This window comes from Hippocampus guttulatus, chromosome 22 (assembly GCF_054856545.1).
Source record: "Hippocampus guttulatus isolate MCC_2025c chromosome 22, RoL_Hgut_1.0, whole genome shotgun sequence".
In the NCBI taxonomy this organism is placed as follows: domain Eukaryota; kingdom Metazoa; phylum Chordata; class Actinopteri; order Syngnathiformes; family Syngnathidae; genus Hippocampus; species Hippocampus guttulatus.
Window position 1 is genome coordinate 1,135,994 of NC_141282.1, and position 68,549 is coordinate 1,204,542.

Genomic DNA, 68,549 nt, shown 5'->3' on the forward strand with positions numbered 1-68,549 from the left:
ATCTATTTGAGTTAGGGTGCACTACCTCAGGTCACAGTGAGATTGGCAACAGCAGACTCTCGTTAGAGTCAAGGGGAAACCTCCAACAGGAAGAAAACACACTGAGTTTTTTACAAAAAATATATTGAGTAAATATTTACAATAGGAGTAGATGGTGTTGGAGGAGATCAAGCAGGGGGAAGCGTGTTGTTGTGGACACGGCGGGGTCCCTTCACCGTTCTCCACTTCCCCAGGTCCTCCGCGTGTTCGTTTGATTCGGGCTGGGTTGATGTGCGAAAATCAGAGGCTGGGAATGGAGAAGTTCTTGCAAGATGTTTTACTGAACGTTCAGGGCACAAGTGTGAAACAACACGAATAGATTCGGGCTCCTGTTCGTCTCAGATTTCATCAGGAAGCCCCGAGCAACTACAGTCACACGTATACATAGGCATAGTATGTTAATTATATTAATTAGGGGCGGGCAGTCCTTCCCCTTATGTAAAAATCAGAGACAAAGAAAGTCAAGCAAAGTTCGATCTTGGCATTTTGACAAAGTACAGACCACATCTGCTGTGCACAAATCTCGAGATAAGAGTTCCTCCCCAAGGGAGCTTGACAGCCTTCAGGAACTTTACCGAGGTGGGAGACGCAAAAGAAAACACTTGGGGCTGTTAATCACTCAAAGGGAAATAGGACCCCAACTCCAAACTACATTCTTTGTTTTAAGTAGCGGATGTTCAGGACAGAGACCTAATAGTCAAAGTCGACCTGTCTATGATACAAAGTTTTAAGATAAACATATAACATATATAGGTGATATCTTCAATGGGAAACTGAACTAAATACCGTACACTCCTCTGAACCAGAATACAAAAAGATGAACAAGGAAAAAAAACCACAAGTTAAATTGTTATCAGTTCTTATCAGTTGTTTTGGTATCAGATCTGACCCATGAAAAAAACGACTGAGATCTCAGATTAAAAAAAATGCTGGTTTCGTCAGAAAAAAAAGGAAATCCTTTCAACTGTCCTACCACCCTCCAGGGGACGGGCGGCTTTGAAGTCCAAGATTTAAAACTATTTTCAAGCTCATAAACGGACTGGTTTCTTCATATCAAAACGACAGTATTTGAAATCCAAACCACTCACGTGCATGCATACTGTTGGGGGAAGAGTGGCCTCCTCTTCCCCGCGTGTTTGTTGAATTTCGGACGAGGAGAACGTTGGTAAACCAAATAAAGGCTGGAGGCGATGAACAGTTCCTTCGAAGGGTTTCATTTGGTGTCTTTTATTTTGAAGGTGGTCAACGGTGCTCTGTGTTGGCAGCTTTCCGTGTTGCAGAGTGTTCACAATCGCTGTCTTGTCCGCAGTCCAGGATTGATGAGCGAGGAGGGATATACACTCTTGACTAAATTCTCCTGAATTTGTTGTTCAAACCTCCACTCGGGGCGTCCACCGTCATCTCGCTGGACCAAAACATCTTTCGTTGAAGTTTCGTGCCCGATTAAAGTCGTCTCGGTGGACATTGGTGTTTCTCGGCCTAGTTTAGCTTCGGTTAGCTTGCTCGCCGCAAACAAAGAGGCGCTCGTGCTCAACACATCGCTCTGCAGAAATCGTAAACGTAAAATTGTTGTTGTAATTTCAGTGTGAACAATGTGCACAAGGACATCAGAATACGAGGAGGAACTTTGTGGAGAAAAAGAGGACCACACGGGACAACGTCAACTGCTGGACTCCATTGGCAGGATGCAGCCAAGAGTTGTTCTTCACAGATTAGGTTTGGTCACAACGTTCGTTTCACTTGTCTTGTACTCTTTTTAAAATACTTTAAATGCTGTCTTTCTTGTACGCAGTGAGTGTGTGTGCGTATATATGTATGGATACACTTATATATATATATATATATATATATATATATATATATATTAGAGCTGTCAAACGATTAAAATATTTAATCTAATTAAAAATGCAACTGTCATAATTAACTCAAATGAACTAAAAAATTAATCGTGATTACTCACACATTTTTTATCGGTTCTGAATTTCCTTTTACATTTTTTGTCCTATTTTTCCCCATTTTAATGCTCTCATCAACATGGAATCATGAATCAGTTTTCTATGTGCCAAATGCAAATATTTACTGAAATAACAATTTCGATTTTCAATTTGACATGAACATTTTTCACTTGGAGCAGTTATTCACACATATCTCTCTCACAATATTACTGTCCATCAACAACAGTGAAAAAAATATTTTGTCACACAACAGCTGCTTTAACAGCTTTTTTTATTAAATCAAAACAGAGCAAAATAACATTATAAAGTGCACATCTAAGGTAAACTAGTACTCAGCCTATAGTGGCTTCAAACCATGGCTGCATACTTCGTTTTTCTCAAGTTTGCTTTGAACACAGCAGTCTGTTTCTGTATGTTTGTTGGAGAATAACGAGACACCGGACACCAGTGTTCGTTATGTGCCGCTGTATTCAAAACTGCCGGCCGTACAAACAAGCGCACGCACTTCCCCGCTGCTGGGGCAAACCATTCTGAAAGAGGGGGGTTTCACTCCCCCTAACACAATCAGGCTATGTTGATTGTGTTGGTCCTTCTTGCGCGGAAGTCTCTCTACGGTTTTGTGTAGACCTCATTTGGAATGACTACACTTGGTTCGATGACAACACTGGAGACGTTTTATTTTCGCTAGGTCGCTACCACAGCAGCGCACTGTCACTGTCAGACGAACACAGAGACGCTCCACCCGCTCTATTTATATGGACACAGAACACTGTCACCTTCCACACAAATAGTTCCAAACAAGTAACAATTGCGTCAGTGGCATACATCGTATACCTGTATGATACAGGTAACTTTGGTCTTGTCAGTGGAGCAATCTGGCAACTTTTTAAAAGTCTACTTTGCATTCATAAACTCTTTAAGTATCTGTTTTCGGTGTCTCGTGCTGCCGTGGCTGGCAAAACAGACATGGGCGTGGACTTCTGCAGCGCGCTTGTGGTTTTGTTTCTGGTGTATTTATAGAGCAAAGTAACATCCGCTTGTGACGTGTGCCGCGTTAATCTCGCGAGAAAAAATTTAATCCCGTTAAAATTCATTTAAATTAATGCCAATAAAAATGCGCTAAACTGACAGCTCTAATATATATATATATATATATATATATATATATATTAGAGCTGTCAAACGATTAAAATATTTTAATCTAATTAAAAATGCAACTGTCATAATTAACTCAAATGAACAAAAAAATTAATCGTGATCACTCACGCATTTTTTAGCGTTTCTGAATTTCCTTTTATATATTTTTTGCCCTATTTTTCCCCATTTTCATGCTCTCGTCAACATGGAATGATGAATCAGTTTTCTATGTGCCAAATGCAAATATTTACTGAAATAACAATTTCGATTTTCAATTTTACATGAACAATTTTCACTTGGAGCTGTTATTCACACATAATCGCTCACACAATATTACCGAGCATCAACAACAGTGAAAAATATATTTTGTCACACGACAGCTGCTTTAACAGCTCTTTTTATGGAATCAAAACAGAGCAATATAACATTATAAAGTGCACATCTACGGTAAACTAGTACTCAGTCTTTAGTGGATTGAAGCCATGGCTGCATACTTCGTTTTTCTCAAGTTTGCTTTGAACACAGCAGTCAGGCTATGTTGATTCTGTTGGTCCTTCTTGTGCGCAAGTCTCTCTACAGTTTTGTGTAGACATCATTTCGGATGACTACACTTGGTTCAATGACAATACTGGAGACGTTTTATTTTCAGTGTGGTCGCTACCACTGCACCGCTAAACTCTCGACGTGCATCAGCGCACAGTCGGTGCCAGACGAACACAGAGAAGCTCCACCCGCTTTATTTATACGGACACAGAACACTGTAACCTTCCACACAAAATAGTTCCAAACAAGTAGCAATCGCGTCAGTGCCATACATCGAACTCAACGTAATGCCTGCTCTTTATTCACCAGAGGCTCATCAACCTAGTCTCTTATTTCTCTCCCGAAATAGTGTCTTCTTCCGCTTGGTGTACCTTACTTAGCCTTCTCCGCTACGTACAATTTCTGTACACAGCTTGTAATGGAGGCTCTCGCTGGCAATCCGTAGTTTAGTTGTTAGATGCAATGCGAATGATTTCAGCTTGAGTCAAGCTGTGACAATGTTGACAGCTTGCATGCAGTAGAGATACATTTAGCTATGGCTTCAGCAAATTTGTTTTTTGTCGTGTTATCCATTTTCTTCACTTTGAAATGATCCATTGCTGTCTGTCTGAGACGAGGGGGCGGAGTACTCACGTCAGCTGTGTGCTTGGCCATTAAGTGGTATTTCAGACTCGACGTGCTATGATGATAGCTCAGTTTATGACTGCAAAACATACAGGTAACTTTGGTCTTGTCATTGAAACAATCTGGCAACTTTTTAAAAGTAAACTTTCCATTCATAAACTCTTAAAGTATCCGTTTTCGGTGTCTCGTGTTGCCATGGCTGGCAAAACAAACGTGCGTGGACCTGTGCAGCGCGCTTGTTGTTTTGTTTCTGGTTTATTTATAGAGAAACATAACATCCGCTGTGACGTGTGCCGCGTTAATCTCGCGAGAAAAAAATTAATCCCGTTAAAATTCATTTAAATTAATGCCAACAAAAACGCGCTAAACTGACAGCTCTAATATATATATATATATATATATATATATTTATATATCCATCCATCCATCCATTTTCCGAACCGCTTGATCCTCACTAGGGTCGCGGGGGGTGCTGGAGCCTATCCCAGCTGTCTTCGGGCAGTAGGCGGGGGACACCCTGAATCGGTTGCCAGCCAATCGCAGGGCACACAGACTCAAACAACCATCCACGCTCACAATCACACCTTGGGACAATTTTAGAGAGTTCAATCCGCCTGCCACGCATGTTTTTGGAATGTGGGAGGAAACCGGAGTACCCGGAGAAAACCCACGCAGGCCCGGGGAGAACATGCAAACTCCACACAGTGAGGCCAGAGCTGGAATTGAACCCGGTACCTCTGCACTGTGAAGTCGACGTGCTAACCACTGGACTACCGGGCCGCCCATATATATATATATATATATATATATATATATATATATATATATACACACACAGCATATATATATATACTGTATATATTCACGGTCACACCTCGGGACAATTTTGAGCAGGGGTCGGGAAACTTTTTGACTGAGAGCCATGAAAGCAAAATATTTGGAAATGTATTTCAGTGAGAGCCATATAATATAGTGCATTTTAAAAATGAATCCAACATAATGCCTGTATAATAAGCCTCTGAGTGTATTCTTTGAAATAGTTTTGTTATAATAATCACTATTAATGGAAATGGTTTTCCGTTCCTCAACCTTGCTCAAGATCCAGCACAGCTAATGGACTTGTAGTCACCTTGCTGGCGGGTTCATATGCGGAGTTGCTGCTGGCCAGCTTGCATCCTGCTCAGTAGCTTGCACGCTTCCTTTCTGCTGTCTCCGGCAATGTGTTTTGTTTCGAACGTAGAATGGTGTCAAAGTGCCGCGCGACATCCGACTGTTTCATCGATGGTATTTTGTCATCGCAAATTAGGCACAGCGCAGAACCTGTTCTCTTCACAAAAGTGAATCCTTCGGTCCATTTGCCCTGAAGTGGACCATACTCGTCATCTTTTTTTTCCTTTTCACCAACTGATTTGTTGAAGGGTTAGCTTTGAGCGAATGACCATGGCAGACTGATTCAAAAGGGGGCGTTTACCTGTTGACCCAGCAATGGCCAACGTAGTTTCAACAGTGTCATCCACTTGTTAAATGGATGGATGAAACAAGTGAAAATATTTTGTTTTATCTGCAAGCCAGATGCAATCATCCAAAGAGCCGCACCTGGCTGGCGAGCCATAGGTTCCTAACCCCTGATTTTTTTAGCATCAGTGTCCAAGTCGTACTTGATTTTCCCAACCACCCGCATCACTGCATTTCCCTGAATTTGTATTAAATCCGCGAATACAGGACATGTGGTACTGTGTTTCCAGATAAAAACACCTTGTGTGAAATCTTCATGTCCAGTTACAGTTGTATCGGTACTCGTCAGGACTTCTCGGCCGAGTTTAGTCTGCTCTTAGCTTCCTCGCCTCGAATCGAGAATTGTGAATCGCTTGCTGCGATCAAAAACAGGTTTAAAAGTCAAGTTTAAAAAAAACTATTTAAATCAGATTTAAGTTGGTAAAATTATTAAATGCTGCATTGTAAGTGAATATTGATTGAGTCTGAGAGTAGAGTGATATAGAAATGTGCCAGTGTACATTGACTTTTTCCTTTCAGATTGCGAAATGCCAAATGAACAATCAATGACAATTTTAAAATAAATCAAGTTAAAACTCCCAAAAAACAAGGGGTGGGACTAGATTAGTTTTCTTTTCTTCTTACTTCCTTTGACCATGTATATTGTGTTCAATTATCACTATTTGTTTTTATTTTTTTAACTTCCTTGCCTTGCTCCCAAATTTCTGTTATCTGTTTCTTAGTTCAATAAACAAACAACCCAAAGAAGGCCCTTGTGAGGATAAGCGGATCAGAAAATGGATGGATGGGTGTACCGTGCCTCAATAACAATGTTTGTGATGCATGCTTGTCCAATTTTTTTCTTAGCGTCAAAGACGGGTCCAACCTGAAATGCGTGTTACACAACTCACTGCACAGGGTGTCCTCGATTTCGGACAGTTTCCTTCCAACGTTGGAAATACTGCATAACCCGAAATTTTAAATCGAAGTGTGCTGATCACTCTACAACCTGTCAGGATTTTAGTGTCCATGTGTACAGAAAAACGGCTTTTGGCCATGAATGTAAAAGACACGCAAAAGGGTTGTTCTTGTACCAAGTGTAAAATAAACTTCAATAAGATCGTGGCTCACGTCGTTCAACCCTGTCATCAATCGAGGACTCCCGTTTGATTGACCAGCCAGTTGTCTGCGACACAATTTTGGTGACTAAACATTACAGAATGACTGCCCTAGGCGAAGACGCCGACAACAGATAAACTACCTGCGTGATCATGCTAAAAGTACTTTATACTTTATTCTGGAGTTCCCCGCTAACTTGAGTTAGCTATAGCTGAAGCAGGCTTGCTAACATGAAAGAGTGAAAAACGATCACGGGCAATGACTAAATACACAAACATGTTCTGGATCCATTGGGATGTGGAAGTCTTCTGGTACACGGCGATTTTGTAAATAGCTCAGCAACAGGGACGTGCGGTCAGGGGAGGCAGGTGAGGCAGAGCCGCACCTCTGAATGCGCAATTATCACAAACTGGGTTGATACATGCTGCTTGCCGTACATCTGCATGTCGCCAATATAATGGTTGCAGATACGTTTATTTGACCTGTTTTTCCACAGTCTGGCTAATGTTTTTAACCATTAAAGGTTAAGGTTTTTTTTGTGTGACATATTTAGATTTGCTGATGGGAAATAAAACCGCAGCGAAAAGGCACAGGTTGCGGCAGATAGTTCTCTGCCGCAATTAAGAGGGCGCACGTGAGCCAACCGGTACGTTGCGCTGTTCTTCTGCGCAGAGGCGCCAGGCGAGTCAAGTGCGATCCTTTTTTTGATTTGCTACGTCGGACTGCCAAAATGGAAGAAGAGGATTATATATCAAAGCTTAAAAACTTCTCAAAACTGGACTTTCAGTCAAAAGTGGACGTGATTAACACAGCTAGACCAACGCCGGAGCGAAAAGGTTTGCTTCAAACTACGGGACAGCCCGGAAAACTTTTCAAACGGAGTGGTACAGCCGAAAAGAACGCTGATGTGGTTGTCCTTCGAAAACCCGTCTTTACTGTTTTCCCTACTTTTTGTTCTCAACTTGTGACAATGTCTGGACTAACACGGGATATTGTGACATGAAAAGCACATGGATCGATTTGGCACTGAACGAACAGCGCAGGCTCAACGTTAGCATCCACAATGCCAAGGTAAAGGAAAACCGAGAGATTTTGAAAGACCTCATTCATGCAACCTGCTTTTTCGCGAAACAGGAGTTGGCATTTCGTGGTCACGACGAGAAGGCAAGCTCTTCTAATTGTGGCAATTATGTAGAACTATTACATGCTTTTGCTGAGAAAGAGGAGAGGTTAGCTAGACATTTGGACTCATCCACTTTGTTTTCTGGCTTGTCCAATAGAATACAGAACGATCTAATTGGAGCAATCGGTGATGTGATAATAAATGATCTAAAAAGGGAGATCAATGCTGCCCCATTTGTTGCTGTAGAGGTGGACGAGACTAGGGACATCACAAACAAAGCACAGATCTCTGTTATTTTGCGCTATGTAGCCAAAAGTGAAGTGGACTGTGTGGTGAAGGAAGCATTTTTAGGATTTGATGACGTAAGTGATGATAGGCGAGCCCCTGCTGTAGCTGCGTATGTCTTGGAAGTGTTGGAGAAAAACAGCTGTGTTAAAATTTTTTAATGATGTCACAACATTTTGATGACACCAAACTGCAGAGCCTGTCAAAATATGCAAAGTTTTTTGACTTTGTCAGACTAAAGGCTGATCGCATCGGACTGCACAGCTCACAAACGGTGAGGAATGAATCTCCTGGACAGCTTCTCAGCTTTTTGGCCCAGAATGATCTGCTACACACTGTAGCTGAGGCGACAAAGTTACTCCAACTGGTGTTCACTGTACCAGCTACAACAGCGTCTGCGGAAAGGTCGTTCTCTGCGTTGAAAAGACTGAAAACATACAGTCGGAATAGGACCAATTCATTGCAATCTTATAACTACCGTATTTTCACGACCATTCGACGCACCGTATGGTTGGGCGCAGTCTCATTAATGGGTGCTATTTCTGTATTTTACACATAGACAAAACGCACTGTATTATTGGGCGCAATTTTAAAGTGGTAAAACATACGCCAGCTTAAACATACGGCATGCATGCGTGCACGCTAAAAACACGTTAGCTTGTAGCATACGGTAGCATGCCAAGACATACAGATACAAGCTAAAAACACGTTTTTAAAAAGGCAACGAAGCAAAACGGAGTTCCGTTGTATTTTATTTAGCCATCGTACAATGTACTCACGTTTTTCGATCAATCATCACCCAGAAATCCATCAAAGTCCTCATCCTCTGCATCAGAATTGAACAATTGTGCAAGTACCGGTAATCCATCAAAAACGCCGTGTTCCCTCTCGTTGTCAGTCACTCTCATTGCCATGTGGCTCCACAGAAATGATGCCGGCTTTGCCAAAAACTCGAACAACAGTGCAAGCAGACACGTTCGTCCAAGCAGACACAATCCATTCGCAAATTGTGGCGTAACTCGCCCGGCGCTGCCTCTCACTCTTTGTAAAGTTGTGTTTGCCATCGATCATTCATTGTTCCCATGCCGCTCGCAACTTTACTTTGAACGCCCGGTTGATGCCGATGTCCAGCGGTTGGAGTTCCTTAGTCAAGCCTCCGGGAATAACGGCAAGCTCAGAGTTCATTTGCTTGACTTGGTTTTTCACCGCTGCTGTGAGATGGGCACGCATGCCAAAAGCATAACCGATGGCTTGAAGTTTGAACTGAGCTTCGTTGGCGTGTCTCTTTGTAGAATTTATTTTCGGGGGTTCTTAGAAACCAAAACCGAAGTTGTTTTGCAACAATGCACATAGCCACACTCTATACAGGTGTTGGTACCTGCTTGTAGCGTCCCTTTAGCGTCCACTTACACGCCCACCCTTCACTGATTGGCGGACTGCTTCCCCGCATGCCTGTCACTCACGTCTGCCTTTTCTCTCTCTCTCCATATATGTATATATACACGCCCACCCTTCACTGATTGGCCGACTTCTTTGCCGCATGCCTGTCCACAGTCACTTCCGCCTTTTCTCTATATAAACAGCGTGTCGGCTGTCAGTCAGGTTTTGGAACTCAGCGCATAGACAAGACGCTCCGCATCATAAGGCCTCCTGTCCATTTTGGAGAAAATTTTAGACTTTTAATGGCGCCTTATAGTCGTGAAAATACGGTAAATAGATTAGTCTAAGAAAAATACAATAGAATATTTAACCCTGGAGAACCCACGGGGTCAAATTTTGGATATGAAATAACCAGTAGCCAATTGAATAAGCTACTGTTTTTGGTTTATATATTTGTAAATCTGACACTAAAGGAGTCAGTGCCTCACCAACCATGAACCTCACCACACGCCACTGCTCAGCAACTCCGGGGTGAGTGCCATTACGTTCGGAAGCACCTCTGCGGACTGCGCCTCCACTCGCCGCCACTGCGATTGTTAATACTCTACATTACGGTAATGTGGGGCATGGGAGCGACATTGGCCACATTCAAAATAAAAGCCTTCCAATTGATGCATGCATGTTTTTCTTTTGGGTTTAAAAGAATGTAACTAAATAATTTCTTGGCGGTCGTTGATGATGAGTTCACCCAGGGAGAATGAAATCTGCCAGAATAGCACCAAGAAGCGTTCCAAAGTTGAGATAAAAAAATAAAGTCATTGTTAACTCTACTCCAGTCGTTAAAAAAAACTAATTTTAGTTATCCCACAACCAGACCAAGTCTGAGGCAATCCCAAGTATCCAACCACAGTACTTTCATTCAGATCTGATGCCGCATTTCAAAATAAAAGGCCTTGGATATCAGCAATTTTAATGTTTGAGCCTGATTTAAAAAAAAATAATAATAATTAAAAACTGAGTTTTTGTTATCCCGCAACCCCACCAGATCTATGGCACAATGAGATACCCCAGGTATCTAATAAGACTACTTTCATTATTATTATCCTCTCTGGTTTAGAGATGATAAAAACTGATGTTGTGAGATAACAAAATTGATTTTGGCGTTTCGTGTGCCCAAGACCTTGTGTGGTTCCAGAATACAGTATCTAAAAAATTCTTTTTAGATACCTTTTTTGAAATCAGGCAAAAAGGTCAAAATGTCAGATTTTATTGCAGTGGTTCTGAACCTCAGAATCAGAATCATCTTTATTGGCCAAGTATGTAGAACACACAAGGAATTTGTCTACGGTATAACACGCTGCATTAGTATTATCGTAAACAAGGACATGACAAATAGGTATGCAAGGACATTTCGTAATGTAAGTGAGACAATGTGCAAAGTATCAAGCAGAGCTAAAGTGAACAGTGGTAGAATACAATACGATGACAGTTTGTACAGTTGGTGCAGAAAATCATTGAACCATTTTAGAGTGACCAGTAGCAGTATTTGTAGTACAAGAAGAGTGACTACGTCAGTGACTGTTTAGGCAGTTAATGGCTAGAGGGAAGAAGCTGTTTAAGTGTCTGCTGGATTTGGTGCGCATGGATCTGTAGCGCCTGCCTGAGGGGAGTAGCTAGAAAAGGTGGTGGGCAGGGTGCGGGGGATCCAGGAGGATTTTCCGTGCCCTTGTTTTGATTCTTGCAGTGTGCAAGTCCTCAAGAGTGGGTAGGGCGGTGCCAATGATTTTTTCCGCCGTCCTAACTGTCCGTTGAAGTCGGATTTTGTCCTTTTTTGTGGCGGCCCCAAACCAAACCGTGATGGAAGAACACAGGATTGATTCGATGACTGCCGTGTAGAACTGTCGTAGCACCTCCTGTGGCAGGCCATGCTTCCTCAGCAGCCTCAGGAAGTACATCCTCTGCTGGGCCCTTTTCAGGATGGAGATGGTGTTGACTTCCCACTTCATGTCCTGGGAGACTGTGATTCCCAGGAACTTGAAGGTCTCGACGGTTGACACAGGGCAGTTGTGAGGGGCATCTGTGGAGAAGAATGTTTCCTGAAGTCCATGATCATCTCTACAGTCTTGAATGTGTTCAGCCCGAGGTTGTGTCGGCTGCACCAGAGCTCCAGCTGCTCCACTTGTTGGCGGTACGCAGACTCGTCGCCGTCTTTGATGAGACCGATGTCTGTGATCATCGACCGTCGTCTGCGAACTTTATGAGTTTGACAGCTGGATTTGTTGAGGTGCAATCGTTTGTGTAGAGGGAGAAGAGCAGTGGAGAGAGGACGCATCCCTGTGGGGCTCCAGTGCTGGTGGTGCGTGTTGATGATGTTGTTGCTCCCAGTCTCACCTGTTGTGTCCGTCCCGTCAGGAAGCTGAGGATCCACTGGCAGATCGTAGGGGACACACCGAGGTGGAGAAGTTTGGGGGTGAGGAGTTCCGGAGTACCTCACACAGCTCCAGGGATCTGTTGAAGATTTGTGTGAAGACCGGAGCCAGCTGGTCAGCGCAGACTTTCAGGCAGGAGGGGGACACTTTGTCGGGCCCCGCAGCTTTCTTGATCTTCTGCTGCTTTCGTGAATCTGTAGTGGAGAAAAAGAGGGTGGGGGGGGGGGTAGGTAGAGTGGTTTCTGGTAGAGGTGGGTGTGTGTGGGAAATGGGGGTGTCCTTTTCAAATCGGCAGAAAAACATGTTTAGTTCATTAGCAAGACCCTTATTGTTCACTGTTTGGGGGGATGGCATTCTATAGTTAGTGATTGCTTTCAGGCCATTCCATACAGATGCAGAGTCGTTAGCAGAGAACTGGTTTTTCAGCCTCTCTGCATAGCTTCTCTTAGCGATGTTAATTTCCTTTGTCAATTGGTTTCGGGCGTGTTTGTACAGTGCCCAATCTCCACTTCTAAATGCATAAAGCTCCACTTTATGAGTTTGACAGCTGGATTTGTTGAGGTGCAATCGTTTGTGTAGAGGGAGAAGAGCAGTGGAGAGAGGACACATCCCTGTGGGGCTCCAGTGCTGGTGGTGCGTGTTGATGATGTTGTTGCTCCCAGTCTCACCTGTTGTGTCCGTCCCATCAGGAAGCTGAGGATCCACTGGCAGATCGTAGGGGACACACCGAGGTGGAGAAGTTTGGGGGTGAGGAGTTCCGGGATGATGGTGTTGAATGCAGAGCTGGAATCCACAAACAGAATTTTTTCTGTTTGATCAAACCCAAGGGGTTTGGTGAATCGGTCTCGGGGGTTTGATGGAGCCTCTGCCATGGAGGTTAAGGCACACCCAACGCAACATGTCAATTAGTTATGGCATAAAACTGAAAGGTGCAATCTACAATGCGTCCACCAGATGGTGCTACGCTCCTTCCATTCAACTCGAGAGGCGTCCGTTCAACTTGAGAGGCGTTCATGACTGCCTCTGAAAAATGTAAATTAACTATTACTGCACTTAAATGAAATGATGAAAATTGAAAATAATGCATCAGAACAGAAAATCAAGCGAGGAAATCACAAAATAAATTCTATATCCCCCCGACAGAACTTATTTTGTGATTTTCTCGCTTGATTTTCTTCGTGATTTCATTGAATAAGAATTAATTTACGTTTTTCGTAGGTGGCCATGAACGCCTCTCGAGTGGAACGGAGGAAAGCACGGAGACGGACAAAGACGTACAGTACCTGAACTTGCTGAGACTGTGAAAACCATTGATAAAGTCTGCGTTTAAAAAAATAATAAAACCACAACCACAGCTCTCCTTTTTTCAACAAATACATGTGAGTCTTTGTCTGTCTCCGTGCCTTCTCGTATTCCGTTCAACAGGAGAGGCGTTCATAACCACCTCCGAAAAACGCATTGGCATTTCCTGTATTGTAGCTCCACCAGTACGACCAGATAAGATAAGATAAGAAAACTTTTAATATGCGTCTCACAATGGAGAAATTCCCACTTCACAGCAGCAAAGTTATGAGAGGAAGAAGTAGAAAAACAAAATAGGAGCTGCTGGAAAGGCAACCACTCTCACGGCGCCATCTTGAAGTCAAAATAACACAACAAGATGTCAGTTGTAGTTATTTATTCCTTTGTTGTGAATTCACAAATGATGAAATCACAATATAAATTCCTTCGGGGGGGGGCTGTAGAATTTATTTTGTGATATCCTCGCTTGCTTTTCAGTTTTGATGTATTATTTTCAATTTTTGTCATTTCATTGAAGTAATCGTTTGTTTACGTTTTTCGGGGGCGGTCTTGAACATCTCTCGAGTCGAATGGAAGAAGGCATGGAGACAGACAAAGACGTACCTGTATTTGTTGAGACTGTTTGAAAAAATTAACAACACAGCTCTCCTTTTTTCGGAGCTGCAACACAAACTTATTTAATAAAGCAGCGACACAGTTCACTGACCCAACAGCAAGTTATAACATTGGAAGCATAAGGTGCTCGGTGAGCATTTAAGAAAATGGAAGACTTTTTGGTGCGCTCTACAGTGCGGAAAATACGGTGTGTGTGTGTGTATACATATATATATATATATCAGTGTTGTGTCCAAGCACCGGCAACCCAAGGCCAAGGCCAAGGACTTGGAAAATTTTCTGGGCCAAGGCCAAGGACTTGAGAAATTTTCCGAGGCCAAGGCCAAGGACCAAGGACTTGCCTCCGAGGCCAAGGACCAAGGACTGATTTTGAAACTGAGGCCTAGCCGAGGACATGTATAAAACAATGCTATCATACCACTTGGCAGGTCTTCATGATTTGCAACACCCCTCCATCATAACCCTTTGCACTCCCGAACGCTTGAATTAAGTGTTTTTATTCAAAGAGTAGAACAGTCAGGGTACGTGTTATTTATACTGAGAAAAAAAATCATATGGTATACATTTATGAATTAATGTTTCAGTGCAGTAGTTTCTTAATACGAAGTAAATTAACACTCAACAGGCATGACATGGCTCAGAACACAAGTTGAGAAATGACTGCATAGAAGTCAATCACTGGCTGCAGAAAAAGCGGTAATCTCTCAGTGATAATTTTACAGATAATTTTAGAGTCCCAAATTTCGAATTCTGAAAGGATCTACTTATTCAATTGCATATGATAATAACACAAACAACAACATATAAATACAATGATAAACAAATGCTGCAAAAATTTTAATAATTCAGGAGCAGGCCTGAGGATTTCGGAAATTCACGGTAACCGTTTTTCGGTTCCGTCGGATTACTCAATGGGAAACCACGATAACAAACGTTGGGTTCCGTAAATGTTCATCATGGGAACCCATTTTTCTATTTTGACTGATATTGATAATCAAGAATTCCCAAACTCAAAAGTATAATGTTTCAAGGGTCAATGTTTGAAAACTATGCATTAGCAAAGAACATTACATCAGCAGCTGTGTACTCCAGGTTTATTCCAAAAAATAAATGGATCAAAAACTGGTGTACTCATGTGGCATCATCAGAGTATTTTTTTCCAATCTCACACTGCAAAGATTAATTGGCTGGTAATCATTAATACAGGTAAGTATTGATGTGGCTTGACATCCTCTTCCCAAGACGATGCATGTGTAATCTACGATCAATTTGACGAAAGAATTTTACACGCGTCATCATTCGTTCTACCAACAGTTAACATTAGCATTACTACACTTTGTGACGAATATTTTATTCATAAAGTTACCATGCTACAACCAGTAAATTATAGAATAACCAATACCGTTTCATAATATTTTTCACAGCGATTAGCCTACAAATCTAATGACCAATTTGCCTTGTAATCGTGCCTCGCGTCGTATTTCGCTCTCGCGTTCTGTGCATACGTCACAGGTGAGTTTAGTGATAGACCTTTGGACGATTCATACGAAAAATCAGACAAGCATTCCCATTTCTTAAATATCGTAATTAGTAGACCTTGGTGAGTTTTTTTCGCCGCCATCTCAAACTTTCATCCGCGCGATTCCTCAGTTTGCGGACTAAAATAACAACCCACAAGCGCACAAAACGTAATCTGTTGTGTCCCCCCCAGCCTCGAAAACAAAACAAAACGAAAGTAAATTAGAAGAAACACGCTCACACACCACACCATATCACAAACACACATACAGGTGCAGTGAAATTGCGTGGATCACACAGTCAATTCAAGTGCGGTGACTTTTATAATGAAACTATTTTTCGGAAACGACACGCGACCGGTAACGATTGTTACTTTGAAATCCTCAGGCTTGCCGTAGTTTTTTTGTTTGTTTGTTTTGACTGAGAAATTTCTTTGCGTCCCAAAAACGCACATTGTTTGGAACTGTGCGTCCCGTGAGAAAATTATGCGTCTAGGATGCGGGACGCAGAGGTAACGAGATGGCTGAATCTCGAACCATTCTCTGAGTACGACTATTATTACCACTAATACTACATTAATTAATACCTTCAACTTCACAATAATAATAATAAATAATTAAATCAACCATGATTTTATACTATGTATTATCAATATTCATTATTCCAAACATGAGAAAGCATTCAGGAAACAAAACTGGAATCGAGCAAAAGGACTCCAAATCCCAACGGCCAAACCCGGAAGTGAACTGCCGACATTATTGACTCCAGCTGTAACGCAAATTACTTGGTTCAAACAAACATTCTAGTGCAACCGCACAAACGTGACGACTGTGCAAAAATAACTAAATAAAAGACACCACTGTTACAGAAAGGCTTTACACGCTATTTAAACTGCCGATCGCGAACGCAACAAACCGTGATTGAAACTAACTGTGATGCCGCTCTTTATCCGTTGCGCCTACTGTTATCTTTCAGTGGCAGACCCGCCCCTCTTAAAGCGGCAGAGTTAATCCATCAATATGGGTTTCCTTGGAGGAAATTTAATAGATTCCTTCGTAATTATTGCGGTCCTTATACAAGGGATTCGAGGCTCGAATCCCTCATTGTGTCCGAGAACCGGCAATCCGAGGCCAAGGCCAAGGACTTGACTCCCGAAGCCAAGGCCAAGGACCAAGGACTTGACTCCGAGGCCAAGGCCGAGGACCAAGGACCGGCTCGAGGAACACATCTCTGATATATATATATATATATATATATATATATATATATATATATATATATATAAATCCTCTTCTCACCCCTCGGGTGGTGTCCGTCCGTCCATTCAGCTCGGGTCCTCTACCAGAGGCCAGGAAGCTTGAGGGTTCTGCGCAGTATCCTTGCTGTTCCCAGCACTGCACATTTCTGGACTGAGATGTCCGATGTTGTTCCCGGGATCTGTTGCAACCACTCATCTAGTTTGGGGGTCACTGCCCCGAGTGCTCCGAACACCACAGGCACGACTGTTACCTTTACCTTCCAGGCTCTCTCCAGCTCCTCTCTGAGCCCTTGGTGTTTCTCGTGTTCCTTCTTTCTGATGTTTCCATCACTTGGGACCTCTACATCCACTACAATGGCTTTCCTCTGCCCTTTATCTATGATCACGATATCTGGTTGGTTCGCCATTACCATCTTGTCAGTCTGGATCTGGAAGTCCCACAGGATCTTCGCTCTGTCATTCTCCACCACCTTCGGAGGTATTTCCCATTTTGACCTTGGGGTTTCCAGTCCATACTCCGCACAGATGTTTCGGTAGACTATGCCAGCCACCTGTAAGGGCTTGTCCTCCCATGATGGTCTCTCTTCCAGCGCCTCATCCTCTGTTCCCCATTGTCTGAGACATTCTCTGAGTACGTCATCCGTTGGAGCCTGTATTCATGGAGCTTGGATGTTTCATCCTGGACAGTGGCTCTCACACTCACTAGTCCCCGGCCTCCTTCCTTTTGGCTTGCGTACAGTCTCAGGGTGCTGGATTTGGGATGGAACCCTCCATGCATGGTCAGGAGCTTTCGGGTCTTAACGTCTGTGGTCTGAATCTCTTCCTTTGGCCACCTTATTATTCCTGCAGGGTATCTGATCACTGGCAGGGCATAGCTGTTTATTGCCCGGGTCTTATTCCTGCCATTGAGCAGGCTTCTTAGGACTTGCCTCACTCGCTAGAGGTATTTGGCCGTAGCCGCTTTCCTTGTTGCCAGTTCGAGGTTGCCGCTGGCTTGTGGTATACCGAGGTACTTGTAGCTGTCCTCAATGTCTGCTATTGTTCCTTCAGGGAGTGAGACCCCTTCAGTGCGGACTACCTTTCCTCTCGTAGTCACCATCCGACTACATTTCTCAAGCTCGAATGACATCCCGATGTCGCTGCTGTAGATCCTGGTTGTCCTCATCGAATTTGCAACGAAGGCTCTTAGGGTCCTGTTCACCTGATACAACTCCGAGCATTCAGTGATCTACACGGCAGCCATCGAATCAATCCTGTGTTCTTCCATCACGGTTTGGTTTGGGGCCGCCACAAAAAAGGACAAAATCCGACTTCAACGGACAGTTAGGACGGCGGAAAAAATCGTTGGCACCGCCCTACCCACTCTTGAGGACTTGCACACTGCAAGAATCAAGACAAGGGCACGGAAAATCCTCCTGGATCCCCCGCACCCTGCCCACCACCTTTTCCAGCTACTCCCCTCAGGCAGACGCTACAGATCCATGCGCACCAAATCCAGTAGACACTTAAACAGCTTCTTCCCTCTAGCCATTAACTCCTTAAACAGTCACTGACATAGTCACTCTTCTTGTACTACAAATACTGCTACTGGTTACTCTAAAATGGTTCAATGATTTGTTGTTTACGATGATACTAATGCAGCGTGTTATACCGGAGACAAATTCCTTGTGTGTTCTACATACTTGGCCAATAAAGATAATTCTGATTCTGATTCTGATCCATGTATGTGGCATCGAGTCATAGGCTTTCTTGTAATCAATCCAGGCTGTGCACAGGTTGGTATGTCGGGACCTGCAGTCTTGTGCGACTGTTCTGTCAACCAGGATCTGATGTTTGGCTCCTCTGGTGTCTCTACCAATGCCCTTGTGTGCTCCGCTCATGTATTGATCCATGTGTCCACTTATCTTCGCCGCAATGATGCCTGACAGGTTATTGGCCGATAGTTGGATGGGACTGCACCCTTTCAGGGATCCTTCATGATCAGGATCGTTCGCCCTTCGGTTAGCCATCCTGGGTGAGTCCCATCCCTCAGCAGCTGGTTCATTTGTGCTGCTAGGCGCTCATGGAGTGCTGTGAGTTTCTTTAGCCAGTAGGTGTGGACCATGTCCGGGCCTTGTGCTGTCCAGTTCCTCATATCTGAGACTCTTTCCTGTATGTCTGCCACTGTTATGGTAACTGGGTTCTGTTCAGGGAGGTTGCTGTGCTCCTCTCTCAGGGTCACAAGCCATTGTGCACTGCTGTTATGTGCAACCTCCTTCTCCCATATGCCTTTCCAGTACCTTTCAGTTTCCAGTCTTGGTGGGTCAGCTCTGTTGTTAGGACCCTGCCACTGAGCGTACACTTTCGCAGGTTGTGTTGCAAACAGCCTGTTTATTCGTCTGGCCTCATTCTCTTTCGTGTACCGCTTTAGGCAGCTGGACAAGGCTTGGAGCCTTTGTTTGGCAGTTTCGAGTGCTTCAGGTATGGTCATCTGGAAGGACCTCTCGGGTATCGGCCTTTTCATCACACCTCTCTGGGCCTCTGTCAATTGACTCACATCTTTCCGAGACGCCTTGATCTTAGCCTCCAACCGTCTTTTCCATGGTAACCCGGTATGACCTCCTCCTCTGATCTGGCAGCCTGGGGCCCTTCACCATGGAACCTGCGTTGTCCCTCATCAATCTCAAGTTGTGACAGCAGTTGCTGTTAGTGGATGTTGGAACACTGAGCTACTAGTTGTTTCGTGGTCAACCGTGACTGTGGGTTCCGAAGTAACCATTTAGCCCACATTTTCTGCACGTAACCCCTCTGACTAGGGTTGGTAGTAGCATTCCAACAGAGCCCTGTTATCGCATCTCACCCATCTCCGCTTTGTTCCAGTAGCCCATTTTCCATCAAGGTGCTCTGCTTCCCCAGCACACAGACCTTGTTTGGCCGGGCGACGTCTGGCATGTCATTCATTTTATTGTCTCTCATCATTGTATGAGGTAGGCATTAGCGTAAAGGATCTTGCCCAAGGACCACACTGGATGGTGTTATGTGCTCATTTTTTGCCCCAAGCGGGATTCGAACCACCGTCTCCCGTACGCCAAACCAATGCCTTACCAACTGAGGTATCCAGCCATATATATATATATATATATATATATATATATATAGATTAGAGCTTTCAAACGATTAAAATATTTAATCTAATTAAAAATGCAACTGTCATAATTAACTCAAATGAACTAAAAAATTTATCGTGATTACTCACACATTTTTTATCATTTCTGAATTTCCTTTTACATTTACAGGCTCATTTCCCAAATTCCTCATTTGGGAAATGAGCCTGATATATGTCCTTTATGAACCTGCATGTATGTTGACAAAATGCACGTGTAACAACCCAATCAATAAAATGCAAAAATACTGTATACTGTCCAAAAACTGTTTATATCACAAAAACCGCAATACAGCTGTATCCAAAAAAATCACAACAGTACAATACGTACAGTATTTTAATGTTTTGTTTTCTGTCTTGGGAAAAATGTGTCTATTCTGGATTGTTTTGTTGGATGCATTCTTTGGTTTATGACAATGTTTGCCTGCGTGTCATACAGTTTTCTTACTAGTTACAAGTAACTGTCCCGTTGATCACCGCTGTGGACCAGACATTATCAGAAGTACCAAGAACTAAACTGAGGCTCAGAGGGGATCGAGCCTTTTCTTTTGCTGGTCCCTCTCTCTGGAATGACCTCCCACTGAACATTCGGCAAGCCTCCTCGCTGACCATCTTTAAAACCCACCTCAAAACTCACTTGTATTCTTTGGCAATATACTCAGCATGACTTAGATTTGTTCTTGGTTTTGCTGTTCGGTGCTTTCTACCATCTTTACGGATTTGCTTTACTGTTTTATATGTTAATTGCTCCATGTATAGCACTTTGTATGCAGCGATGGCTGTTTGAAAGTGCTCTATAAATACAGTTGAGTTGAGTTTCATAGATTTGCCTCTTTCCGACTCCAAGTGTCTCCTGGATGCTTTTTACTTTGTGTCCAGCCTCACTCAAACGGATGCATTTCACTCGCTCCGCTGCAGTCATTACAGTTCTTCTATGTTTCGATGCCATGATCTACAGGACGCAAGTGAATAAAGTTAAAATCTTTCGCAATTACAGTAAAACGCACGCAAATATAAACTCACTTACACGTCATCGTTTCAGATCTGATGATAGAAAAAGGCGAAGTGAAAACGTGTCTTCTGTCGTGTCTTTCCGTCGCATCGGGTGGGCGTTGCGTGTATTTAAGCTGGCCGCGGCCTTCCGTCTCCATCCGAGTTATGGCTCGTGGAGTAAGTTCCCATAACATGTACCGTTTTTTCACGACTGTAAGGCGCCATTAAAAGTCTTAAATTTTCTCCAAAATGGACAGGACGCCTTATGATGCGGAGCGTCTTGTGTATGCGCTGAGTTCCAAAACCTGACTGACAGCCGACACGCTGTTTATATAGAGAAAAGGCGGAAGTGACTGTGGACAGGCATGCGGCAAAGAAGTCGGCCAATCAGTGAAGGGTGGGCGTGCATATATACATATATGGAGAGAGAGAGAGAGAGAGAAAGTCAGACGTGAGTGACGACAGGCATGCGGGGAAGAAGTCCGCCAAGGAGTGAAGGGTGGGCGTGTAAGTGGACGCTAAAGGGACGCCACAAGCAAGTACCAACACCTGTATAGAGTGTGGCTATGTGCATCGTTGCAAAACAACTTCAGTTTTGGTTTCTAAGAACCCCCGAAAATAAATTCTACAAAGAGACACGCCTACGAAGCTCAGTTCAAACTTCAAGCCATCGGTTATGCTTTTGGCATGCGTGCCCATCTCACAGCAGCGGTGAAAAACCAAGTCAAGCAAATGAACTCTGAGCTTGCCGTTATTCCCGAAGGCTTGACTAAAGAACTCCAACCGCTGGACATCGGCATCAACCGGGCGTTCAAAGTAAAGTTGCGAACGGCATGGGCACAATGAATGATCGATGGCAAACACAACTTTACAAAGAGTGAGAGGCAGCGCCGGGCGAGTTACGCCACAATTTGTGAATGGATTGTGGCTGCTTGGACGAACGTGTCTGCTTGCACTGTTGTTCGAGTTTTTGGCAAAGCCAGCATCATTTCTGTGGAGCCACATGGCAATGAGAGTGACTGACAACGAGAGGGAACACGGCGTTTTTGATGGATTACCGGTACTTGCACAATTGTTCAATTCTGATACAGAGGATGAGGACTTTGATGGATTTCTGGGTGATGATTGATCGAAAAACGTGAGTACATTGACGATGGCTAAATAAAATACAACAGAACTCAGTTTGGCTTCCGTTGCCTTTTTAAAAACGTGTTTTTAGCTTGTATCTGTATGTCTTTGCATGCTACCGTATGCTTCAAGCTAACGTGTTTTTAGCGTGCGCGTATGTTTAAGCTGGCGTATGTTTTACCACTTTAAAATTGCGCCCAATAATACAGTGCGTTTTGTCTATGTGTAAAATACAGAAATAGCACCCAATAATGAGACTGCGCCCAACCATACGGTGCACCGAATGGTCGTGAAACTACGGTACATTGTAAAGTGGCTAAATAAAGTACAACCGAACTCAGTTTTGCTTCCATTGCCTTTTTAAAAACGTATTTTTGGCGTGCATGCATGCATGCCGTATGTTTAAGCTGGCATATGTTTTACCATGCCTGGCTGCGCCCAATAATACAGTGTGTTTTGTGTATGTGTCAAACACAGAAATAGCACCCGTTACGGTATGTCAGAATTTGTTATCCACAGGACCGAATCGGGGAACAGTCCTGATAGACTCCCCTGACTCACGGGCCCGAACCCCCGTTTACGTCTCGCCCCCTCCTCGCGGTAACGCGGGACGGCTGGAGAGACGGGGGTTCTTTATTTCATGCGAGTCGATTACGAAAGAGATGCGGCTAGGTTCCTGACCGCTTTTGATTTCACGAAGCCAACCCAAATCCACCTTCACTTATTTGAACTCTAATAAGTAACCGACAATTAAAGGTTAATAAGTGACCGCTTCGCTTTAACGACGGCTCTCTTTCGATTTTTGTACTTCTGTAGCAAGTGGTACAGACCTAGTATTGATTTAACAATCCCGGTCAGGATCGTTCTGATTTGTTTCGTTACGCTGTAGTAAACTATTTTAATTAACTATTCATTTTTCGAGACGGATCACGCGGCCCATTGTGAGCGAGCACACAACCTTTGATTAATCTACGAAGGTTGAATGGTGATATGAATTAAATCATAAAAACAACTGTGGCAGACGATATAATGAATTTTGACACATTTATTAAGATGGCAATTATTGTGAAACATGCATTCATCAACCATTGTAACCGTAAGACGCGGAATACTATTGCGGAATACAAGAAAAACATTGTTTAAATGATATTTTTCGACTTAATATCAAATGAGAATTATGTAACAACACAGTGATTATAATGAGAATAAAAGGAGAGTAAGGTAAAAAAGATTACAAATGAATACGAGTAAAAATGATGATAAGAATAAAAATGAATAAATGAAATAAGCACCTATCATCATTGAGGGAGTCAAGATTGATCAGGTCTTAAACGCCCCGTGATTTTACTTATTAATTTTTATCATAATATTTTAGTACCATTTCTATACTTCCTATTTTTACATAATCAGGACAACAATTTTGGGTGATAGACATTTAATACATACGGTTGGCTCGTTTCTTCCGACACGCAAGAGTAGTATATTGTTTATGTCTCCTTACAGACACAACGGCTAACTAAGGGCAGTTGGAATAAAACAGAGTGTTAGAGAAAAGCCACCCCAATACCTGTATTCAGGTTCTGCCAGTTGATTGTAATATTGTTGGTAATCCTATTTCCGTCTGGTCCCGGAAATTGTTTGTCCGGGGGGGATCAGGGCTTTGCCACCGGACTGCGGTTTTTATAGCCCTGAATAGGCTACTCTGGTTATGTCAACCTACAGCTGGTCCGGTTTCTGCAAATGATGTTTTTTCTGTTCACAGCTGTTTTTCCCTTCAAAGGGTGAGGCGGCGGCTTTCACTTTCTAGCTGATCAGAAATTTCCACTGCTGTGCAGTCAGGCGTCCTATCACACCCTCGCAGCTCTTCTATTTGAATTCGATACTTTCCGGTTTATCTTTTTTTTTTTTTCTTTATTTCGTTTGTTTATTGAACATAAAACATATACAGTAATAATTTGACGGAAAGTAAGGTAAGTAAAACAGTAAAAAGGAAAGAGAAATCAGTCATCATTCAACAGTTATTTTGTTCAAGGGAGTAGGAAGAAGTAAAGTAATCTTTCGCGCTTTAACCCGAAATCTTCCCTCAAATCAATGATAGTCATCGTGCACATACTTGAATGAAAATCACATGTCAAAATCACATCTATGCATCTTAAAAAGGATATCATGTTTACACAATTCATATTGATTCATTATCTCCCATGCAATCAACAGGTTTTTGATCTTGTCTGGTTCTTCATCAGGAGGCACCATTTGGGAGTAAATAACGTTCTCTAGCAATAATGTTGACACCAAGCAGTTTCAGAGCGTTTATCACAGCACACAACTATTCTAAATTAAATGAATAATACCATGTTGTTATTTCATGACAACACTCAAAAAGAAGAAAGAAAAATAATAATCATAATAAAACAGTTAACAGTAAATTCTGTAAAACTGTATGATCACATCTTATGTATTGCCATTTGTTAAACATTTTTTTTAAGGCGTATTTTAAAGGCATTGACTTTGGGATGTTCGATTTAACCATATTTAATTTATATACCGTACTCTGTAAATGGACCTTTTGCGAGCTGGCGAGAGCTCAGTGGACAATTTGTTCTGATGTTATCTCGTGGTCAAATTGGATAATGCATCCTTAGGCTGAATTTGAGTCTAGTTTTTAGGTCAATCTCATATTTAACTATCAATCGTACCATCACTCCTACCATGAAATGGCGTGCCTTCCATCAACGACTGATCGCAGACAGACAGACTTTGACGAAAGCATGACCTTACTCTGAACCTTGCAACATGACCACCACTTGAACCTTATGATGTGACCTTGACTTAAACTGTCTTAGCAACGAAAAATAATATTAACACCTTTTGCAGGCATCGACCAGACGACCCTGTCAGTGCATCATTTGGCTAGATTGCGGTTTCCTGCTTGCAGCTGTGTTCCAACCAAACGTAGAGGGCCTACAAGCAATTAGGGTTTTCGTGGAAGCCAGCATTAAGATGACTTCTAAAAAAATGTTGTGTAACATTAGAGCACCTGTCATCATGTTATATGAAAACAAATGTCTTTCAAAATCAAAAGCATTGGATTAAGAAGAAAGATTAAGAAATGAAAAGAAGCCGAAAACATAAGAATGATGGAACGGTCATCCAGAAACAGACAGGATGATGTCCATTACAGAAAGGATGTTATCCATTAGGAGTTATGCCCCGCTTAGCATATATAAGACTTGCATAGAGATGTTGCCTTTGCGCATTTGTGCCTTGCCCACAACAATTGCTTGTATCACACTTGTGTCCTGAATGTTCAGTAAAGCCTCTTGCAAGAACTTCTCCATTTCCAGCCTCTGATTTCGCATCTCACCTCAGCCTGAATAAAACGAACACGCGGAGGACCTGGGGGAAGCAGAGGACGGTGAAAGGATCCCGCCGTGTCCACAACAACCTCTCCCTCCCCCGCCTCCAACATTCTCTGTGCCTTGCCATGTCTTTTTTTGATGAAGTTCATCAGGGTGTGCGTGTGTGTGTGCGTGTGTGTGTGTGTGTGTGTGTGTGTGTGCGCACATGCAGCACGTGCTCATAGGTATCCTGGGATATGTGATATGTATCTGTATCTGTGTTGATTGGGCTCTTTTAATAACCGTCATTCTAAATCTAAACCATAATTCCACACGTGTTTGTCTTCTTGTGTCTTTCAGACATCAGCAAAGATGTTTGTCCTGAGCGGCTGGATGCAGAGTCTTCTCACATTAAAGAGAAAGAGGAGATAAAAGAGATCTCCCACTTAAAAGAGGAAGTGGAGCAGCAGGCCCAATATATTAAAGAGCAGGAGCTACAGTACCGTTGCACAAAAGTGGAGGTGGATGAGCCCCCTGACATCAAAGAAGAGGAGGATGAGGAGGTTATCTGCAAGGTGCCATTTACTGGTGTCCTTCAGAAGAGTATAAATGAGGCAGACAGAGAGGCTCCAAGCACCAGCTCATGTCAACACATGACAACAAAAGGTGTTGGAAACCACCAGGAAGAATCAAAAGTAAATGGCATCTTAGCTCCACGATCAGAAAGTGACACCATGTCATTAAATGCAGATGAGGATGAGGAGGATGAAGATGACTCTGAAGGTGATCTGACATGTAACGCAGACAACGAACCCTGGAAATGTTCTCACTGTTGGAAAATGTATGCTTGTAAAAGTGCTTTGGAATTCCACATCAGAACACATGGTGCAAAACCGTTCACCTGTTCAAACTGTGGCCAGAAATTCTCTTATAAGGCAAGCTTAAAAAGTCACAAAAGAACCCACACTGGTGAGAAACCGTTTACCTGCGCAGTTTGTGGTCGAAGATTCTCTCGTAAGGGATACTTAACACTTTACACAAGAACCCACACTGGTGAGAAACCTTTTGCTTGCACAGTTTGTGGGCAAAGATTTTCTGAGAAGAGAGACTTAACAAACCACATAAGAACCCACACTGGTGAGAAACCTTTTGCTTGCACAGTTTGTGGGCAAAGATTTTCTGAGAAGAGACACTTAACAAACCACGTAAGAACCCACACTGGTGAGAAACCTTTTGCCTGCGCAGTTTGTGGCCAAACATTCTCTCAGAAGGGACACTTAACATCTCACACAAAAACCCACACAGGTGAGAAACCTTTTGCCTGCGCAGTTTGTGGCCAAAGATTCTCTCAAAAAGGAAACTTAAACAGTCACAAAAGAACCCACACTGGTGAGAAACCTTTTGCTTGCACAGTTTGTGGGCAAAGATTTTCTGAGAAGAGACACTTAACAAACCATGTAAGAACCCACACTGGTGAGAAACCTTTTGCCTGCGTAGTTTGTGGGCAAAGATTTTCTGAGAAGGCAAGTTTAAAAATACACACAAGAATACACACTGGTGAGAAACCTTTTGCCTGCGCAGTTTGTGGCCAAACATTCTCTCAAAAGGGAAACTTAAAAAAACACTCAAGAACCCACACTGGTGAGAAACCTTTTGCCTGCGCAGTTTGTGGCCAAACATTCTCTCAAAAGGGAAACTTAAAAAAACACACAAGAACCCACACTGGTGAGAAACCTTTTGCCTGCGCAGTTTGTGGCCAAAGATTCTCATGGAAGCATCAGATTAAGAATCACAAGTGCGATGATGAGACAAGCAGTCATCATTGAAGTTTTCACTTCTCACCTGAGAAGGTTTCAGGTTTGCATGCACCAAGGCTGATTGTATTTTATCCACCTTACTGGGATGCTGACGTTTTCCTTGAGTGCAGACGTGCGATGTGAAAATCAGTATTATTGTTTCAGAGAAAAACGGACCGCCTCAATGGCAGTAATGGAGTTTGTGGAAGCAATAGCCACTAATATAGACAACAAAGAATTCACTGTTGGGATTTTTAGAGATCTAAAAAAAGCTTTTGATACAATAGATCATTGTATATTAATGAATAAATTAGAGAGATATGGTATTTGAGGCATAGCATATCAATGGATTGAAAGTTATTTAGAAAACAGATATCAGTATGTGCAGTGCAATAATATCTAACTTACTGAAGATTACTCATGGAGTTCCTCAGGGATCAGTGCTTGGACCAAAACTATTCATCCTATATATAAATTATATCTGTTGTGTCTCAAAACAATTCAAATGTGTCCTATTCGCGATGATACAACCTTCTACTGCTCTGGAGAAAATATGAAACAACTCCTGAAAACTGTGGAAAATGAATTAAACAAATTTAAAAAACTGGTTCGACAGAAATAAACTATCACTAAATTTGACAAAATCAAAGTTTTTGTTTTTGGCACGAGACCAATTAAACACCAAGTTAAAGTAAAGATAAACTCAATTGAAATAGAAGGAATTGATGAAAATAAGTTTCTTGGACGAGTAATAGATACTAAACTATCCTGGAAGCCACACATAGATAACGTTAAAAGAAAACTATCCAAAACTATAGGGATCCTCCACAAAACTAAGGATGTGTTGAATAAGAGTTCTTTGTACACATTATATTACTCATTATTACTCCCATATATGACCTACTGTGTGGAAATATGGGGGAACACCTGTAAAACAAACACACTCCCTGTCTTAAAACTACAAAAAAAAAAGCAATCAGAATAACCAACAGGTCAAAATATATAGAACCCACAAATCCACTATTCATCAATTCAAACACAATGAAATTCTATCACCTGGTTGACTTCAAAATCACCCAATTAATGTATAAAGCACATAATAATCTCCTTTGCCAAAATATCCAGAAGCTTTTTGAAATTAGAGATAGTTGTTATAATTTAAGGGGTACCAACCAATACAAAAAATCCAAAACAAGACCAAACATCAAGCAAAGGTGTGTATCAGTAATAGGTGTCAATCTGTGGAATAATTTGGAAACGGACCTGAAAATGAGTCAATCGCTGGTTGGGTTCAAAAACAAATTCAAAAGATGAGTACAAAAAAACTACACAAATCAGAGTTAAGAAGATACATTTGATATACTTTAAAATAAAGTAATCAACAGAATTACATTGATCAATTTATGACATGTATTAAAGAAATGCAGTATTTATAATGAATATGAGAAATTTGATATATAAAGGAGAAAGAATGAGTATATACAGTATATACAAACCGAAAGGTGTATAAATAGATAAGTACAGTACACATAAGAGTAAAAGTATTTGATATGTAGATTTTTTCTTTTCTTCTTTGTCTTGAAAAAAGATGAATTCATATACTGCTACATAACAAGGGGTAGGACTCGGTAAGTTATTTACTTCTTCCTACTCCTTCGAACATAAAAACTGTGATGATGTCTGTCTTTATTTTTCTTTTTATAGTTTTTACTTGCCTTCACTTTTGTCAATCTGTGATTGTATTGTATGATCTATATGTTCAAGAAACAATAAACAAACAAACAAAAACCCTTTAATGCCTGACCCATCAAGGAATAGACAGAAAAATCTGATTTTTGGGAACTGAGATGTTCATTAACCCTTTTAACAAAATCCATAAACATATTTTTGCCATATTATTTGGTTTTCTATATTGTTTGTGATATTGTATCACATTTATATAAAAATATGTAGATTACATCATAAACTGAAAATTTTGGGAAAATCATATTTTAAACCTGCAGTATATGTACTATAAAGAATGAGTTACATAATGAAACTGCATGTATCAAATATGATACGAATGGCATTATAGGGTTAATTTCCTAAGTAGAGTGGCACAGGTCGTCGAGGAGGCATCCTTTGGCGGGGTGGTGCGGGAACCGTCATGGTTTTGTTTCGTCTCCCGCAGCTGGCAGTGGAGGTTCTTTCCATGCCATTCTGCACCTGTTCCTCATGTCATTATCTGTCACCTGAGACACTGCCAAGCTATCGCCAATTGTCGGATAATTCGCCTTGCTCTCAACTCTCGTACCAATGCTCGTTTACTAGACCTCCTTTGAAATTGCTCATCATCATAGCCCATCCCTGTTCAGGATCTCATTTTTTTTTCCATTTATACATTATCCTTGGTGTGTTTTGGTTTTCCTGCCATTGACTTTTCCTTGTTCTGATTTTGTGTTCTTTTATTTTCCCTTGCCTTTTGCAAGCTCATTTGGTTTGTGTCGTTTTCTTTCAAACATTTTTGAAAAAGCTCCAGGGAGCCACTAGGGCGGCGCTAAGAGCCGCATGCGGGTCCGAAGCCGCAGGCTGCCAACCCCCGAGTTAGAGGAATGTAAATCGCTTCGCAGCTGTCAGAGACCGCAACACATCGAGATCGAGTGGGAGACGCTTTTGGTGTTCTCGTGTGAAAATGTACGTTTGGAACATAACTAAGTACACGGAGGATTCCTGTGGCCCAAAAGAGGAAAACGAACGTCGTCGTCAACTCTAGGAAGTTCTTTGTCGGCAGAGATGTGCTGTAGTACGCATAACAGGTTTGTTAACTTCTTACTCACTCGCTTCGTACAGAACTGCGCTGTTGAAAATAATATTGCACTGTTTATATTAAAGAGAATCATACTGCATGGCATAGGCACGGTCATGAGGATTCATGTAAAGATGGGCAGATTATGGGACGTCAACAAAAGGATGACAATGTACCTTTAACCATTAATATAAAAAATACTATAAACGCTTCACTTCTAAGTTAAAGGAAAAGGGGTTTCATTGAAATTTATGTCAGAAAATATGAGCAGAAGAGCAATTCAACATCTTCGCAGCATGGGGCCCAAGTGGTTACCTTGTCTGCCAAACAATTCTTGTGCTTTGGATTTGAATTGTGGCTGCTCAGGCTTCCTCTTGCATTCCGAAACCATCCATACAAAACAACCATAGGACAGAAAAGACCCGACAAATATGAAGAAATATATTTTTTCGTATTCAGAATTGTTTTGTTTGTATGAAATCTTTCATACATTTGATGTTATCAGCATGACATATTTGATCCACTGATGAAAGGACACTTTCATGCTCTCCTCTTTCATCTATAACTGCTTCAAACAACAAAATGTATGCAGAAAAGTAGTGATGATTGCATGACTCCCCTCCGTGAGTCGTCACCTTACCGTGGTGGAGGGGTTTGTGTGTCCCAATGATCCTAGGAGCTAAGTTGTCTGGGGCTTTATGCCCCTGGCAGGGTCACCCATGGCAAACAGGTTCTAGGTGAGGGGCCAGACAAAGCACGGCTCAAAGATCCTTATGATGAGAAAAATATATGGACCAAGGTTTCCCTTTCCCGGACGCGGGTCACCCGGGCCCCCCTCTGGAGGTGGGGCTCGTTGGCAAGCGCCTGGTGGCCGGGCCTACACCCATAGGGCCCGGCCGGGCACAGCCCGAAGAGGCAACGTGGGTCCCCCTTCCCATGGGCTCACCACCCATGAGAGGGGCCAAAGGGGTCGGGTGCAATGTGAGCTGGGCGGCAGCCAAAGGCGGGGACCCTGGCGGTCCGATTCTCGGCTGCAGAAGCTAGCTCTTGGGACATGGAATGTCGCCTCTCTGGCAGGGAAGGAGCCCGAGCTGGTGTGTGAGGCAGAGAATTTCCGACTGGATATAGTCGGACTTGCCTCCACACACAGCCTGGGTTCTGGTACCAGTTCTCTCGAGAGGGGTTGGACTCTCTTCCACTCTGGAGTTGCTCACGGTGAGAGGCGCAGAGCAGGTGTGGGCATACTCATTGCCCCCCGGCTCAGTGCCTGTACATTGGGGTTCACACCGTTAGGCGAGAGGGTTGCCTCCCTCCGCCTTCGGGTGGGGGGACGGGTCCTGACTGTTGTTTGTGCATATGCACCAAACAGCAGCTCAGCATACCCACCCTTTTTGGAGTCCTTGGAGGGTGTGCTGGAGAGTACTCCTGCTGGGGACTCCCTTGTTCTGCTGGGGGACTTCAATGCTCACGTGGGCAATGACAGTGAGACCTGGAGGGGCGTGATTGGGAGGAACGGCCCCCCCGATCAGAACTCGAGTGGTGTTTTGTTATTGGACTTCGTGCTCGCCACGGATTGTCCATAACGAACACCTTGTTCAAACATAAGGGTGTCCATATGTGCACTTGGCACCAGGACACCCTAGGCCGCAGTTCGATGATCGACTTTGTAGTTGTATCATCGGATTTGCGGCCGCATGTTCTGGACACTCGGGTGAAGAGAGGGGCGGAGCTGTCAACTGATCACCACCTGGTGGTGAGTAGGCTCCGATGGTGGGGGAAGATGCCGGTCCGTCCTGGCAGACCCAAACGTATTATGAGGGTTTGTTGGGAGCGTCTGGCGGAATCCCCTGTCAGAAGGAGTTTCAACTCCCACCTCCGACAGAGCTTTTCCCATGTTCCGGGGGAGGCGGAGGACATTGAGCCCGAGTGGACCATGTTCCGTGCCTCTATTGTTGAGGCGGCCAATCTGAGTTGTGGCCATATGGTGGTTGGTGCCTGTCGTGGCGGCAACCCCCGTACTCGCTGGTGGACACCAGCAGTAAGGGATGCCGTCAAGCTGAAGAAGGAGTCCTATCGAGCCTTTATGGCCTGTGGGACCCCAGAGGCAGCTGACGGGTATCGACTGGCCAAGCGGAACGCAGCTTCGGTGGTCGCCGAGGCAAAAACCCGAGCGTGGGAAGAGTTCGTGAGGCCATGGAAGCCGACTTCCGGACGGCTTCGAGGAAATTCTGGTCCACCATCCGACGTCTCAGGAGGGGGAAGCAGTGCACCACTAACACTGTATACAGTGGGGATGGGGCGCTGCTGACTTCGACTCGGGACGTTGTGAACCGGTGGGCAGAGTACTTCGAAGACCTCCTCAACTCCACCAACACGCCTTCCTTGGAGGAAGCAGAGCCTGGGGACTCTGAGGTGGGCTCTCCTATCTCTGTGGTTGAAGTCACCGATGTGGTTAAAAAGCTCCTCGGTGGCAAGGCCCCAGGGGTGGATGAGATCCGCCCGGAGTTCCTCAAGGCTCTGGATGTTGTGGGGCTGTCCTGGTTGACACGCCTCTGCAACATCGCGTGGTCAACAGGGAGAGTGCCTCTGGATTGGCAGACCGGGGTGGTAGTCCCTCTTTTTAAAAAGGGGGACCGGAGGGTGTGTTTCAACTACAGAGGGATCACACTCCTCAGCCTCCCTGGTAAGGTCTATTCAGGGGTGCTGGAGAGGAGGGTCCGTCAGGAAGTCGAGCCTCAGATTGAGGAGGAGCAGTGTGGTTTTAGTCCCGGCCGTGGAACAGTGGACCAGCTCTATACCCTTAGCAGGGTCCTCGAGGGTATGTGGGAATTCGCCCAACCAGTCTACATGTGTTTTGTGGACTTGGAGAAGGCATTTGACCGTGTCCCTCGGGGAGTTCTGTGGGGGGTGCTTCGTGGGTATGGGGTACCGAACCCCCTGATACGGGCGGTTCGGTCACTATACCACCGATGTCAGAGTCTGGTTCGCATTGCCGGCAGTAAGTCGGAATCGTTTCCAGTGGGGGTAGGACTCCGCCAAGGCTGCCCTTTGTCGCCGATTCTGTTCATAACCTTTATGGACAGAATTTCTAGGCGCAGCCGAAGCGTTGAGGGGGTCCGTTTTGGGGGCCTCAGTATTGCATCCCTGCTTTTTGCAGATTATGTGGTGCTGTTGGCTCCTTCAAACAGGGCTCTCCAACCCTCACTGGAGCGTTTTGCAGCCGAGTGTGAAGCAGCTGGGATAAAGATCAGCACCTCCAAATCTGAAACCATGGTCCTCAGTCGGAAAAGTGTGGAGTGCCCCCTCCGGGTCGGGGAGGAGATCTTGCCCCAAGTGGAGGAGTTCAAGTATCTTGGGCTCTTGTTCACGAGTGGGGGCAGGAGGGAGCGAGAGATAGACAGGCGGATCGGTGCAGCGTCTGCTGTGATGCGGACGTTGTATCGGTCTGTCGTGGTGAAGAAGGAGCTGAGCCAAAGGGCGAAGCTCTCAATTTACCGGTCGATCCACGTTCCAACCCTCATCTATGGTCACGAGCTATGGGTCGTGACCGAAAGAACGAGATCCCGGTTACAAGCGGCCGAAATGAGTTTTCTCCGCAGGGTGTCCGGGCTCTCCCTTAGAGATAAGGTGAGAAGCTCGGTCATCCGGGAGGGGCTCAGAGTGGAGCCGCTTCTCCTCCACATCGAGAGGAGCCAGATGAGGTGGCTTGGGCATCTGTTCGGATGCCTCCTGAGCGCCTCCCTGGTGAGGTGTTCCGGGCACTAGTAACACTGAGCTACTAGTTGTTTCGTGGTCAACCGCGACTGTGGGTTTCGAAGTAGCCATTTAGCCCACATTCTCTGCATGTAACCCCTCTGACTAGGGTTGCTTGAGTAATAGCATTCCAACAGAGCTATGTTATCGCATCTCGCCCATCTCCGTTTTGTTCCAGTAGCCCATTTTTCAGCAAGGTGCTCTGGTTCCCCAGCACCTGACGCAGACCTTGTTTGGCCGGGCGACGTCTGAGCCGGCATGTCATTCATTTTACTGTCTCTCATCATTGTATGAGGTAGGCATTAGCGTGAAGGATCTTGCCCAAGGACCCACACTGGATGGTGTTATGTGCTCATTTTTTGCCCCAAGCGGGATTCGAACCACCGTCTCCCGTATGCCAAACCGATGCGTTACCAACCGAGCTATCCAGCCGCTCTATATATATATATATATGGCCAGATCAGAGGAGGAGGTCATACCAGAGGCAAGCCCCAATGAATGCAGATGCCCTACCAACGGAGCCGTTGGTAGGGCGTCAGGTGCTGGGGAACCAGAGCACCTTGATGAAAAATGGGCTACTGGAACAAAGCGGAGATGGGCGAGATGCGATAACATGGCTCTGTTGGAATGCTACTACTCAAGCAACCCTAGTCAGAGGGGTTACATGCAGAGAATGTGGGCTGAATGGTTACTGTTGGATTGATTATTTTAGTCATCATACATTCGCTTATGCCTGACATGATAAATTGATTACGCTTGCAAAGAAGAACGCTTATGCTTGCAATCATTAATTGACTATGCCTGCAATGAAGAACACTTCTGCTTTTAATAAAGATATATTCTTTTTTATGTCCTCACATTTTATCCATTATATACTCACTTTTATAATCAAAAATGCTTGGTGCACTGTGTGGAAGTTTAGGGACGCAACCACCTTTCCGAGGACGTGGTTGGGAAGAGATAACTGTTAAGACTAAACAGTGAGCAAGGGTGAACAGTGAATGGAGACATCAACACCAGCTGCAACGTGATGTTTTTGTGACAATTGCACACATGTACGTAATTTGCACTCACATACACACACATAGTCAAACAAGTTCAGTGTGTGTTCAACAGCCCCCACCCTTTAGGTTGGACACACCTATGTATAGCTTTCCCAATAAATGAGGAGGTGAAGGGGGAGATCGTTAGGGTTACGTGCCGAGAACTGAAACCGAATGCTTCTCCTCGTTCCCTCCTGGTACCAGAATCGAGTCTCCTGTCTCCTCCTTTTGTTTATTCCTGAGTGTCAAATTGGACAAACCTGACAGATGCCTTACCAACTGAGCTATCCAGCCGCTATATACTGTGTGTGTGTGTGTGTGTGTATATATATATATAGCTCTGTTGGAATGCTACTACTCAAGCAACCCTAGTCAGAGGGGTTACATGCAGAGAATGTGGGCTAAATGGTTACTTCGAAACCCACAGTCACGGTTGACCACGAAACAACTAGTAGCTCAGTGTTCCAACATCCACAAATGGCAACTGCTGTCACAACTTGAGATTGATGAGGTACAACGCAGGTTCCATGGTGAAGGGCCCCAGGCTGCCAGATCAGAGGAGGAGGCCATACCAGAGATTGGGAGGCAAGCCCCAATGAATGCAGATGATGAGATTGGGAGGCCATCCCCAATGAATGAAATGCTGAGCGAGGCAGCTACTGACCTGAAAGCTAAGATCATGGCGAGAATGAAAGCTGGGCAACCTAGAAACCGATTACAACGGCTATGTGAAGTACCACCTGAAAGTCTCATGGAAAGTGTGAATGCAGCACTGAGGGCGATCCCTACCGTAACGATCACGGAAACCAATGAGCTGATTGAACTGATACGCTTCAGCATCAGTGATCCTTGACATGCTTGGCTATAAGAGCAACCATGGAAGCCATGAGATACGTTACCCACCATGGAAAAGACGGTTGGAGGCTAAGATCAAGGCGGCTCGGAAAGATGTGAGTCAATTGACTGAGGCCCAGAGAGGTGTGATGAAAAGGCCGATACCCGAGAGGTACATCCAGATGACCATACCTGAAGCACTCGAAACTGCCAAACAAAGGCTCCACTTGTCCAGACAACTAAAGCGATACACGAAAGAGAATGAGGCTAGACGAATAAACAGGCTGTTCGCAACACAACCTGCGAAGTGTACGCTCAGTGGCAGGGTCCTAACAACAGAGCTGACCCACCAAGACTGGAAACTGAAAGGTACTGGAAAGGCATATGGGAGAAGGAGGTTGCACATAACAGCAGTGCACAATGGCTGGTGACCCTGAGAGAGGAGCACAGCAGCCTCCGTGAACAGAACCCAGTTACCATAACAGTGGCAGACATACAGGAAAGAGTCTCAGATATGAAGAACTGGACAGCACCAGGCCCGGACATGGTCCACACCTACTGGCTAAAGAAACTCACAGCACTCCATGAGCGCCTAGCAGCACAAATGAACCAGCTGCTGAGGGATGGGACTCACCCAGGATGGCTAACCGAAGGGCGAACGATCCTGATCATGAAGGATCCCTCAAAGGGTGCAGTCCTATCCAACTATCGGCCAATAACCTGTCTCTCCTCAACATGGAAGCTCATGTCAGGCATCATTGCGGCTAAGATAAGTGGATCAATACATGAGCGAAGCACAGAAGTGCATTGGTAGAGATACCAGAGGAGCCAAACATCAGCTCCTGGTTGACAGAACAGTCGCACAAGACTGCAGGTCCCGACGTACCAACCTGTGCACAGCCTGGATTGATTACAAGAAAGCCTATGACTCGATGCCACATACATGGATCACTGAATGCTTGGAGTTGTATAAGGTGAACAGGACCCTAAGAGCCTTCTTTGCGAACTCGATGAGGATGTGGAAAACCACACTTGAAGCCAATGGCAAGCCACTTACCCAAGTGTCCATCAAATGTGGCATATACCAAGGTGATGCACTCTCCCCACTGCTGTTCTGCATAGGACTGAACCCCCTAAGCCAAGTAATCACCAAGACAGGCTATGGATGCCGCCTCAGAAATGGAGCTACAATCAGTCACCTCCTCTACATGGATGACATAAAGCTGTATGCTAAGAGCGAAAGGGACATAGACTCCCTGATCCACACAACCAGGATCTACAGCAGCGACATCGGGATGTCATTCGGGCTTGAGAAATGTAGTCGGATGGTGACTAAGAGAGGAAAGGTAGTCCGCACTGAAGGGGTCTCACTCCCTGAAGGAACAATAGCAGACATTGAGGACAGCTACAAGTACCTCGGTATACCACAAGCCAATGGCAACCTCGAACTGGCAACAAGGAAAGCGGCTACGGCCAAATACCTCCAGCGAGTGAGGCAAGTCCTAAGAAGCCAGCTCAATGGCAAGAATAAGACCCGGGCAATAAACAGCTATGCCCTGCCAGTGATCAGATACCCTGCAGGAATAATAAGGTGGCCAAAGGAAGAGATTCAGACCACGGACGTTAAGACCCGAAAGCTCCTAACCATGCACGGAGGGTTCCATCCCAAATCCAGCACCCTGAGACTGTACACAAGCCGAAAGGAAGGAGGCCGGGGACTAGTGAGTGTGAGAGCCACTGTCCAGGATGAAACATCCAAGCTCCATGAATACATCAAGGAGTCGTGGATGTAGCGGTCCCAAGTGATGGAAACATCAGAAAGAAGGAACATGAGAAACTCGAGAAATACCAAGGGCTCAGAGAGGAGCTGGAGAGAGCCGGAAGGTAAAGGTGACAGTCGTGCCTGTGGTGGTCGGAGCACTTGGGGCAGTGACCCCCAAACTAGATGAGTGGTTGCAACAGATCCCGGGAACAACATCGGACATCTCAGTCCAGAAATGTGCAGTGCTGGGAACAGCAAGGATACTGCGCAGAACCCTCAAGCTTCCTGGCCTCTGGTAGAGGACCCGAACTGAATGAGGGACGGACACCACCCGAGGGGGGGTGAGACGAGGAATTTTTTTATTTTATATATATATATATATATACCCTCACCGGCCACTCTATTAGGTACACCAGTCCAACTGCTCATCAACACTTAATTTCTAATCAGCCAATCACATGGCGGCAACTCAGTGCATTTAGGCATGTAGACAAGACAATCTCCTGCAATTCAACCCGAGCATCAGTATGGGGAAGAAAGGTGATTTGAGTGGCTTTGAACGTGGCATGGTTGTTGGTGCCAGAAGGGCTGGTCTGAGTATTTCAGAAACTGCTGATATACTGGGATTTTCACGCACAACCATCTCTAGGGTTTACAGAGAATGGTCCGAAAAAGAAAAAATATCCAGTGAGCGCCAGTTCTGTGGGCGGAAATGCCTTGTTGATGCCAGAGGTCAGAGGAGAAAGGCCAGACTGGTTTGAGCTGATAGAAAGGCAAGAGTGACTCAAATAACCACAACCAAGGTAGGCAGAAGAGCATCTCTGAACGCACAGTACATCGAACTTTGAGGCAGATGGGCTACAGCAGCAGAAGACCACGCCGGGTACCACTCCTTTCAGCTAAGAACAGGAAACTGAGGCTACAATTTGCACAAGCTCATCGAAATTGGACAATTGAAGATTGGAAAACGTTGCCTGGTCTGATGATATTTCTGCTGCGACATTCGGTTGGTAGGGTAAGAATTTGGCGTCGACAACATGAAAGCATGGATCCATCCTGCCTTGTATCAACGGTTCAGGCTGGTGGTGGTGGTGTAATGGTGTGGGGAATATTTTCTTGGCACTCTTTGGGCCCCTTGGTACCAATTGAGCATCGTTGCAACACCACAGCCTACCTGAGTACCCAACTTCTGATGGCTACTTTCAGCAGGATAATGTGCCATGTCATAAAGCTGGAATCATCTCAGACTGGTTTCTTGAACATGACAATGAGTTCACTGTACTCAAATGGCCTCCACAGTCACCAGATCTCAATCCAATAGAGCATCTTTGGGATGTGGTGGAACGGGAGATTCGCATCATGGATGTGCAGCCGACAAATCTGCGCCAACTGTGTGATGCCATCATGTCAATATGGACCAAACTCTCGGAGGAATGCTTCCAGCATCTTGTTGAATCTATCCCACGAAGAATTGAGGCAGTTCTGAAGGCAAAAGGGGGTCCAACCCGTTACTAGCATGATGTACCTAATAAAGTGGCCGGTGAGGGTATACATATACACAATCAGAAATTGGAACTTTTTGTTGACCTTGTTTTGAGATGGGTCTTTGTTTTTGTACTTTATAATTTATTGTTTGTAGCACTCCATGTTGAGTATGTTCAGAAGAATATAAATAAAGCCATATAAATATTTGATATACTGTATATTTTTTACATTAGTAATTCGTTTTACACATAATTTTACATTATATTTGGTAGTTAATTAATTTAAGCAACAAAAAACTGAGGAGCCATAAAAGAAAAAGAGCCGAAATTCCCATCACTAATCTGTATGTTGGGGAGGGAGGAGAAGGGTCCTCTTTTTATGTTGTAATTTAGATGTTTTAATTGCACTTCTGAGTTGCACTTTTATGTTTGAAAAGTGCTATCCAAATTCACTTTGATTGATTGATCTGGCGCTGCACCTCCGCACGCCAACTTTCTCTTTCAAAAAAATAACAAAACAAAAGAAAAATAACCAACCTTTCTTCTTGGATTACAGCCAAACGCGCCATTAAGAGGACAGCGACGCCGTTTTCAAGACGTCTTGATTTGGCTCACGCAGAGCAAGTTTGGCCTCTTTGAGTTCTTACGCAATAAGTCCATAAGAAAGCTGGATTTTCTGTCAAGAGAGACAAACTCACTTTTTTTTTCTTTTCTCCCAATCCCCTTCCCTTGAGTACTGTACTACGTTCTTACTTTTTGGAAATAATTTTCTTTTTTTCTGGGAGGGTGTTGGTTTTACACTGCGCACAGGCCAGCATTTCTTCTCGCAGAGTTGAAGTCAAGCCAGCCGCCACAGAGATTGTTCATACTCTGCATTTCTGTAATGTGCATGCTGCACAGAGGCGTTGGTGACTTTCAAAATAAAAGCTAACTAGTGCATGCACGTCAGTGGTTTGTATTCAAAATACTTTCTTTGTGGTCAGACAACCATGAGTTCACCCAGGGAGTAGGAAAATACTCTCAGAAAGTACCAAGAAGCGTTCTGAAGTTTATGTACAAAAAAAGTCAATGTTAACTTTACATCAATGACTCAAAGTTCACCCGATTAAAAAAATAATAATTGAAAAATAAATTTCGGTTATCCAAAACCCAGACCAGGTCTAGTGCACACTCGGCCACCCGAGGTGTCCAACCAGACTACTTTCAATTATTGTTTAAGGCCTCTGAAATCTGACATGTCAGCCTTTTCGCCTGATTAAAAAAAAAAAATCAATTTTAGCTCTCCCTGAACCAGACCAGGGCTCGGGCATACTGGCCCAGCCAGGATTCCAACCAGACCACTTGTTGTTGCACAACATCAGCTGAGCAATGCTGTCTTGTGTAGTGAGGAAGGGAAGGTAAAGTTAGAGACAGTGAGTGAGATGAAAGAAAAGCTACCAGGCCTGATTAAAGGATATTCAGGAAAGAATGAAGCCAACATAACAACTCAAAATTTACTCATTTTTTTCCCAAGACACGGAACAATCAACATAAAAATACAGTCCACTATACTGTAGTTTAGTACAATGCTTTACTCTATTGGTGTTACAATACTTGTACGTTCATCCAAGACATGTACTGTAGTCGTTTGGAAAATTCTGTTTGAAGGAAAGTTTGGACATTGCAAATATGATTCCCTACGAGAGAATTTCTTCCTGTAATCTGGTTGGATACCTGGGGTGGCCCGCGGTGCCCGAGATTTGTTGCAGGTTAACTAAATTCCTTTTTAACTAATTTACACCCTTTGACGTATAAATTCGTCAATTAGCGCATAGCCGCTGCCTCCCCATGATGTGAAAATACGTCAATCACGTTTTTTCATGGGGGAGGGTGCTTTTTGTGCTTAATTGCACAGCACTTTTGTAATAATAATAATAATACATTTTATTTATAAGCGCCTTTCAAGACACCCAAGGACACTTTACAATAACAAAAAACACAAAACAATACGGGTTGAGCAGTGGCAGCCAAAACGCGCCAGCGTTCACTCAACCCGATGGTCAGAAAGAAACCACAGGGGAGGGAGAGAGGGAGAAAAAACCCCACACTCGAACTACCCTCATTTTGAGGATAATTTGAGTGAGGCAAAAAAAACTCCTGCACAAGCATATGACAGTTACAACAGGTCACAAGACATAAACAATGAAGACGGTGAATCAAGGGAATGTATGAGGGAGGGGGTGATGGTGGGGGACTAGCTTCCATGCATATTTTCATCAGGGGAAGGTCGAGATAGCAGATGTTGTTTTGGTAGCAGGCTGCCCAAGAATTTAAGACAGCCTTGAGTCCGTGGCTTATGTCTCTTTAGTGGCGTCGATCAGCCAAATCCATGATTTCGGTCAGTATTTGAACACGGATTCCAGTTTTCTCCAAGTTGTTGTCCATCCTGCAGTGACGCTCCAAAACCGCAACAGTTTGTGGTTGAGCACAGTCTGAGTCTGAGTGTTGGACATCCGCGTTATGCCATCCTTAGACCGGCAGCCTCGTCCAATAGAGCCGCTCCCGTCGGTTGAATTTTCGATAGATCAGGAAACTGCTCACACCAAACAGCAGCATACCTGTTATCGGGAGGCCGAAAATGTAGATGTCGTCCAAATCCTCAACGGACAGTGTTGACAGGCACACCATTCTCTGCTTCCTCCAAGGATCTAGGGTGTACCCAGCAGCAAAAGTCCCTGAGGGGCAAGTAGCCTCCCCACTGCCTGCTCTTCTCATCGAGAAAATGTTGTCGATGGCATCGAGAGACCAGCCAACCAATTCCATGTTTGTTTTTCGGATGAAAATACGACAGGAGGCTAGGAAAAGTCAGACAAAGACAGCACACTTTTGTGTTGCGCTTTCATTGACGAAAAGTGCTATGTAATTGAGGCTCGGTTGATTGATTGATCTGGCTATTCTAATAACCTTCATGGTAAATATAAACTATAATTCCACGCATGTTTGTCTTCTTGTGTCTTTCAGACATCAGGGAAGATGTTTGTCCCAAGCGGCTGGATGCAGAGCCCTCTCATATTAAAGAGGCAGAGGAGAAAAAAGAGGTCTCCTTTAAAGAGGAAGAGGAGCAGCAGACCCCTGACATGAAAAAAGAGGAGGAGCAAGAGCACCCTTGCATGAAAAATAGTGACACATCATCAAGCGTTGAGGAGAATCTGATGGTGATCTGACATGTCACACTGACAACAAAACCTGCATCTCTTCTCAGTGTGGGAAGATATTTACTTGGAAGAGTTCTTTGAAAAGACATATGAGCTCATACACTGGTGAGTAACCTTTTCCCTGCACAGTTTGTGGCCAAAGATTCTCTCGTAAGGGGTGCTTAAAAATTCACACAAGAACCCACACTGGTGAGAAACCTTTTGCCTGCGCAGTTTGTGGCCAAAGATTCTCTCGTAAGGGATACTTAAAAAAACACAAGAACCCACACTGGTGAGAAACCTTTTGCCTGCGCAGTTTGTGGCCAAAGATTCTCATGGAAGCATCAGATTAAGATTCACAAGTGTGATGATGAGACAAGCAGTCATCGTTGAAGTTTTCACTTCTCACCTGAGAAGGTTTCAGGTTTGCATGCGCCAAAGCTGGTTGTATTTTATCCACCTTCTTACTGGGATGCTGACGTTTTCCTTGATTGCATTGAAAAGTTTTTATATTTTGGTTGTTGTAACGATTTAGAAAATTTAGCATTTTCATCAGGGTTATACTTTTGGAATCTTCATGAGAGTTAGTTTTCATATGGTTAGAGTTGTGGTTTTTAAATGTAGTTTGTTGTGAGTCTTCGTTTTTTTTTCCTCCTCAAAATTCAACAGTCCTTGAATTGTAGAAAATGTATTTTTTCTTCAATTTTGCTACATGTGCTCATTCTCCCCACCCACTTGCTGTCAATCACCTTTGGAGATGCTCAGAATTGAAAGGCCAGTTGGGAGTTTTTTTTCATGAGCAATGAACCAATATGAATCTAATCTGTGCACAACATGCTAATTTGTGTCTGTTTGATGTAAATGTTAGTGTCTCTATCCTGTATCATTTGGGCCATGAATAAAATATTACAAATGTCAGTGTCATTACTTTTTGCATGTTATGCTTTTTGAAAAATAGCATACAACTGAATATTCACTCACTTTGTGTCAGTTTGAACTTTCCTGGGTTCTGTTTAATTGTCTTTTGTCTGCACCGCTTCCTGGAAAACCCCTGGACTTCTTCTGATCCAGTCTGTGCCACAGTACACAGGAATGAAAATACCTCTGAGCTCAAGGTTCCTTAGCTTCTCTTTCAGAGGCCTCATCATGGTGCGCGGATCACTTTGCCTTGGTCATTGCCACAAGTTTCACACTTGCATCCACTTGCATTTTGTATTCTCCAGCCTGTGAAAAAATCTGCAAAGTCTGTTTTTATCTGTTCCATTGTCCTTCAGTGTTGCTCTCAGCCCGTTGTTAGCCCGTTCGCCCGACGTGTAATTACGAGTGACACGGTTTAAAATCAGCCATTTTGGTGCCCTCAGCATAAATGCTTTGTCGTGCCCCCCTGCCGGCTCTCCCAACGACCTGTCACAAATGAATAATATCTGGGTATTTGTCAGTTTTGCTTTATTTTACAACATATTTAGCAAAAATATTTTACAAAATGGGGCAGTCCTGTGACCCAGTGGTTAGCTCATCTGCCTCACAGTGCAGAGGTCGGTGGGGTCGATCCCGGCCCCGACCTCCCTGTGTGGAGCTTGCATGTACTCCCCAGGCCTGCGTGGGTTTTCTCCGGGTACTCCGGTTTCCCCCCCACATTCCAAAAACATGCATGGCTGGCTGATTTCACACTCAAAATGTCTCCCTACGTGTGAGTGTGAGCTTTGATGGTTGTTTGAAACAGAAAAAAAGTTATACTGGAGATCTAATTCATTTGCAGTGCGTTCTCTGCGCTGGATAGGTTTTTCTTGTGTGCTGAGAGTGTGCGACCAGTGTGCAGTTGCGCATCTTCGAGGGAACATTGGTGCCGTTGGATCTCTGGTAAAAGTAAATCTAAATGAAAGATACCATTCATTGTATTGCCACACGCCGGAAACTTCGATTGCCTTATGCTTCGAGACAATTAACTCGCTGGTGCTGCCTTTGGGAGGAGTTTTGTATCTTGGATGCACACAATGTCTACTTTTTCTTCACTCAGCAAGTCCTCTCGTAGTGGCAGTTCTCGGTTGGTACCGTTTGCATTCCATTGAAGGAAACGGGTCTTCGACTGTTTGATCCCGGTGGTCTTGGGGTCAAGTTGTGGCTGAGTTATTTGGGCGTTGTTGCTTGACGGTTGGGGACTTACGCAGTGGGGGCATCTCCACCGCTGTAACTGTACGGCATCTCGAGCTAGGCTGCGGGTGGGCAACATGCAGTTGAAATGGAATTTGCTTTTGCAACTTGAGCAGACCAGTCTATGGGCCCCCTGCCGAACTCGTCTCTGGCACTCAGCACATCATGCTCCTTCAAGTATAATGTCTGCATTTGGCTGGGGTGCTGTGTCGGAAGTTGATGGAATAGCGGATGTGGGTGGAGGCAGTGTGGTAGTGTCCTTTGTGGGGACACCGTTACAGCAAAACCTGTACAGTATTATACCTATATTTCGATTTGTGCCTCGTTTTATATGGGATTCTTCTTTCATTAAAAAAATGAAAATACATATATTTTTAGCTGTATTTCAATGTTGGTGTTTCAATATTCAAACAAAAGTGACCAAACGACGTGTTTTTGTACTTGCTATAGCTCTTTTCAAACGTAATATCAAGTCACCAAAAGAGCAACGGACAACACTGCGGTGAAACTGCAAATGCTCTAATTCGTTCCAAGGCCTGCCCCCCCTCCCCACATTCAGACAGAAATGTTTTATTAATATGCATCAAAATATGTAACAAACAAATGTTACAATTACATTATTGCACTATAAAGTGCAAATACTGGAACCAGAACTTGCTCATGAGCGACGGGTAGATGGTCTGGAGCTCATTCTTGAAGGTTTTGAGGACCTCCACATACCGCTCCTTGGTGACTTTCACTGCTGCGCCAGATTCTTCAATGAAGATTGGTCCAATGATGCCTCTGGCTGAGATTTCTGGTTCCAGCAAGACGGAGCAAGTTCTCACACCTCAAACCTGTCCCGAGATTGGCTGAAAGATAACTTCGGAGACCGAGTGATCAGTCTCAGTCTCATCTCACGACATTCGCTCATTTTAATTTAATTCACCAGTTGTGTTTCTAGACAGAGCAACTGCCAAATCTTACCCAGTTGGATTTTTCCGAATCTTTCAAGGGTGTTCAAATCCGGTCCACGCTGTATGTTTTAGATATCTCCTTCCTCCAACAGCAACCAACACAACCGATTCAATTGATCACACACACACAACTAAAATCACTTCATGCTTTCTTTCAGCCAATCGGAATCTTTGAACATAAAACATGTCTAAGCAATTATGAAACAACAGAATGCAATTTAGGTCATCTTAACATGAAATAATATGATGCTCAAACATATAATGATAATAATATAACATAAGCTTACACAACTATCATTCTTTCTATTCTAAATTGGCAATAAAAAAAAGAGCAGATTTTTTTTATTCCATTTTTTATTGTAACACACATTCAAAACATGTTTAATTTTTCTCAACTGGAGGTAAAGGGTCAAAAAGTACAATTGATTCATAGCTCATGTTGGTCCACAGAAAATATCTCCTGTGATCAGCAATGTTGATTCCACCTGTCACATTCTTCTGGCAGATTGGTTGTTGATCGAACACATTTATGGATGAACTGATATGACACAGTTACTAAAAACACAGTTGAAGATGTGCTTTCGTACCTGTTTAAAAAAAAAGATCACGATTTGCTTCATATAGTTTGTTGTGAAAACACTCTCAAGTAACAATTTGGAGTAATTAAACAGAAAATAAGTGTGTGCGCAATTATAACATGCTGGATCGGGGGCCTTGAGGACCAAAGATTCCCACCCCTGGTCTCTCTATTAATCTTCAGTCTGTTTCCAGGGGACCCAGGCTTCATTCCAGGTGGTCTCTTGCGACATCGATGTTTTCACGCCAAACCAAGATTCTCCGCGTTGTAGGGGTCATCCTCACGAAGAAACGTAATCGTCATCTCGCAAGCGGGTTCACCTTTCTGGATGATTGTGCTGATGAGGAGACACGCCTTGCAGATTCTTATCGTTTTCATTGTTCAGCGCCGCTTCGTCAGCCTCGCTGAGAACACGGGCTTGAAACAGGCGGCTCACCAGCGTATCCAACATGGCCATTGATAGCCGCCGGATGAACTCCGACCAAACGTTTCTTAGATCTCCAACAAGGGATCCATGCTGCCTCCGTGTCACTGGCACCAAAGGAACCAAGGCACCCCAGACAGAGCCCGTGCCATTATGTTCCCTCAGTGTCAGATGGATTGACCCCAAGCTGCCAAATCCAAATATTTGGAACGCAGGATTGTAGTTGTGAGACACTGGGTAAAACGTCACCCTGTCCGGTTGAATTAAGATCAAGTCTGATACCGTCCTGCTGCTCAGCGTGTACTTCCGCCGCGGGACCAGCTCGCAATCAGAGATAGTCTCGATGAACCTCTCGTTGCAGTTATTTCTCGCCCTCTGCCGTCGCATTTGATCCTGCACCACGTTTTCCGGAAGTAAAAACACTTGAAAGGACGGCACCCCAGGATCTAGGAAGACGGCCACCAGAGCTCGGATGGGCACGAGAGGCCTGTCCTCATCTCGCATCAGCTCGAGAGCGGAGCAGCCCGAGATGTTGGCGACGACGTGGGTCGCGGTGGTCCCGTTGGGGCTGTACAGCTCCAGGCCCTCGTGCCTCATATGGCCCACCCACAAGGGGTCGGCCAACTCGGCCGCCGACAGGATCTCGCAGTGTTGAAAGTGAATTTGCCGCACTATCAGACCCTCGATGTCAAAGAGCGGGCCTGCATATGGAAACCGTGAGAGCAACTTCACTTCTATTTTAAGATCCATGTGTGAGGTCCCTTTGTCCTCACGAGTAAACCAAGTCAGTGCACTGGTAGAATAGCTGTGCCTTACCATGAACATACTGTATTTTCCGCACAAAAACGTGCACCTAAAACGCCTTCCATTTTCTTAAAAGCTCACAGCGCGCCTTAAAATCCGATGCGCCTTATGTATGGTAATTGCGGTAATCTAATAATAATAATAATAATCATAATACATTTCATTTGTGGGCGCCTTTCTAAAACCTCAAGGACACCTTACAACAAGCAGTTAAAAAACACAAATACAATGTTAAAAACAACATCAAATAAAATAAGATAAAATAAAACAAGATAGAGACAATGGATTTATGGTTAGAGTGAATAAGCTTGTCTCAACAGATGTGTTTTGAGGCTGGATTTGAAATGTGTTAATGAGTCTGTCTTACAAAGGTCAGCGGGGAGTGTGTTCCACAGTTGGGGAGCAGAGTGACTGAAGGCTCTATTTCCCATGGTGACGAGGCGAGCAGGGGGGACAGTGAGGAGGAGAGACGAAGAAGAGCGAAGAGAGCAGACAGGTGTAGGAATATGGATAAGGTCAGACAGGTATGGAGGGGCAAGGTTATGGATGACTTTCATTGTAAGGAGCAGGATTTTATATTGAATGCGGTGTATAATGGGGAGCGAGTGGACATGTTGGAGGACAGGTGTAATATGGTTTATGGATGGTGTGAGCGTGATAATGGGAGCGGCTGAGTTTTGGACCAGCTGAAGCTTATGGAGGGTTTTTTGGGGGAGACCGAGCAGGAGGTAGTTACAGTAGTCAAGTCGGGAGGTGACGAGGGTATGAACAAGTATAGCAGTGGAGTGAGGGGTGAGAGAAGAGCGGAGCCGGTGGATGTTTCTAAGATGATAATATGCAGAACGAGTAATGTTGTTGACATGTGAGATGAAGGAGAGGGTGCTATCAAGGATGACGCCCAGACTCTTGACCTGAGGGGAGGGGGAGATGGTGGAGCTGTCAAAGGGAATGGAGAAATTGTTTATTTTGTTTAGGGTGGATTTGGTGCCGGGCGGCCCGGTAGTCCAGTGGTTAGCACGTCGACTTCGCAGTGCAGAGGTCAATTCCAGCTCCGGCCTCCCTGTGTGGAGTTTGCATGTTCTCCCCGGGCCTGCGTGGGTTTTCTCCGAGTACTCCGGTTTCCTTCCACATTCCAAAAACATGCATGGCAGGCTGATTGAACACTCTAAATTGTCCCTCGGTGTGAATGTGAGCATGGATGGTTGTTCGTCTCTGTGTGCCCTGCGATTGGCTGGCAACCGATTCAGGGTGTCCCCCGCCCACTGCCCGAAGACAGCTGGGATAGGCTCCAGCACCCCCCGCGACCCTAGTGGGGATCAAGCAGTTCGGAAAATGGATGGATGGATGGATTTGGTGCCAATGAGGAGGAGTTCAGTTTTATTTTATTATTTAATATGTCAACCCCAAAATGGCTCCTTGCTAGAGACATGCTTACAATGCAGAGTTCAAACTTAACGGTTACACAGTTGAACATGGAAATAGAGCAGCGGCAAGAGAGGTCAACATTAACGAGTCAATGTTATAACTTGCTGTTACTGAAGTGAACTGTGTCGCTGCTTGATTAAATACGTTTTACTGACAGCTGATCGTTCTGTTGGTATTTCCTTGAGCATAGCTCCATCTATTGGAGGCCTTGTAGATTGCGTCTTATAACGCGGTGCGCCCAATATATGAAAAAGAATTACAGAATAGGCCATTCATTCAAGGTGCGTCTCATAATCCAGGGGGCCTTTTAGCGTGGAAAATATGGTACTCCCCTCCCACCTCCCCCACTACCGGTGGCGCTTTTGTCTGACTGATATGTAATTTAACTCTAGTTGTAAAGGACTGCTGCACTAGTAACGTGTCATGCACTAGTAGCTTGCTAATCAAGATTATGGAATAAATGCTGAAAAAGCTTTTCCCTCGAGCCACTTGAGTCCACGAGTGTGCTGAAACGTTGTACTGCTGAGGCCAAAATTCATCGTAGTTGATAGACATGAAGGCTGTGAAATAAGTTTCTTTGCATACCTGCGGGTTTCTTGCAGTGGGAGGCCAGGAGGTCCATGTCCCAGGAGACCACGCTGTAACGCACATCCCCTTGTCCATCCATGCCGAAGACGAGGCCAGTGGCCGTGCACTGGTAGCTGCCGGCTCGGAAACAATGGATGTTGTTTCCAAGCCGGCAGCTACCCCGACCCCCCCATCCCCAAAGTGATGTCCGGCGTGCAGTGCTCAAAGTTCTTGACGAACAGTTCCAAAGAGCTGGCAGATGACGTCACGCTCTGGCTCGCTTGCGTTTGTCCGGGCCAAGTGCAGATGAAAGAGCGAGGCGAGCGGGATTGGTTCTGTCTTCCCGGCCATCCGCTACAGTCCGAGTAGCAGACGTGAGGAAAGGCCGGGACGGTGTAAGTGTAGGTGGCTGGCTGCTGCTGCTGCTCGGATGGGTGCAGCTCCAAGCGGACGGCGTGTGCGATGGTCTTGGGAGGAGGCCCGGTGAAGAAATTGGAGGTCATGGCAGAAATTTCAGGCAGGGGACTTGAAAACCCTCAGTTGATGTTGGTCTGACTCTGGGCCCTGCAGCAAAGCCCGTCGGATTTTGTCCTGAAATAATGAAAAACGTCATGTCTACTGTTAGGTCTGAAATTGTTGAAAAGATTTGACGCACTGAAAGTGAAAATAATATGAATATATTAAATTATTATGAGACTTTTATGAAGGTGCCTTAAGGTGTAAGTTTTTGGGAAAAAAGCTTGCGCTGCTTTGAAAATAAAAATATATCGAAATCTATTTGGTTATCAAATATTGACCTCATCAAGGCTGTAATAAACTCTAAAGAGATTTTAGTCTCTTTATAATCACACTGGCTAAACCCCGGTGGGACGAAAAAAGACTCCGTGGACGAGAATTGTAGTATCAAAATATATGTATTTTTACAGAAAAACAAAAGAAGAAAAGAAAAACATACAGATTAATGGAGAGCGTGTCCGTCCGACCTCGAGCGCCGTTTCGTCTCAACTACGAGTTTAGCTGTTGTCGTTGATCAAAGCTCTTTGATCTGTAACGCCCTTTGCCTCAGCGCTGATTGGTTGAATGTGTGTGCGTGCTCGTGCTTGCGTGCACACTCGTGATGGGAATTCCGGCTCTTTTTAGAGAGTCGGTTCTTTAGGCTCGGCTCAGTAAAAAGAGTCTCTTTTAGCTCCCAAATGGCTCCTCAGTTTTTTTGTTGCTGAAATTAATTTACGACCAAAAATAACGTAAAATTATGTGTAAAATGAATTACTAATGGCAAAAATATACAGTATATCAAATATTTATTATTTATATAGCTTTATTTATATTCTTCTGAACATACTCAACATGGAGTACAACATGGAGTGCAACAAAAAATAAATTACAAAGTACAAAAACAAAGACCCATCTCAAAACAAGATCAACAAAAAGTTCCAATCTCTGATTGTGTATAATTATAAGCATTCGCAAAAGATCTGTGATCCCTAGGCTCAAAGGTGCAGATCAAACCGTTGCCAATTCCTAGTGGATCGCAGTGAAGTCCGTAAGGGAGCCTCCACGCCGAATTGACCCATCACTGGAGAGTTGGTGCGAAGTGGTAATGACCTTCGGGTCAACAAAATCCCGCGGGACCGCGTCCGGCGGTATACAAATCCACCGCAGTCCTGGCGATAAGCGCCTAGCAAGGTGGCGGACCGGATCCCCAAGCCGACCATTCCCATGGGTAATGAAGGAATGCCCACCCTTCAAAATAAAACACTGGGCCCAGCGCACCCGCGGTCCAACCTCGGGTGCTGCAGACCCCCTGGACCACCACCGTCGGCCACCGCGCTGCCGTGGACCCTGGCCACGCGGTCGAAGTGCGGGGGCGGGGTTGCGACCCGTCCCCCCCCCTCCTGCCCCCTCAACCCGTTTCCCCCCTCTCCCGATCCCCTCAACCTCAAGAAGTCCGGCGGCGATGGCGCGGGGCGTCTGGGACAGGCTCAGATGAGGGCCCACGCCCCTAGCTCCACAACCACACGTCGGCAGCCGTGGCACGATGGTCGCTCCCCTTGCGAACTGGTGATGGTGCAGGGGAGAGGCAGCGACCACGGTGGCAGAGCAGGACTCTCTAGTCGCAGCGCTGCTCCCCTCAATCCGAGGAAGGGCCAATAAAAGGCGGCCTAAACACGCCCATCACCGCCACCGATCGGCTGGAGACCCGCCTCCAGCAGATTCATCCTTTATGCGGGCGAAACAAATACAAATACAATAACCGGACTGGAAATCGGCGCTTGGAATATACGAACCCTGATGGACAATGCAAGAGCAAAGAGACCGGAGCGCAGGACTGCCCTCATCGCCCTTGAGATTCAGAAGCTCGGCCTGGACATTGTGGCCCTCTCCGAGACCTGTCTCCCTGGTGCCGGGCAGATCGAGGAGCCTCAGCACGGGTACACCTTCTTCTGGAGCGGACGAGCTGTGGAGGAGAGAAGAATTCACGGTGTAAGATAAGATAAGATAAGATATCCTTTATTTGTCCCGCAATGGGGAAATTACAATCAGAATTCAGAAAGGAAAAAACGCTGGGTAGGGAGAGGGAAAAAAAAACCATGCTCGAACTATCCTCTTCCGAGGATAATTTAAGTCCAGGATAAAAAAAAGACCCTAGCACAGAAATAAGCATATGACAGTTACAACAAGTCACAAGACATAACATGTAATAAGGGGGAGGATGAATGGGAAGGGGGGGTAGGGGGGTTGAGAGGGGTAACCGTGAGGCGCCCGAAATGACCAGCTGCACGGATTCACACGAGCGCTCTGCATGTCGAACCACGTCACGGGGGAAAAAGAATTGGAGCGATGAAGACGGTGATAACAAGGATGTGTATGCGCGTGTGGTTGTCCAGTTATGTATGTGTATGCGTGTGCAGGTCATAGCTGCATCGTCGAGGTCTGCTCATCGTGAAGACAGTCCCGGCTTATCAGTCCATGGCCGAGAAGGAGGGGGCGGTGGGGGGCCCTAGACTCCGTGCGTATTTCCATCCAGGGGAAAGGCCAGATAGCGTTGTTTGTTTTGGAGAGACGGCCGCCAACAATTCCAGACAGCCTTGAGTCCTTGGTCTGTATCTCCTCAGTGGCGCCGATCAGTCTGATCCAGAAATTCTTTCCGCAGCGTGGATTCCAACGTATTATCGATCGCGCGGAGTCGCTCCAAAATCACAACAATATTGCGATTGAGCTCAGTCACCGCTTGAGTCTGAGTGTTGGACATTCGCGCCAAGCCAATCAGAGTGACCGGCAGCTTCTTCACTTCCAATAGAGCCACTCCCGTCGGTTGAATCTTGCGATAGAACAGCAAGCTGCCAACACCAAACAGCAGCATACCTGTTATCAAAAGGCCAATAATGTAGATGTCTTCCACATCCTCCACGGACAGTACTGTCAGGCACACCGGTCTCCACTTTCTCCATGGATCCAGGGCGTATCCGGCAGCAAGTGTCCCCGGAGGGCAAGCAGGCTCCCCACTGCCCGCTCTTTTCGTCGAAAAAAAATTGTCAATTACATCGAGAGACCAGCCAACTAATTCCATGGTTAGTTCTTCAGATGAAAACACGGTAGGAGGCTAGGGAAAAAAGTTGGACAAAAAGACAGCACAAAAAGACTAAGTGGCGAGCAGGGAAAAAAAAAAGGTGGGGGGGCACGGAGCAGAGCAGAAGCGTCCGCCTTCGTCGAGAGCCAAGCAGAAAGAGGGTAGGGTTCTGCGTTGTCACGTCTGGTTAGGGATCACAACATCATCCCCGTAAGAACTTCTGAGAGACTCATGTCCATCACCCTACCTCTGTGTCAATCCCAATCCCTTGTCATCATCAGCGCCTACGCACCTACCCTGGACGCCTCGGAGGAGGCGAAGGAGTCCTTCTATGCCGCGCTGCGTGGCCTGATCCTCCGCGTCAACCCCTGGGATAAGCTCTTGGTTCTGGGGGTGGGCTCTTGGTTTCAACGCGCGGGTGGGCCGGGACCATCAGCTTTGCTTTGGGGAGGGATTCTGGGGAAGGAAGGCGTTGGCAACTGCAACGAAAATGGAGAACTACTCCTTGGTCTCTGCGCAGAGACGGAGATGGTAATACCCAACACACTGTTTCGGATGGCCAACAAGCACAAGACCACCTGGCAACATCCAAGATGTTGACCACTGGCACCTGATCGATTACGTCCTTACCCGAATCTGCGACCGATCGGACGTCATGGTCACGAGGGCCATCCGCTCCATGGATGACGGATGGTCCGATCACAGGCTGGTAGCCTCAAGACTTAGGCTGAAGATCGCGCCTGCGAAAAGAAGGAAGAAGATCCCCAAGAGGATACGTTTCAATGTTGGGCTGCTGAGGAATCCCGAAGTCCTCGAACAGTACCAGACGTCCCTCGCGGACAAACTGGACACTCAACCTCGGACCCTTCCTGCCACTGTCCACTCAGACTGGGAGCACTTGAAAACTGCGCTCACCAAATCCGCGGAAGAGGTCCTCGGTGTCCAGAAGAGGAGAAATCACGATTGGTTTGCCGAAAACCTGGAAGAAATTGAGCCACTGATTTCAAGAAAGAGAGAGGCTCGCATTGCATGGCAGAACTGCGTTTCCTCCAAGAGACTTGAAGAAGCCTACCGGGCGGCCAAAAATGAAGCACAGAGAGAGATCTGGAGGATCCAAAATCAATGGTGGGTCAACTTTGCCCACCAAATGCAGAGCTTCGCTGACCGTCACGATACCAGATCCTTCTTCGAAGCAACGAGGAAGATCATCGGTCCGGCTCACAGTGCTCCAATGGCTGTGAAGGCAAAGGACGGCACAATCCTGTAAGAAAAGGAGGATACTCACCAGCGATGGAAGGAGCATTTCATGGAGCTCCTGAACCGTCCGACATGCGCAATAGACGGCTTCCTCGATCCTGTCCCCCAGCTCCCCGTGCAACACTGGATGAGGGAGCTGCCGACTCTCCGGGAGATCTCCGGAGCCCTGAGGAGGATGAAGAAGAACAAAGCTGCTGGAGTCGACGACATCCCCGTAGAACTTTTACAAGCTGGGGGTGCACATCTCCTCACCCGCCTCCACACCTTCATCCTTCAATGCTGGGTCGAGGAGACGGACCTGGCGAACTGAAGGACTCCGTCATCGTCACGATATTCAAGAAGGGCGACAAACTCGACGGTGGAAACTATCGTGGAATTTCCCTGCTGTCAACTGCTGGAAAACTCATCTGTCATATACTGGCCGACCGACTCACCTGTCTCGCTGAGCGGGTTCTTCCGGAGTCCCAGGCGGGCTTCCGTCCAGGAAGGGGAACCGCGGACATGGTGTTCTGCGCCAGACAGCTCCTGGAGAGGTGCCGGGAGCAGCGGAGGGAGTTCCACGCCATCTTTTATGATCTGGCCAAAGCGTTTGATTCTGTGCCCCGAGCAGCACTCTGGAAAGTGCTGGAACGTCAAGGCTGCCCCCCCAAATTCATATCCCTCATTCGGATGTTTCACGACGGCATGAAGGGTTGCGTCCTGACTCAGGGCGAAATGACTCCCCCATTCCCGGTTCGGACCGGAGTCAAACAGGGCTGCACGGTGGCGCCGACGTTGTTCTGCCTCTACATCGCCGTGCTCATCCACCACGTCACCCCTGTCCAGGAGCACGGAATCACTCTACGCTACCAAACTGAAGGGTCGCTCTTCAACCTCAGCCGTTTGAGGAGCAGGCGGGGGACCATGGTCACGACCGCTCACTTACCATATCCAGGCAGCCCACACAGCCTTTGGATGCCTCGGTCGTCGGGTCTTCAGGAATCACGCCATTTCCACCAACACGAAGATAATGGTGTATAAGTCTGTCGTCCTCCCGACCCTTCTCTATGGCGCAGAATGTTCGACCCTCTATCGGAGCAGCATCAAGAGGCTCGAGAGGTTCCACCAAGGACGACTCCGATCTCTCCTCAACGTTTCCTGGGAGGAGAGAGTGACTAATAATGAGATCCTCACCCGGGCTGGCCTCACGAGTATCGAGGCCATGATCACCCTGGCCCAACTGCGGTGGGCCGGCCACGTGCAGCGGATGAGCGACGACCGTCTCCTGAAGCAGCTCCTCTACGCAGAGTTGCTGGAGGGCACCCGTCCCCGCGGTGGCCCGAAAAGACGATTCAAAGACCAGCTAAAGGGTCATCTTCAGCGGTGCCGGATTCCCCCGGCACAGTGGGCTGACCTGGCCGCGGATCGGGCAGCCTGGCGTGGGGATGTGCGGGGCGGGGTCCGGGTCCTCGAGACTCGACGCGTCGCTGCGGAGGAGGACCGGCGAGCGCGGAGGAAGGAGAGGGCCCGGCAACCGCCCGGCCCCCCAACCCACTTCTGTCAATCCTGCGGGCGGGGCTTTCGGGGAAGACTGGGCCTCCACAGTCATCGGAGACACAAGCACCAGGAGCCGTCGCCTTGTCCTGGGGGCCGCATTCCTCGATAACGAGGGCCTTCACCGACCGATATTTATAAGCTTTTAACTATTTACAGTAAAACAACATAAGTAAGCTTTGATTACCACATAACAAATTATTAATTAAATTTTGATATTGGATATTTTAACCTTGCACAGTCTACACGCTGCCTTTGAACTATTAGTTAAGTTGAAATGAGTCCAAATTTCACTGCGTTTCCTATCCATTTTTTCACCTTTCCACTTTCCCCCGTGGTGTTTTTTTCTCTGTAGCGCTATCGAGCTCTCTCTCGTCTCCCTGTCTCTCCTGTTCGTTTGCTGCTCACAGTGCGCTGCTGTGTATCTAACTCCTCCCCCTTCTCTTCACTGCAGCGTGTGTGTAACCCTCCCCTCCCTCTTCTACCACCGATCTTGACCAATCATGTGCGGCTTTAACCGAGGGGGTGGGGAGGGGGGGATAGGAGAAAAAAAAGTCGGTTCCTATTGGGGAGCCGGCTCCCGCGTTCACCTCTGAGAGCCGGTTTGTTCGCGAACGACACATCACTCGTGCACACAGCAGAGAGCAGCGGATTTTTGACTGCTGAGTCGTGCTTCGCTCAAGTGGCGTCGCAACACCTCATCCCAAATATTCCACTTTATTTTTGAAAAAAAAATATTTAAATAAATATTTTGTGTTTTTCTCATTTAAAAATGGTTGTTCTTACAAAAAAGGCATAAAATATAAAAATATAAAGAAATAATGAAAAACGTTGTCTACTGTTAGGTCTTAAGCTTTTGAAAAGATTTGATGCAGTGAAAGTGATAAAATATATATATATTAAATTTTTCTGACACTTTTACGAAGGTGCCCCTTTTTGACGAGTGGAGGCTGGCTTGGCCGCAGTAAATTACTGGAATGAATAAGTTGTGATGCAGCCGATTGAAAATATAACAATAAACCGTAATATTTAAAAGTAAACGCAAAGTATTCAAATTAGGTTTTGTAATATTTTCTTGCCGAGTCGATGCTCGGGTTGCCATGAATTTTGTCCTCAGGGGTTTGCCGTCCAATCTTTGTTCGAATCCTGCAACTGTACTCCGTACGATAAACTATTGCACAGAGTTATGAGTGAAAAAAAAATCACAAAGAAGACGAACCAAAATGTTCTTCTAGAATTATATCATTTTAGCCTCGACGCAGGACGACCATCGTTTCTTTATTGGACTGTAATATCATTATTTCAAGTTTCTGGGCCTAGCTTAGCTGACTTAGCCTTGCTTGCTAGCCACTTCGTTGCGAAGCAGAGATCAAGAACGGAAACTGTGGTGGTTTTCTTGAAAAATGCGCCCAGGAAGAACAGCAGAGAACGAGGAGCAACTTTGTGGGGCAAAAGAGGAGAGCAATGCTGTTTTCAAGAATTCTCGATTTGCCTCACGCAGAGCAGGTTTGGTCTCTTCTAGTTTTACACTATAAATCCACAAATTATTTTTCTTCACGTCATTATCAACTATACAGCACAAAGCTGTATTTTCTGTCTCGAGTGGCCAAGTCAGCTGCCACGATTTTTCATACTTGCACATGCTGCAAGGGCCAGTTTCAAAATAAAGCCTTATAAGACATGGATGTACATATATTAAAAGATTTCTGCGCATTGTGGAGATCCACAGAACAGACATTTGAAGCAAAATCAACAGTTTCTTCAACACAGGAGATGTCCGGCACGGGTTTTTAAATTAATACTGTATGAACAGAATGTTTCGTTGACCGATAAATGTCTGTTTTGTTTTTTTAAAACCTATGGCGACATGCAAGTCAGCACATTTACGGCACATATTTTCATCCACATCGACGAGACGCATCAACCGTACATAAATGATTAGTGTTACCGGCAACTTTATAGTATAGCGGGGAATGTAGCGTTACATAAAAGTGACTGATGAGGCATAAGAAGTGATGACGTTTTGAATGGGAACTTGCAAGCTAGTCAGCAGTTACCTCCTCGTTCCAGCGGCTCTGGCGAGGACTCTCAGCTGCTTTCAGTTAAGTCCGCAGGCACGTATTCGTCCGACATATCGGGATCCAAATCGCTCTCCAATTCATCATTTTCGCCGTCGTCATTACGAGACGATTCCAACGAATCTCTGACGTGTGCCCAGCGTTGGCCATGCGAAGCAATGCAGCCTCTTTGCCGTCATCGCTGGAAGTCGCCGGGGAGACGATTTGTGGGCGATGTGGGGATCGGGAGGCACAAAATGCTCTGCCAAGCGATGGTCGCTGACGTGGAGCAAGTTCATCGTCATCAGATGAACTCGAAACTCGGCGTGAGCTATGCGGGCCGCGTATAGCACGCCATGTTTGTGCAGGCCGACGTTCGTTTGACGGGTGCCGCTTTCGATTACGTGACCGAAGCGTCATTTTCTCTTCCACACAAACACCATCTCCTTTGTTGTTTTGTTTCGAGGACGCTTTTATACCGAAAAAAAAATCATTTTTAGTTAGTTATTTCCTTTTCTCCATCGTTGCTAGTTGCTAATGTTCCAATCCACTATCCACATACGCCCCTCCTTCACTGTACGCCCTTTCTACTACTTCTGCGGCGTGATCCTGGTTGATTTTTGCACCGCTGCCACCCGATGGCCATTTTTTTGCTATTTAACATTGCCGTCAAACCTAATCCTGTGGTGAGAAGTTGCATCAGACTCTCTTGTACCCTCCCCCATGAAAAAACGTGATTGACGTATGAATACGTCATGGGGAGGGAGCGGCTATGCGCTAATTGACGTATTTATACGTCAAAGGGTGTAAAAGAGTTAATATTTGTGTAAGCTAATGTTATATTCTTAATTCTCATTTTGTTTGAGCATCATATTATTTCATGTTAAGATTACCTAAAGTGCATTCTGTTGTTTAATTGTTTCCTGATGATTTTATGTTGATCGATTCTGATTGGCCATTGAAGTAAGGGAAAGCAGGAAGTCATTTTAGTTGTGAAGTGTGTGTTCTCGAACGTGCTGCGGTGCAGACGTCTTTTTTTTTTTTTCAAAAAAATGCATTCAAAGGATTCCATCTCTCTTTTTGCCGTTCGTAAAGTAGCCATCCATTAAAAAAAAAAACAACGAATCCCTCAACTTACATTAGCTGTAAATGAGTCTGATTAAAACCAAGACAAGACAAAGATGACGTTCACATGAACCACAGTGCGCTGCTCCGCCATACGTGACTTCCGTTGTGCGTGTGTGATGTCACTGCTTCAGAAAGCCCCCGCCCCCTCAGCAACAAGTCAGAGTTCACGCACATTGCGAGTGCAGACATGAGTCAGGCGCTTGCATGTGTGCTGACGGCTGCTTGGTCCCTGGGTGAGGTCGAGATGTGAAGTCGCTGCCGCTTTCCTCTGATGTCTGATCGCTTTTGTTGCCTTTTAGTGACAGGAATCAGCGGCCAAACGGTGCACCAGCCGGAACGGGACGTCCACGCCGTGGAGGGTGCAGCAGTGACGCTCAGCTGCAGCTACGACAGTTCGACGTCGGGCGACTACATGGTACAAACAAGAAGCCAACGCAGCACCCGAGTTCATCTTGAGCCGATTTAAGATCGATCAAGGCAAGACGGCAGAAAAGTACGCTGACATGTATCGCTGCAACATGGACGCCAGCGCTCGGCAAGCTCCTCTGCGTATCGAGCGTGTGAAGCGCAGCGACTCGGGATTCTTCTACTATGCCCTGAAGCCCACGCTGACACATCCACTGGCGTGCCTGCACAAAAACTCTTGCAACCGCCTCATCTCGTAACATACATTGGGGGTGTGGCCTCACAGGAAGAAATGGGTCAAATTGTCGCAGAGCTGCAACTTATCGTGACAACAGCCTGTTTTCGTGCTCAAGGAGGATATTGTCTTGTTCCGTTGTGGCCCAGTGGGGCTAAAAAAGTCATTTGTAACTCACTGAGGATGGTTTTTCGATTCTACTTGCCGCTCACTCTGTCATGAGTCTCAGATGTGCTCCTTTGCTCAACTGATTTCAGACTCCATATGGATTCCTTCTAGTATTTCAATGTCCTCTCCTTCTTTCTAATCTGAAGTTAGGTCTGTCCAAAATGGGACAAATTTGAGTTGGGAATACTTGGATTGGATTGAATACAACTTTATTGCCAAATGTGCTGTGCACAGATGGAATTTCTTCCCTCTCATTGAAAATTAGGTCATATGTTGCATTACACCAGTGCTTTTCTAATAGTGGGGCGTGCCCCCCCCCCACCAGGGGGGCGCGAGGCTCCGTCAAGGGGGGTGCGTTTGACCTCGGGAACATGCTTTTTTTATTTTGATTTTTTTTTTACTGTCCTAGAATAAAGTGCCGTGGCACCTCCACTACATTAGGGCCAGTGGCGCTCTCATTGGCAGAGTTTGCACAGGGAGCATTCGAAGGGAGGAAATATGACGAGGCGTATGTAGCGCTTGCTTTCACTGTATGACTACGGTGGCAGACGAGGAAAGATCGGTGTGTTTACTGTGTCTAAAAAAGTTGGTAGCGGACAGCATGAAGCCAAATAAATTAAGGCGTCACTTCAAGACATTACACCCCAATCACTCTGATAAGCCGCTTGAGTTTTTTCAGCGAAAACGTGCCGAATATTGCCATCAATCATTCCGCTTCGTGACTGCTCCTTCAGTGAACTAAAACACAGGTCCTGGCTACACATTGAGCAGGAGTCGAGAGTTGCTGTGTCCTGCTTCAAACCTCACTTCGAAAAGCTGTGCATTGCAAAACGTGGTCATTGTAGTCATTAATCCAGACATCATCTTTGATAAAAAAATAAAAAAGAAATTAGCACAAATTATTTGATATCTTTTTTGTTTTGCAAGTTCAAGTTTTTTAAAAATATTGTGCTCTGAGTAGGGGTGTTCACACGGCAGACATTTGCTTTGGTGCTGCACCGATGTATTTTGTTGCGATATATCTTACACTGGAGCAAATTTTGTGGAGCGGCCACACGGACAATACCACTGACGAAAGAGAAGCATGTTAACCCCAGTGCAGCCCCACTTGCATTCACACGTCAGTTTCTGCAGCGGTGCAAAATGATAGAAAACAAAGAGCTGTCGTGTTGGTTCTTTTTAAAGCATACCCAACTCAAGCAACTACTGTACAGGCACATCCTTCTCCTTCTCGGTCTGCTCGAGAGGCGTTCATTGACCGCCCCCGAAAACGTAAATCAACGATGACTTCAATGACACTCATAAAAGCAAACATAATGCGCCAAACAGAAAATCAAGAGAAGAAATCACAAAATAAATTCTATGGGGGTTGTGAACACACAACAGAGGAACAAACTACACAAACAACTCTGAGACAGTCCAGTGCCCTACAAAAGAAAAGATGACGGAAGTACAACAGAGCACGAAACCAACGCATTCTTGTTAGGGAGGGGCCAGCCAGGCAGCCTCCTCAGCCAGGGTGCTCTGCATCTCACACCTGAGACTCGTCAGCTCATCACCCACCTGCTGCCTATCTGCTCGTTTGGACTGGTACAAATTGACTCACAGACCATTCCCCAGTGCAAGTTTGTGCCGTCACCACGCCAGTGGACTCTGATGCCGTCTCCTGCAGCTTCTTGTTCCTTGTGTGGACATTTCCTTGTGGACTCCTCGTGCTTCTCCCTGAGTGACTCTGTGAAGACTCGTAAATAAACTACGCCAAGTGTTGGCTTCCACGAGACCTGCCTGTTGTCGTGCTATTGGGGTCACGTCCTAACACTATTATTATTATAATTCCAATTATTACCCTTTTTACGAGCTTGATTTTTTTTTTTTTTGGTTGTTGGTGCCCGACGCGCAGTGTGTGATGAGCGCCATTGCCTTGTCCATCCATGAGCCATAGCTGCGGTCTACCAGGACTGCTGCACCCTCCGTGGTATGGATGTCCCTTTCCGGCTGGTGCGCCATCTGGCCGCTGATTCTTGTCAGAAAAAGGCAACAAAAGCGATCAGATATCAGTGGAAAGTGGCAGTGACCTCACACGTTGATTTCGGATGACCTTACCAAGGCTTGGTATCAACAACCACCATTTTACATGAATAAATACATTGACACCTCAACTTAACTGTATTTATAGTGCACTTTCAAACAGCCATCGCTGCATGCAAAGTGCTGTACATGGAGCAATTTAACATAGAGAATAAACAGTAAAACAAATCGATACGTTCCGGTGTGTTGGGGGCATACAAAGGACGTGGAAAAACACAAATGATCTCCCCTCTAAAGAACAGATAACACAGTTGATATCATTTCACAGTCCAAAAAAAAAACATATTTACATCTTGTAACGTTGCGAACACTTACGCTGTACAGCTGTTCACACGACTCACTAGTGGTAGATTTCAAACTCCAAACCACGATATTGTGCTCTACAAATACCATTGAACTAATTAATCATCTGTCCAAAATTAACACCTCACATGAGTCATGGTAAACTAGTTACCAATTACCTGAATATCGCCAGGGTTACAACGACCGGCCCGGTAGTCCAGTGGTTAGCACGTCGGCTTCACAGTGCAGAGGTACCGGGTTCGATTCCAGCTCCGGCCTCCCTGTGTGGAGTTTGCATGTTCTCCCCAGGCCTGCGTGGGTTTTCTCCGGGTGTTCCGGTTTCCTCCCACATTCCAAAAACATGCATGGCAGGCTGATTGGATGCTCTAAATTGTCCCTAGGTGTGAGTGTGGGCGTGGATGGTTGTTCGTCTCTGTGTGCCCTGCGATTGGCTGGCAACTGATTCAGGGTGTCCCCCGCCTCCTGCCCGAAGACGGCTGGGATAGGCTCCAGCACCCCCCGCAACCCTAATGAGGATCAAGCAGCTTGGAAAATGGATGGATGGATGGATGGTTATAACGACGATCATGGGTGTTTCAAGTTGGGACAAGCAGTAGGCACAGTTCAGCGACTACCCTCCTTCACGTGCATGTCACCCTCACTTGACTTCCTGGTCTGATTCTCACGTGCTCTATATGTTCCCGCGTGTTTTGATCGAGCGTGGCTCTTAAAGTGACAGTGCTACATTTGTTAAACAAGACAGCCTTCACGACAAAAGTCAAAGTAAGGTTCACCTGGTTACATTGTCCCTTGCTACAAGTCAACGTCCTCGGTGACTTATCACTCTACCCCCCATCTGGTGAAGGTCGAGGTAAAATCTGAGAGAATACATCCGGACTTAACGAGATGGCATTGCATGCTGACACGGGGAGACTGCACGGATTCTTGTGTTTCCCTGCAGTTTTCCTCTGACTTTTGCGTAGGGCAGAACTGGGTACACCTACACTAACAGTCACTTCTCTTTCTCCCCTCGGTGCAGGCACAGGTCTTGGGCTCTCCTCGGTGATGCTAACATCTGATGTGTCTTCTGATGGTGGAGCTGGGATAGGTTCCTTAACAGGTGCTTGGGAGGACTTCTCTGTTCCGGCGCTGGTCCCACACATGGATGGAGGTTGGACCTATGCACCCTATTTGTCAGTCCTCCATCTAGGGTCTCTACTGTGTAGGTGGTTCCTTGTACCTCCACAACCTTGTACATGGTCGAGGCCCATGCATCCTGTATCTTATTTCTTCCGAGAGGCCTGAAACGTAGGTACACGAGTTCACCCACATCAACAGGTGGACAGTAGACTTTCTCCTGTTGCTGGGCCATTCTCTCAGCCGCTTTGCTTTCAGTCACCTCTCTTGCCCTGGCATGTGCATCTCTGAGTCGTTCCTGGTGTACCGCAAGCCAGTCGACTGTATCATCTTTGACTTGTTGCTTGTGGCCAAGCAAGGCATCCACTGGAAGGTGAGGATGGACGCCAAACAACAAGTAATGGGGTGAATGTCCCGTGGTTGAGTGTGGAGTCACATTATATGCATAGACCAACTTGGACAGGTATTCCGGCCTATGGCGTTTCTTTTCAGGGGGAAGCGTACGTAGAAGATCATGTAGGGTTCGGTTGAACCTTTCACACTGCGGATTGCCTTGGGGGTGATGGGGTGTGGTTCGGGTCTTCTTAACTCCATAGAGCTTCCACAACTCAGCCACGACAGCACTTTCAAAATTCCGGCCTTGGTCAGAGTGTAGGCATTCTGGCACACCATACTTGAGAAACCACTCTCTCAGGATGACTTTCGCAGTAGTATCGGCCTTTTGATCTCGATGCCTGCAGCTGCCTGATCATACAGAGTTCAACTCCTGCCAAAGCTAACTCTGGGTCTAAAACCTGGAAGACAACATACTCTTGCTGCCTTAAAGATGCATTTAGAAAAATAAAAACTGATCTGAGATTTACGTACTCAAATGAAGATCCAAATCTTTGCGAGGAAGCATTTCTCTCGTCACTTTTCACTTCACTGTACGACAAATGTTGTCCATCGAGAAGAATAACCAGGAAGTATCAAAGCTTGAACAAGACATGGAGGACACTGTGCATTGAGAATGCATGTAAGAAGGAAAACTTGCCATTCAAACGTTTTGTAAAGAACAAAAGCTGCTGAACCTAATGATGAGAGATTAAAAAAAGAACTAGTAAATATGATAGGATCAAGCAAAAGACAACATTAGCATACACTGTAAGAACACCACAGGAGTCAGAACGCACAAGAAATTTGAAATTCTAGACAAAAATGATGCCTTGAAGAAAAATAAAAGATCCAGAATATTTTAGAGAATAAAAAATAATTTTCACTGATAAAATACCTCAAAATCATGAATGAATACAATGAAGTTTTTATTGAAATTCCAGAGTCAAGGATTAACTATGAAAAAGATAAATACATACAGTAGTCCAACTTTTTTTGGTCTGTGACTGGCCAGCAACCACTTCAGGGTGTCCCGAATGTGCTGCCCCAACACAGCTGGGATAAGATCCAGCATGCCTGCGGCCCTTCTGAGGGTAAAATGGATCGTAATTTGAATGGATGGATTACCGGTATGTTTTTCCATTCACAGACCTTGCAGCTCAAATGGCAATCAAAAATTCCATTCTGACCATATTTGAGACATGTTATAATTGGTTTGGTTTGGTTTGGTGTGTTTATTGAACATAAAACATATACAGTAATAATTTGACAGAAAGTAAGGTAGATAAAATAGTAAAAAGAAAGAAATCAGTCTTCATTCAACACAGTTATTATGTTCAAGGGAGTAGGAAGAAGTAAAAAACATATCTAGTCCTACCCCGTTATGTGTTTATATCTAATAAATCATTTTTATATCAATCAGAAAAGAAAAAAAGTAAGAAGAAAGAAGTATCCATTAAGGCTCATACTTTACCCTTAACCGTGATATTTTTACAATTTTTGGTTTGTATCGGGATTATATACATCCACACCCTGGCACTCTTGTGTCAATTTTCTCTTGTATTCGTAATGGATATTTCAATACCTTTCTCTAATTAACAACTTAGTTCTGATTTATCATTATATTTAATGTTTAGAATTTATCATTTTAACTCTGCTTGATGTAGGTTGTTTGTACTATTTTTTTAAATTTGTTTTTGAACTCAGCAAGCGATTTACTCATTTTCAGGTCTGTTTCGAAATTATTCCACAGATTAACACCTTTGATAGATACACTTCTTTGCTTGATGTTTGTTCTTGTTTTGATTTTTTTGAATAAGTTGGTACCTCTTAAATCATAGCTGCTTTCTCGAATTTCGAAAAACTTCAGAATGTTTTGGCAGAGCAGGTTATTGTGTGCTTTGTACATTAATTGGGCGATTTTAAAGTCAACCAGGTCATAAAATTTCATCGTGTTTAATTTGATAAATAGTGGATTTGTGGGTTCCATATATTTTGATCTATTAATAATTCGAATTGCTTTTTTTTTTGTAGTTTTAGAATCGGGAGGGTGTTTGTTTTGCAGGCATTTCCCCATATTTCCACACAGAAGGTCATATATGGTAATAATAATGAAGTGTATAATGTGTACAAAGATCTCTTATTTAGCACTTTTGGTTTTGTAGAGGATCCCTATGGTTTTGGCTATTTTTCTTTTTACGTTATCGATATGTGGCTTCCAACATAGTTTTGAGTTTATTACTAATCCGAGAAACTTGGTTTCATATGCTCTTTCTATCTCAATTGAGTTTACCTTAATTTTAGCTTGATGTTTGATTGGTCTTGTGCCAAATCAAGACAATTAATTTAGATTTTTTCAGGTTAAGTGACAATTTATTTCTGTCGAACCAGTTTTTTAATTTGTTTAATTCGTTTTCTACGGTTGTCAGGAGCTGTTTCAGATTTATTCCAGAACAATAGAAAGTTGTATCATCAGTAAATAGGACACATTTAAATTGTTTTGAGACCTTGCAGATATCATTTATATATAAGATGAATAGTTTTGGACCAAGCACTGACCCCTGAGGAACTCCATGAGTGATTTTCAGTTGATTCATTTTTTTATTGTTGAGCTGCACGTACTGATATCTGTTTTCTAAATAACTTTTTATCCATTTATAAGCTACACCTCTAATGCCATATCTTTCTAGTTTTTTCAATACTATACTGTGATCTATTGTGTCAAAAGCTTTTTTTAGATCTAGGAAAACCCCAACAGTAAATTCTTTGTTGTCTATATTAGTGGCTATTGCTTCCACAAACTCCATAACTGCCATTGAGGTGGTCCGTTTTTCCCTGAAGCCATATTGATTCTCACTTAACAGCGTATGCTTTTGTATAAAGCTATCAAGTCTGCAAGAAAATAGTTTTTCTAATATTTTTGAAAATTGTGGTCGTAGTGATATTGGTCTATAATTTGTAAAGAGATGTCTTTCTCCACTTTTATAGATTGGAATAACTTTCGCAATTTTCATTTTTGATGGAAAGATACCAGCTTTAAATGACAGGTTGCATATGTGCGTGAAAGGTCGCACTACATATTCTATAATCTGCTTTATTATTGTCATATCAATATTAAAGCAATCAGTTGACTTTTTATTTTTAAAAGTTTTTATAATATTTGATACTTCTTCTTGTTTTACAGCAGTGAGGAACGTCGTGGAGGAGTTTTTTCTACGTATCTATCTATTTCAAACAAGTTTGTTGGATCAGGAATTTGTTTTGCTAGGTTACTGCCGATGTTGACAAAATACTCATTAAATTCAGTTGCTATTTCTGCAGTTTTTTCCAGAATAGTATTTTGGCCTTTGATAAAATACTCTGGATAATCCATTTTTTTAGGACTATTTCTGATTACTTGGTTAAGTATTTTCCATATTTCTTGTGTGTTACTTTTATTCTGCTCTAACAGTGCATGATAATGATCTCTTTTCCTGGTTCTTATAATATTTACTAGTTAATTTTTATAGGTCTTATATTTTCTTTCTGCTTCTTCAGTTCTCAATTTTAAAAACAATTTAGATAAATTGTTTTTCTTTTTACATGCATTTTCTATACCTTTTGTTATCCATGGCTTACTTGGGTCTTTATGCTTTTTGGAGACTTTAGTTAATGGAAAATGTTTATCATATAAGGAGATTATGGTAGACTGAAATACTTCAAACGCTGTATTTGGGTCTTCGTTTGAGTAGACCTCGGTCCAGTTTTGTTTTTCTAGGTCTTGCTTAAAAGCATCCATGGAGCGTTGGGTTCTTAGTCTTATTTCTGTTATGTGAGTTGTTGACTTAGCTTTTCTATCAAAATAATTATAAAAAACTGCAAAGACGGGTAGGTGGTCACTTGTCATTAATGAGAAGTCCACTTTCCATTTGATGATCAATCTTATTTATAAATATGTTATCTATTAATGTGGCCGTGTCAACTGTTATTCTGCTAGGTTTCAGGATTACTGGGAAAAGGCTGTTGCTGTACATAGTATTTATGAAGTCAGTTGTTTTTTTGTGTCCATTGAGGTTTAATAAGTCAATGTTAAAGTCACCACATATTATTCGTGTTTTTTTATCGTTGTAGTAACTGAGCATGTCTGTTAGTTTTTTATTGAATGTGTCAATACATGATCCTGGTGTCCTATAGATGCAACTTATGATGATATTTGATGCCTTTTTATTATGTATTTCAATGGTAAGACATTCCATTAGGTTTTCTATTGTGTTTGTCAATCTCTCGATTTTACTGCATTTAAATGCTTTGTCTACATATATATCAACCCCCCCCCTCCTTTTTTGTTTTCCCTATTAGTTGCAAACATTTCATAACTTTCTATTTCCATTTCACTTGTTTTATCTTCATCAAGCCAAGTTTCTGATATGGCAATTATTTTAAATTTATTGAATTTAGTCAGGTATTCTTTGATTTTTGTGAAGTTTTTATAGAGACTTCTACTGTTTAAGTGTATTACTGAAAGCGCATTTTCCAATATTATATTAGTGTTGAATTGTTCATCCGGGTAATAGTCAGAGTTTGTTACCCTTTGTTTGTTCTTGAAGAAGTTATTGTCTGGGTCCAAATTGTTCTCGGGATCGAATGACTTATCGTCAATATCTTCAAAGGGTTGGAAGTCCATGTTCTTGGCATGTGAATTTCCCGCTCCCACGCGGTCGTCGCTAGCCCCCTTGCGGTCGTCGTTGGTTCCCTCGCTGTCGTCGCTCGCTCTCTCGCCGTCATCGCTGGCTCCCTCGCTGTTGCCGCTGGCTCCCTCGCGGTTGCTGGCTGGACGTCTCCTGGGTCCCTCGTGGTCTCTGCCTCCCTTGCGGTCCCTCACGCGCGCTGACTGGTTGTCTCCCGGCCCCCTCAGGCTCGCTGGCTGGCTGGGTGTCTCCCAGTTCTCTCGCGGTCGCTGGCTCCCCTGCAGTCATCACTGGTTTCCTCTTGGTCGTCTCTGGCTCCCTTGCGGTCGTCGCTGGCTCCCTCGCGGTGGTCACTGGCTGGTTGTCTCCCGGCTTCCTCGCGGTCGCTGGCTTCCCTGCAGTCGTCGCTGGCTTCCTCGCGGTCGTCACTGGCTCCCTCACGGTCGGTCGTCGCTGGCTCCCTCGCGGTCGGTCAGTCTTGAAAAAGTTATTGTCCGGGTCCAAGTTGTTCTCAGGGTCAAATGTCTTGTGGTCAGTAGGGTTGGAAGTCATCAAAGGGTTGGAAGGGTCATCAAAGGGTTCGAAGTCCATGTTTTTTGGTATGTGAATTTCCTGCTTCAGTAGGGTCAGAGTTTTTGTCGTCGGGTGGTGAACAATTCTCAGTATGCTGCTTGATGGTGTTGAACTCGAGCC

At 44.7% G+C, this 68,549-nt stretch overlaps 1 protein-coding gene, 1 long non-coding RNA gene and 1 pseudogene across 3 annotated transcripts; 1 reads left to right on the forward strand and 2 right to left on the reverse strand.

The window, feature by feature from the left end:
- The first annotated feature begins 1,328 nt into the window (after positions 1–1,328).
- Positions 1,329–42,970, forward strand: LOC147185926 (uncharacterized). Of its 2 annotated transcripts, XM_086102939.1 has the most exons (4): positions 1,329–1,532; positions 1,624–1,755; positions 25,783–26,205; positions 41,880–42,970. In XM_086102939.1, exons 2-4 carry the CDS (start codon positions 1,632–1,634, stop codon positions 42,080–42,082), a joined length of 750 nt encoding a protein of 249 aa, XP_085959065.1. In that variant the 5' UTR covers positions 1,329–1,532; positions 1,624–1,631; the 3' UTR covers positions 42,083–42,970. The 2 variants fall into 2 exon arrangements, with proteins under 2 accessions (XP_085959065.1, XP_085959064.1); XM_086102938.1 differs by lacking the exon at positions 41,880–42,970 and having other exon boundaries at positions 25,783–29,000.
- A 2,930-nt stretch (positions 42,971–45,900) lies between these two features.
- On the reverse strand, positions 45,901–49,758 carry LOC147185927 (caspase recruitment domain-containing protein 8-like; annotated as a pseudogene).
- Positions 49,759–52,798: 3,040 nt separating this feature from the next.
- LOC147185928 (uncharacterized) lies at positions 52,799–53,484 on the reverse strand. The gene is made up of 3 exons (XR_015099189.1): positions 53,443–53,484; positions 53,158–53,267; positions 52,799–53,006 (listed from the first exon to the last, which is right to left on the reverse strand). It is a non-coding gene; the product is annotated as an uncharacterized LOC147185928 (long non-coding RNA).
- Between the last annotated feature and the right edge of the window lie 15,065 nt (positions 53,485–68,549).

Bases quoted from the DNA above. Each gene is read 5' to 3' on its own strand.
- LOC147185926 (XM_086102938.1), top strand. From the start codon at position 1,632: ATGTGCACAAGGACATCAGAATACGAGGAGGAACTTTGTGGAGAAAAA. The intron at 1,756-25,782 runs GTTTGGTCACAA...TGTGTCTTTCAG, and splicing joins AGTTGTTCTTCACAGATTAG to ACATCAGCAAAGATGTTTGT.